Below are 70,437 nucleotides of genomic sequence, written 5' to 3' on the forward strand. Positions count from 1 at the left end.
CCTCCTGCTGGCACATGATGACCGATATCCACCCCCCACTCACTTGTTTCTGCTTGAGCACCAACCCCCCCACCCCCAAGCACCTTGTTGATTCGTATCAGGAGTGACTTGTCCCCTTATTCTGGCCCTGATATGCGGATTGCACCTTGTGAAAGAACTTATTGTGGGAACTTCTTCTTTTGTGATTATGGGACCAAACATTGTGTTTCCTGAGAATCCCGTTTTCCCCCCTTAAGCAAACAGGCTATTGACCCCTGCTCACAAAGAACTAACTTTGCCTTTGCTATGCTAAAAACATTGTCTTGTTTGTATTTGAATGCTAAAGATACCTTCCTTCCCCATATGATAAGCATCTAAATCACCTACCTCAATCACTATTGATAAAGATTATGCATGAGTCTTCTACAAATCTATGTTCCGGAAAATTTTTACAAAATTTTACAAAGAAATTTGTCATCAGAAATCATTGTCTAAGGCAAATGCCACTTCTGTGCTGTTCCCCATACACTTAACCGGAAATAAAGCTGAGTCTCAGTCAGTGCAGAGATGCCTGCCTGGTGACCAGAAAGAATCTCAGGGCTCTCTCATCCCTCTCTCGCCGACACCGTCTATCTTTCAGGGACCCCTGGACTGGCTGGAACTGGGCTCCGGCAGGGGTGCAGTTCCCAGGAAGGACATATACGAAGGGACAACTGCAGTGCATGGACAGAGTGGTCATCCCTGCCCGTGGTGAAAAAGGAAAGTGCTGTCGGGAGAGCATTCTAGAAGGCGGACCGCCTGGAGAAAGGGGTGGTTTCTAAATTTTTTGAAATGTTTTTATTTATTTCTGAGAGAGAGAGAGAGAGAAAGAGAGAGACAGCGTGAGCGGGGAGGGCCAGAGAGAGAGGGAGACATAGAATCCGAAACAGGCTCCAGGCTCTGAGCTGGCTGTCAGCACAGAGCCTGACACGGGGCTCAAACCCATGAACCATGAGATCATGACCTGAGCCGAAGTTGGACGCTTACCGACTGAGCCACCCAGGCGCCCCAAAAAGGGTGGTTTCTAGACAGAAAGAGTGAAGGTGTGTAGGTATGAGATAGCTTGGCATACTCTGGGCGCTCTGAGACAGTCTTAGAGTTTGAGGAACAGGGCTGGGGAAGTAAGCAGAGGTTAGAGCACGGAGCTGGGGCTGCATTCTGTGTGCCTGTGATTGTCAGCCAAGGGTGTGGGTCCAGGTCACTCATGGTGAAAGCCTTTAAAAATACGGATCTGCCTTAATCAGAGGCTAGGGGCATTAGGCATTTTTAAGAGCTCCCAGGTGACTCTGACATGCACTGTGGGGTACGAACTGTGGCTGTGGAGACAGGGAGCCACCGAAGGGTGGACCTGGACAGACCTGTGCTTCGAAGGAGCCAGGGAGAGGGTGAAGAGCAGAGGGAGGGGCGAGGCAGGGAGACCCGGAAGAAAATCTCAGTAGTGGTCCAGGCACATGGCAGGAAAGGTGGGGTGGGCAGAAATGCCATTAAAGAGGGGCACCGGGGCAACTCCATAGGTTAAGCATCCGACTCTTGATTTCAGCTCTGGTCTCATGGTTGGTGGGATTGAGGCCCCCGTCAGGCTCTGCTCTGAGGACGTGGAGCCTGCATGGGACTCTCTCTCCCCCACTCTCTCTCTCTGCCTCTCTCCTGATTGCACACACTCCTCTCTCTCAAAATAAATAAATAAACTTTAAAAACAAAAGCCATTAAAGACATAGACCTGACAGATCTTGGCGAGCCCATTTGGAGGGTAGGAAAGACAGGAATGAGACTATTTTAGAAATGAAAAGCTGAGTCCTGGATCAGTGGCCCTCAACAGTTCAAGTGTGAGGATTTCTTTTCAACATCAAAAAAAAAAAAAAAAAAAAAAGTCTGATGATAGCTAAACTTCCATGAATAGAAAATCCCTAATGACACCAAGCTACATATATCTGGAGATGATTTGAAAGGATTTGCATTTTATCCGTCACAACAGCCAAATGTACACAAACCAGAACGTAGGAGGCAGAACAACATGGGTTCAAATCCTTCCTCTGTCTTTACTATATGTGTGACCTTGGACACTGTAGCTGTCTGTGCCTCAGTCTCTCACCTGTAAAATGGGCATTATAGCAGTATGTGGCTCATGGAGCTGAATGTGGACCAGAGTTGTACATATAGACAAAAGCCTGGCATCTGTAAGCCTCAACATGTTTTAGATATTGTTTAGATATTGTCACTATTGTTCAGTTTATTTTTTTAATGTTAATTTATTTTTGAGAGAGAAAGCGAGCAAGTAGGGGAGGGGCAGAAAGAGAGGGAGAGAGAGGATCCAAAGCAGGCTTGATGCCATTTCAGAGAGCCCAGTGTGGGGCTAGAACCCACAAACCATGAGATCATGACCTGAGCCGAAGTCGGTGGTTTAACCAACTGAGCCACCCAGGCGCCCCACTATTATTCAGTTTAAAGATGATGCTTGCTGCCCATGTGGATGTGAGGACCCCCAAGGTCATATAGGGTGGCTGCCTTGCTCCTGCCCTCCTAGATCTTGTGACATAAGGCATAACTGACCATGCATGTCTGTAGGCTGGTCATTGTCACATGGCTGCAGCATGGCTGTGCCTACGTGAGGCAGTGTCATTACTTAGCAGTCTATGGCATGGAATACGGTGGCACTAGCATCTTATCAGATTATACCCGGAAGCTGAAAGTTAGATGCAGCTGCTGCGACTTGTGAAAAGCAATTTTGACAACTAAAATTAAGTTAGACCAGCATTCCAGGATGGCGTGATTGCAGGACAAAGGAGGGGTCCCGGAATCTGGGAGATGTCGCCTTGGAAGACAGGACGCCACCACCACTCATTTGAGCCTGACTTCCCCAGCACCTGAGGAGTTCCAGAAGCAATACTGACCTAGGGTCCCCAGGTCAGCGTGACCTGGTCACACCAGCTGACAGTGTACCGGGACTGCTCAGCTGGCCCGCAAGCTGACACCATAGGATAGTGGACAATGAGTGAAGAGGGATTTCAGGGTCCACCTGTCTCAGTGTGCTCACCACGTGGCCGACGGACAGTCCATTTCTTCCTTTCCTGTCTTGGCGACTCCTTTCCTCTGGTTGGAACAAGGAGACCAGCTCTGTGCTCTCGCCTGGGGGCACAGAGGAGACAGAAGCAGCCTACAAGTGTCATTGGCTTCGTTTTCCATAAGCCTGAGCCCTTGGGGTTTTCTGAGCATAGATACAGTATCTTGCCTAGAAGTAAGGGGGGCAAGGAAGCTTCCTCCCCCAGAGAAGAAATGGCCCCCGGTTGGGGCCAGGTCGGGGGAGAATACAGGGCTCTGTGGAGCGTGAGGCCCTGGCAGAGAGCCAGGCAGCCAGTGCGTGTCCAGGAGGAAATGGCAGCCCTGCAGGCTTCCGTCCTCTGTACGCAGCCTCAGAAAGTGGCAGAGGGCTGTCGCTTGGGGGGCCTCGGGAATGAAGGACGCACACCCCAGCTGGAATGTTCGCTGGGAACCATGGGCATGCCCCCACCAGGACACCCTCCCACCCAGGCCCTGGCGCCCCACACACACCCCAGCTGCTGTACAATCCCAGGGGGAGGGCTATGAAGAAGGACCGAGAGTTTTCCAGCAAGCCACTGAAGGGAGCGCTCAGATTCAGAAATTAAGTCAAATTGTAGAAGAAAGTTAAATTATAGGATAATTGAACTACCGAGTCGATGTACTGCAAGAGATACCTGTCACATATAGCCGAGAAAACTGAGGCTCAGAGAGGACAAGCAAGTAGCTCCAGGCCACCCAGGTCGCATGGCAAGGAGACACGGCCAGAAGGGGACCCAAGCTTGTGAGACTCCAAGCTCAGCACTGCCTACCTTTCAAATGGGGCAGGAAGACCAAATATCTCTCAGGAAGGACTGGCCAAGTAGATACGGGCCAGAGAGAGAGAGAGAGAGAGAGCCAGATACAACAACGTAGAGTAATTGTCAAGATCACACCACTAAGTAAAAACAAAATGCACAGTTGTTTGTACTTACTGCCTTTTTGACAACATAAAATTAAGTTAATTTTTAATAATTAACATTAAATAAATCCAGCCAGACCCAAGAAAGGGGTACGCTGATTGTCTTTCGGAGGAAACTGGATGATGGGGAGACAGACAAGGCAAGAAGACCGTTCCTTGTGCACCCTTTTGTATCTTTTGGATTTCGAATCAAGAGAATGTATTACCCATTCATGTTCAAAAAATAACATTTTTTTAAAAAAAGTGAGTGACAGAGAATCTCCTTGTTCAACCCTCTTAACTGTGATGAGACTGGCTCTTACTGAGCATCCAGTGTGTGCCAAGCCCTGGGTGGGTGCTGTGGGTTTATGCCGTGGGGCGCGGGACGCCGCCTCCAGACACCAGGAGCCCACTTACCCCAGGCAACCCCGGCCCCCCAGGCTGAGTGGGGGGATAAGCGGCCGCAGGACACCCAAACAGCTTCCCTGTTGCACACTTGCCCAGACCTCCAGCCACCCTATGCCGTGAGCCTCGGTTGACGAGGCGTGAGGGTCCTTCCCAGGACCAGCCTCTGTGCGCCTGAGGACCACGGGGGGCGGTCTGAGCCAGGGCTCCTCTGGGCTACACTGCTGCCTCCTGGCAGCGGTTGGGGCAGGGCGGTGGGGAGGTGGGGAGCCTGAGCTGCCTTCATTCTGTATTTCTATGGAAAGGATCAGACACAGTCATGCCCTTTCTCCTTGGGCTGTAAGCATTCTCTGCTTGTAACCGAGGCAGCAGTTACTGTGCTGTCAAATAAGCAGTGAGCCTCCGAGACAGAGTTTCAGCCTGGGTGGGAAGAGCGAGTGGGCCCAAGTTCTCTGTAAATGGAGCTGTAGTCCACCACATCAGAGAGCTGCCTCCCCACCCCACCCCTGCCTCTCTCCTGGAATTTTCTGCCCCGTATTATCCCCAGCCCCATCTTGGGAGGAGGCAAGCAGCAGGAACCAGCCTCTCCTGACTTTCCACTCCTTTCCCCAGTATTGATCTCATGTTGTCCTTGACATGCCGGGAGGAAGCTACACCAGCCGGGGTCCCCTGAACTCTAGGAGAGAAAGCTCTTTTTGGAAGAGCCACAGCTTTTTGAAGGAGTCTCAAGGTCTGGCTGTATGAAGCCAGAGAACTTCAACATGCTCTCCCAGCCGATGTTTCCAGTGATCCTCGAGTTATCCCGGGTGTGGCCCGGGCAGACGCGAGGTATTGCCTTAGACAAAGATATGTTTAAGACCTTCTCTCTAAGTAGCTAGAGTAGCAGCATTGAGATGTTAGCCCAGGGTCCTGACCCCAGATCTTAGGCTCTCCTCACACTTGCTGGAGAAGAATGTTTAGTACAACCTCACATTTTCAAAGGATGAACTGAGGCCAGAGAGGAAGAGAGACATCTCCAAGGTCACACAGTGGGTGAGAGGCAAAGCATGGTCTCAAGAACCCAGCCCGCTGTGGCCCATGCTGGAGGTGGATTTGTCATCTGTCAAGGGGCTGAGAAAGGCAGGTTGGTTGAGACAACTGCCACCTTGTCCCTGATAGCATTCCTGATTTGTCCCCACTCACCTCATTTCTTGGTTGCTGCCCCTAGGCCAGTGCTTGTGGACTCAAAGGTCTTGAAGAGCTGGCGATAAGTAATTAAGCGGGGCCATGGAGGCTGTCTACTCTAAGAGGGTGGTGATTGTGTGGCACGGGGAAGTGCTTTCTCTCCTTAAAAACCTCAAATCCAATTTTTAAAAATATGGCTGTTTAAAAGTATTCTAGTGAGTGGGGGCACTTGGGTGCTCAGTCTGTTAAGTGCCCAACTTCATCTAAGCTCTTGGGTTTGAGTCCTACTTCGGGCTCTGTGTTGACAGCTCAGAGCCTGGAGCCTTCCTTGGGTTCTATGTCTCTGTCTCTCTCTGCTCCTCCCCCACTCATGCTCTGTCTTTCTCTCTCTCTCTCTCTCTCTCAAAAATAAATAAACAATTTTTAAAAATTTAAAAAAAATCGAATGGGGTTTTTGGGAGGGGGGAACATGGATGGAAAGAGATGGATCATGAGTTGGTGATTGCTGAAGCTGGGTGTTATTATGATATCGGGTTACTAATACTATTCTGTGTAAATGTGTATAGGCTTTAAATTTGACATGATAAACAGGTTTTTTGGTTACTGTGCTATCAAAAAACACGTTAGGTCCTCAAGCCACATTAGACCCACAGGCCACCCTTTAGCAGACTCCAAATATTCCTGGCCACCTGTATGCTTCATCCCAATTCTCTCTGCAGAGCCTAGGAGAAGGCAGACAAAGGAGGGAGGGAGGGAGATGCACCGGCTCGTCAGGGCTTGAAGTCGATCACCATCACTGAGCAAAGACTCTGGGATTAGATGGCACCCCATGAAAATGGATGCAAGCTGCCTCCACCCCTGCCCCTGCCCCATACTATCTAACCCCTCCTCCCACCCCACCCCATCCTCCCTGTGCCTCATGTGTCTTGCTCATCTTTCTTGAACTTGACTTACCACTTGCCACAAGCAAGGGAAACAAGCAAGTCTGGGGTCTACTATGCTCAGTCCGCACGAGGAGACATTCCCTGTCTGGGTGAACAATAAAATGTACAAGTGGCCTGGCATGTCCAGGGTTAAGGTGGATCTAGAGTTGTGTGGCTTCCAGAAAGACCTCCCTAGCAGGGTGTGGAAGGCACAAGTTTCAGGGTAGAAAGGGGGTGGGGAAAGAAGGGGTAGGTTTTATCTCCCTTCTCCATTGCTGAGGCTGACCACTGTGCACCATAATCTCGCTCCTAAACCTGAATGTCTTCCCAGTTTATCAAGTGCCCTCACATCTGTGCTATCATTTAAACCTCCCAAATCTGTGAGGCAAGTATTATCCCCATTGCATAGATGAGGAAACTGAGGCTCCATATGACCAAGGGACTTGCCCAAGATAGCCTGGCTCATAAGTGGCAGAGCTCAGGGCTGCTGATCCTAATGTTAGCGTTCCTTCCTCTACGCCAGATGGGAGGTGGGTGGAGGGAGTTCCTTGTCACTAGGCATCATGGCTCTCTCTCAACTGTGATAGAAAAAGTAAACACTGAGATTACGAAGTGGTCACCCCTGGGGCAGCAAGAGGTTTTGCTGGGCCACTATTAAACTCCAAATGTGTTGCAGCTCTTTAATTAAGGATTGTCAGAGGGTAATGGTCTAGCTTTGAATGGGTCTTCTGGGATGACATGGACAGGGGCATCTGGATTTCCTCATATGCTTTGTGTGAGGACCACACAGCCCCCAAATCTCCCCTGAGTGTGAGATATATGGGGAAGGTTAAAGAAGACACTGATATTGTCGACAGGAGCAAGGGACAGTGACTTTAGGTCTTACATCAAATCTTAATTCTGCCTGCCTTTGCTGGGTGACCCCAGGCCAGACTTTGCCCTCTCTGGTCCTCAGAGCATCCCTGCAAAGGCCATCTCCCTGCCAGCTCACTGTACAGCAAGACCCCACTCCCTTCACAACTCTCCCAGACAAGGTGAGAAAGGGCAGGAAACGTCCCACACCCCTCACTCACTCAGGAATTTCACACCAGGAAAGCGATGGGCATCAGAGGCAGGGCGATTGTTAGGAGGAATGAAACAGGCTGAGGCTGGACCCAGCTATGCAGCTCTGGCCTGTACAGAGGTTGCTTTTCATGCCCTTTTCCTCTGTTAATTTGGCTTGTTTTCCAAACATGGGTCAAACAATCTCCCCCCAGAAGCAGCAGCAACAGAAGGAAATGTTATTAAAAACGAGTCCGTTAGTGGGCATGGTGTGTGCATGAAGTCTTTGGGAGTTTTGGCTGCCAAATAAAGACTTTATTGTTGTCATTCCTCCTTTCCCAAGCTCCCTCCCTCCCTCCCTCCTTCCTCCTCCCTCCCTCCCCTCTCTCCTCCTTTCCTCCCTCCCTACAATCTGCCCGTCCCTCCCCCAAACCTAACCTCCCCACCCCACTAGGATCTGGTAGAAGCAAAGTCAGGCGAACACAGGCAGGCAGGCACCACTGGGAGATCAGAACTTCTAGCTGGCTCTCTGCTGCCACAGCTCCACCGAAGGGTGGGGGAGGAAGAGGGGGAGCCTTGCCTGGGGAATAAGCCCACAGCTGAGAGGAGAGGCAGGTGTGTGCAGGTAAGCCCAGGGGGGAGATGGGGGGAGACCCCTTCCTCCAGCAGGGGACCAGCAGGGGTCCAGCTGCCATTACTGACCTGGTCTCTATGTCCTCCTTGCTTCCTTCCTTCCTCCCACCTTTTTGCCTTCCAACTGAGCGCCAGTTCATCTTCCACATTTCTCCCGCGCCCTCCTCCACCGCCTTCCCTCCGTCATTCCATGCCTGTGTGTTTGCCTGGTGCAAAAGTTACACTTTCTGGGTACCGGTGATTGCTGCCACTCAGGGAGTTATGCTGCACACAGTATCCCTACACGTCAGGTGTTTCTATGGAAACCCGGCTCTAGAACACATTTCTTTGCACCTTTCACACATTGTCACACACCATCAGAGGTGCACACACGTCACAGAGAGGCCGCACTTGCCCTGCACGCTCACACGTAAATACGCACACAATATGAAGCTGTCCTGTCCATCCAGCTCCCCTCTCTGACTGCATTCGATGTGCAGAGCTAAAGCACTTAGTGACTGGGTGCCAGCAGACACACACACACTGTCCCTTTCTGTCTCTCTCTCACTCTCTCTCTCTCCATCTTGTTCTCACCCTCTCACATACCTCCGCATCTGTAAGAGCAAAGAGAAAGTGTGTCTTCCACGGAGACGGCAGAGCCAAAAGAAAATCATGTGTCCTAAGTGAAGCCGAGCAGGGAGGAGGTGAACCAAGGCAGGCGCTGGAAAGGTTTCTTCGCTCTTTAGCAATGAATTGGGTAGGAGGGAGAAAAAAAGTGCCTTTCCAGCTTGTACCGTATCTTCCCAGTACCTCTGAATTTTCCTCTCTGGTCCAAACCACTGGCTTTTGGAAAGAAAGGGAAGAAAGCAGCCTAGACTCTAAGCCTTGGAGGTCTTGCTTCCCAGCTCTGGGGACAGTTCATTGATTTTTTTTTTCTGTGGGCAGCCGGAGAAGGTTTCTCTTTAAAGCAATTTCAGAATTATCCCAGGATGGTGAGGCGTCCTGTGGGAGAGAGCAAAAAGACAGTAATTCCTCAGTCAGGGAGGGGGGGGGGGGGCTGAAGTGGGTAATTGGATGGGGTTCATTTCCAAGTAGGCTGGACCCCCTCCTCCACGGCTCCCTCTGATTCCCCCACGACAGCAGAGAGAGTGCTGTCCCAGGGCAATTACTGGTGGGCAGATCAGGGTCGCCAAATGTGGTTGATCTTCAAAATTACCTGGGGGGAGGGGCAAGGGGGTTACTAGAAATATATGATGGAGCCCAGGAATCTATTGTTTACCACTGTAGAGGATCCTGGCGGTCAGCTAGGCTTTGTGGACCTGAATCAGGGGCCTGAGAGAGACCCATGTGGGGACCGAAGAGCCCAGAACTCTGGACAGTGTGGTGTCCTGGACCACAAGGTCTCTGTGGACCGCCTGTGGAGGAGTCCCGGGGTGTCCTGAATGGGCGGCCCTCTTCCGGGGAGTGGGAACAAGCACAGGGACCGCACGGGGAAGAGCTCCTGTGGGACTCTTCCTCGCAGGCACTGGCAGCCACATCATAGGGACCCCCCCAGAAAGGAAGTTCCCCCAAAACAGCCCCAAAGAGCTTATGTTTCCTCTCACTTGCCAATCTACCCGGGCACTGCACTGGGTCCTTCCCCGTCCCTTCTAGATCCCCTCTCCTCCCGCCCAGCAGCTGTCTGTTCCCCATGTGCTCAGAGAATGGGCTGAACACCGAGCTCTGCACTCTCCGGTGGGCAGCCCCACTTACGGGGCGTGGGAGGGAAGCATGTCGAGGCTGGAAGAGGAAACAAAAAGCCAGGTGCAAGGGGTTGGGAGGGGAAGTCATGGGTCACAGGGGCTCCAGAGCCTGGACGGAAGGGAGACTGCTTCTCACCTGGCCAGCAGCCTCTCTCCTGCTGCAAAAAGACTTCCGATGGGGTGAGTGAATCGGAAAGAAAAAGTGAGCCTTCCCCCAGGTGGCTGGGGCGCTTCCACAGGGTCTCTTCAACCAGTTGATTCTAAGACCCAAGTGCGGACTCACAGGCCCCAAGGGAGGAGGTGCTGGGTGTCTAAAAGCTGGGGGAAATCCATGAGCCAGTACCTACTTGCGATAATCCTTGCCTTTGGGTAGAAGGCAGGGCTGCCTTTGGCCAAGTTAAAGGGAAAGAGATGCCATTACTTTGAAAAAATATCAACAATAGCTTAACATTCACTGAGCACTCATTTTAAACACATTTACTTATTTAACCCTCGAAGCGATCTGCTAAGAAGGTTGTTAACATGCCCACTTTATGGATGTGGACACCGAAGTTTAGTAGAGGTGGGAGGTTTGCCCAAGGGATCTAGCTGAGCCACCGAAGACTTGCGGGGTTGAGACCCAGATCTACATAGAAGTGCTGAAGGCATCAGACAGATTCTTCTAGGCTTTCTTCAAGGGCTGGAGACACTGGGAGATGGAGGCAGAACGAAGGATATGGGGAGGCGACAGGCTGTCAGAAGAGGACAGCCATCTCGTCCCATTTTGTCCTTAGTCCCTTGGAATGGAAAACTTGTTCTTCTGGGCTAGTGGCCTCAGACCAAAAAAACTTCATTCTGTTTACACTTTGCCTTGTGGTAGATGCTGGGGAGACAGATGGTCTCTCCATAATAGTGTTATATTTATTTTTAGTATTTGTTGATCTGTGGTTCATCTTAAAGTCGCTTATCACACTTGTTTCTGACAACAGGTGGGTGAGGAATAGAGGGACAGGAAAAATTTGTTATCCGCATTCTACAGGTAAGGAAACTGAGGCTGAGGTCAGGGCCACGTAAGTAGATAGCGAAAGATGGGCTGAGAACTCCTAAAGCTCTGTCCCCAGACAGGCTCACCCGTATTCTGATTCACCCCCAGCTGCATAAATAGTGTGTTGAATTCATCATGCCTCCACATCAGCCCTTTCCTTATCTGAGGATCACACAAGCCCCCACAGCCCTACTTAGAGGCCTTGAAAGGGGCTATCTCACTCCTCTGTTTACAACTGACCACCTGATTCTCTTGACTCCTCCCATCTGGGCTTTAGAAAGAGAAAAAGGGAGCAGGATAGCTTTCGAAAGTCTGAGTTTAGAACAGAAAGAAGGGAAAAAAGAAAGAGGGTCATCCCATTGGGGGTAGCTTTGGGGCAGGGAGCAGCCCCATTCTCCATGGCAGGGACACTGGCTGGGTTAAACCACGGAGACTTAGGGGTGACCAACTAGGCAGGAAATCTGACAAGAAAAAAAACTAGTAATGAGTACAGTTGACCCTTGGAAAAGCACAGAGTTAGGGGTGCCAATGCCCCCCCACAGTTGAAAATCTGCATATAACTTTTGATTCCCCCCCAAACCTAACTAATAGCCTACAGCTGACCAGAAACTTCACCAATACCATCAACCAACAGTGGATAAGTGCATGCCTTGTATGCTATATGTAGTATATACTGCATTCTTACAATAAAGTAAGCTAGAGGAAACAAAATGTTATTTTAAAACACCATGAGGAAGGGGAAGTACGTTTACAGGACTGCACACGTATTTATTGAAAACAATCTGCCCATAAGCGAACCCATGCAATCCCAGCCCGTGTCGCACAAGGGTCAACTGTAGTGTGGAGTAATCCTTCTCCAACCCGGGAGACACACCCAGCCTGACTTCCAGGCCAACCCCAATCCCACACTCTCCAGGCAAAGCCAATTACCCTGAAACTTGCTCCTACTGACTTGATAAACCCATGTGAACCTCAGCCCAGCCCTGCCCTGAGTCTCAGCATTAGCCCTGGCTTTCAAGCCTTCAATGAATGAACTCACAAGCTAGGTAGGGACGCAGGCTAGCTCACTTTAAAAATCAGAGTTTCGGGGTGCCCGGGTGGCTTAGTCGGTTAAGCGTCCGACTTTCGCTCAGGTCATGATCTCACAGTTTGTGGGTTCGAGCCCCACGTCGGTCTCTGTGCTGACTGCCGGCTCAGAGCCTGGAGCCTGTTTCAGAGTCTGTGACTCTCTCTCTCTGACTCTCCCTTGCTCACGCTGTCTCTCTCTCTCTCTCTCTCTCTCCTAGAAATAAATAAAACATTAAAAAAAATTTTTAAAAAATAAAAATAAAAAAAAGTAATAAAAATCAGAGTTTCCCTAGGGACCCTGCTCTTTTATAAAGAAACAGATGAATAAGCGAAATGCCTACCATTTGTAGAGATTTTATGCTCTGCCACATGCCTGCGTGCGTGTGATCTCATTTCATCCGCACACACATGAGGAGCCGGGGGGCCTGAGGAGGAGGGTCAGAGCCAGGATTCAAGCCCAGATCTCCAATACTTGGAACTAAAATTCAAAATGAGAACTCTCACAGGAAATGTGCTTAAGTGGAGAGGGTGAATGCTGGGCTTTGCCCCCGTGAAGCAGCACGTCTCTGAGAGCCCGTGCCCAGAATGGTGTGAGGTCAGTGGTTGTAGCTGGTTAACAGGCGCCCATTGACTGAGCAGTGAGCACGGCCCCGCTGAATGCTGCGAGGTGTGGCGGCGTGCTTGCAAAGGCGCATGAAATTTAAAAATCATGCACAGTATGACCCACCCTAAGGGAGTTCATGATTGGACAGAAGGCTCTGGAAGGCAGGAACATAAAAAAAAGTGTGACTTGGGGCTTTGTTGGGGGGCGGGGGGCGGGTTATGACTCCCTTGGAGTCCAGGGACCTCTACTCTGTCACACAGATTCTGCTTTGGGGGACATAGGACATCGCTGTTTTGCCATAGCAATGGCTGTGCTGTCAGGACCTCCCCTCTGGACAGTTAGGCTCTGGCAGAAAGAGGCGTTGCCCAATGAGAGAAGCCTTAGGCATGAGCTCTGTTTTCTCAAGAAGCATGCACACACACACACACACACACACACACACACAGAGTGGTTGCACCGTGAGGCTAGGAGAAGGGGAGCCGAACAGATCCAGTGCTTCTCCATGGAACAGGCACAGAGAACTTTTCCTCTAAAACCTTTTAATGGCTCTGAGAGGAGCCTGACCAGCCTCAGAGGTTTGGAATGTGAGAGGGTCAGAAGCAGGGGGAAGCAGAGCGGGGGGGGGGGGGGGGGGGGGGGGGGGGGGGGGGGGGGGGGGGGGGGGGGGGGGTGTTTGTGGGGGAAAGATAAGGAAAGTTCCCGAAGAGTCTGGAGCAGGAGCTGGGAAGTCTTTTGCTAATTTCAGCTTCCAGATAATCAGAAAATAAAGACATGTCAGAACAAAAAGGGTCACAAAATTTGGGGCTTTAAAAATGTTTGTTTTTAGCATACGGACCTTTTAACCCCTTGAAATGTATATGACTGTGCTATTTTTAAGAAAAGCACAGGGCTAGTGAAATGTTGATTCATAACTCACCGATCATTAAGGGATGTGGGGCCAGGAGCAAGACTCAAGTTCAGTTCACAATGAATGTCTGCTCTTTCCAGTCCTTTCGGGACTGCTAGTTGGATCCTCAGCTGGAGTTAAAGTCAAGAGTCTAACTGTGAGGTTCTTTGTGGGAGGAGGCAGGGAAATGGCCCCTGGACCCCCTTGGAGGAGCCCACCTGGGGAGAGACCCCTTTGGAGGGAGATGGAGGGCAACAGAGCTGCCAGGCAATCTCTTGCCTCCTTCTGGCTCCTCTGTCTTCCCTTCCTCCCTCTTTCCCTTCCTGTCCTCTCTCCCTCCCTCCCTCCTTCCTTCCCTCCCTCTCTGTCCCTCTCCCATTCTGTGTACTGTGGAAGGTCACAAACATAGTGGACACGTGAACCTGGCTTTGCATAGGTGTATGATGCAGGGTGGGGAGTGTGTGTGTGTGTGTGTGTGTGTGTGTGTGTGTGTATGAGAGAGAGAGCGAGCAGACTAGGTGTCGAGGGTGGGTGCGGTGCGTGTGAAAGGTGAGGGGAGACACCCTCTACCCCTCAGGGTTGAGCTCTACCCCCTCTCCCTCTCTCCTGTTTCTTGTCACATTCTTGTCACTCCTGAGCATCTGGCCCAGGACTAAGCAGCTGGTATGGGGCTTCTAGCATCTTCCTTTGAGCAAAGCCAGCTAGAAGCCTGCAAGGGAGGAGTCTCAGCTGATGTGGGCTCAAAGGAAAGACAGCAAGAGGCCTGGAACAGAGGCAGGGGTCCCAGGGTCCAGAGGCAGCTGGGGACGCTCTGCAGCCCCCCCAGCTCAGAGAACCCCAGCCAGCCTATACTCCGTGCCCTAGGCCCCAGGAAGGGAGGGACAGACCACCACTTTGTGAGGAAGCAGCAAGGAGGGGCTGGGGAAGCAGTGTGGGAACAGGGACCCTGGCTGCAGACCAGCGGGGAGTGTCCTAGGGCGATGGCCCTGTGGAGGGGAGGGTTCAGGAAGCCCCGCCCTGGACCCTTCCCAGCCAGGGGAAGGGAGGAAGCCTGTGGGAGCTGCCACTTTCTGCTTGCAGTCCTGGTCTATTGCTTTTTCCTCAGCTTAATTCAACTCAAACCACATGACTCTATTGAAGGGTGATCAGAGCCACTGGGAGCACAACCCCCAAATACCCTTCAGTGACTTACTCCACCATGTCACCGAGGCTAGTGGGAAGTTCTTCATATCCTGTCTCAAAACCACCAACTCCAATGGATATGGGAGGAGCAATACCATGAGGAAGAAATGAAAGTGATTTCCTCACAGCTTTTGATCCCTTCTCTGTTTATTTTCAGAGGAGCCTCCACATCTGGGGAGAAATTCTTGGTACACCTCCTGCTGGCAAAGACCAGCAGAGCACAGGGCTGAGGAGAGAGCAGGGGCGGACACAAGATACAAGCATGTCTACAGCACTTTCCTTCCTTTCCAGGGCCTCCATGAGCCCTGCCCGGGAAGGCAGGAGACCTGGGTTTTTGTCCTGGGCTTGCTGTTAAAGGGCTTCCTGCCCTCACTCGGCAAGCCACTTCTTCCCTCCAGTACTTAACTTTTGTCAACAGTAGAGTCTGGGCTTGATTGGTGGATTTCAAACCATTTTTAGCAATGCGACTCTTCTTTCAAATGTGTGCTTTGGCCAATCCTCTATACATAACGGGTTTAAAAACACAGGGCTGCTCAGATTGCCACGGGGGTGAGCTGGGGTGCCTCAGATCTGCCCACTTGGTCTCCCTCCCTTGGCGGGGGGGTGCTCCACAGAAATAGAGACATAGTTCGAGCACCACTGGATTATGGGATCTTTAAGGACGTCTCCGGGTGTAACACTCAGGCCTCTATGTGTCCTACCATCCCTCTTACAGAACAGGGATGATTTCCCCGCGCCGCAGATAGAGGGACCAAGCGCTAGAGAGGTGAAGGGGCTTTTCCAGCAAGCCCCAGAGCTCCTGACTTGCAGCCAACATGCTTTCTGCAAGCATGGCTCACGCTTCCCAGAGCAGGCTCAACACACTGAGCAGCTAGGCCTCTGGCCCGGACCCTCAAGCCCTTGTTATTTTCCCATCTGCTGGATACCGGCAAACGAAGAGATGCTTTGACGGGTCCCTCCCACAGCCCTCCCCCCCACCCATCCTGGCCAACTCTAGCCTCCAACACAGGGCCTCTAATTACAGAGGCCCAGGAGGCTAATGACCTCGTGTGTCTCCTCCCCGCAGGTACATCACCTGGATCATGAGGTCATCCCTCTGCTGGATCCTCCCACTGCTCCTCATCTTGGCCTCAGTGGCCCAAGGCCAGATAACAAGACGACCAAGACCTAGGCCCAGGCCCAGGCCCAGACCTAGGCCCACACCCAGCTTTGTTCTGCCCCATGAGCCATCAGAGCCTACAGACCTGCCCCCTCCCCTCCCACCAGGCCCTCCATCTATCTTTCCTGACTGCCCCCGGGAATGCTACTGCCCCTCCGATTTCCCGTCTGCCCTCTACTGTGACAGCCGCAACCTGCGAAAGGTCCCCATCATCCCTCCCCGCATCCATTACCTCTATCTCCAGAACAACTTCATAACCGAGCTCCCGGTGGAGTCCTTCCAGAACGCCACAGGTCTGCGGTGGATCAACCTGGATAACAACCGGATTCGCAAGATAGACCAGAAGGTACTGGAGAAACTACCTAGTCTGGTATTCCTCTACATGGAGAAGAACCAGCTTGAGGAGGTGCCGTCGGCCCTGCCGCGGAACCTGGAGCAGCTGAGGCTGAGCCAGAACCAGATCTCCAGAATCCCACCTGGCGTCTTCAGCAAACTGGAGAGCCTGCTGCTTCTGGATCTCCAACACAACAAGCTGAGCGACGGCGTCTTCAAGGCCGACACCTTCCAGGGCCTCAAGAACCTCATGCAACTCAACCTGGCCCACAACATCCTGCGGAAGATGCCGCCCAAGGTCCCCACGGCCATCCACCAGCTCTACCTGGACAGCAACAGGATCGAGACCATCCCTAATGGATACTTCAAGGGCTTCCCCAACCTTGCCTTCATTCGCCTTAACTACAACAGGCTGTCAGACAGGGGGCTCCCCAAGAACTCCTTCAACATCTCCAATCTGCTCGTGCTCCACCTGTCCCACAACAAGATCAGCAGCGTGCCCGCCATCAGCAACAAGCTGGAGCACCTGTACCTCAACAACAACAGCATAGAGAGTGAGTGGGGGTGGGGCGGGGCCATGGCCACAGCCAGGGAAGGGAAGGCTCTTATTGTCTCAACCCTTTCTCAGGAGCCTGGGGTGGGGGGGGAGGTAGGACAGAAAAGCATCCAGGTTGGCACTGGACTCCAAATCTTGACCTTCTCTCCGGGAAGTTTTCTCATCTGTAAAGTGAGAATGGGAATAGTACCTTCTGTCACAAAGCTGATATGAGGATTTGAAAGGTTAATATCACGTGCCTAGAATACCATGCTTGGAGGGTAACAGCTTTTCTTCCTCTGATCCTTCTCGTTAGCCCCAGCCTCTCTGCCCTCCAGATCTACAGGCACGGTGGGCAGGGAATAGGGTCCTGGACATTCTCATAAAAGCAGAACAGTGACATTTAAGTGCCTGCCTTGAAATGTCCTTGGCCTGTCGGCTGCAGAAGCTGGTGGCTATAATAGCAAGACTGAAACGAGGTTTGGAAGAATCTCTCGAAGATGTACGCGGGAATGCGGCCACAGACTCAGGGTAGGCAGCTGGTTAAAAATATGTGGCAGCCAGAAAAACAAGTCAGTGTGCAGGCGCTTTCTGAATCTATCTGGAAGGCTGGAATTAGTCCTATAAGATAGTACATTTCAGGCAGGATTTGCCTAAGCTGCACTTACAGAGTCCTGGGCTTTGGATAAAAATCACAGCCCAGTGGAAGAGGCTGGAAGTCCCAGTTTTGCATCGATCAAAAATGTCAGGTCTGAGCAGAGCATCAATAGAAAGCTTTAAGAAAAAGGGAGAATACCATCTGGTCCTTGAATAAAACCAGACTACATCCATACCAGGAATGCAGCAGCTATCGGATAAAGGGAAGTACCCTTGAAGTAATATTAGGAATCTTTAGTTTCCAAGCCAAAGAATGAGACTGTTGAATTTCTACAATTTTGAAACAAATGGATGAAAGGAAAATCTTATTCACTCATCTGGAATAATTTCAGAAAGAAGGGAGGGCTTTTTTTTTTTAAGTTTATTTATTCTGAGAGAGAAAGAGAGTGAGTACAAGTGGGGGAGCAGCAGAGAGAGGGGGAGAGAGAGAATCCCACACAGGTTCATGAACCATGAGATCATGGCCTGAGCCAAAGTCTGACACTCAACTGACTGAGCCACCCAGGTGCCCTAGGGAAGGGCTGTTTTAAAGCTTGCAAAAAACAAATTCAGGAAAAGGGAAAACTGTCTAATTTCATCCTGCAGGTAGTAAACTGATGGAATGCATTACCCCCAGAAAGCTAGATACGTTGAAAAAACAGGCAGAAAGAATACCTTAATAAATGGCTCACAGTCTCTATTGGGTTATAGAAAGCGGGCTACTAGGAGATATCCAGCCCTTTGAGGCTGTAGTCAGAAAAATCACACCCACTCCACATGTACCCCTTACCCCCAGCCTGTCTCCCCTGTCACTGATGGACAGAATGGGTGGAGTGAGCCCTGGGTCAGCGTGATCACCACATTCTCAGCAATGATCTTAACGCTGCCTTCTGCCCTGTCCTTTACAGTTTGCAAAATGCCTTCATCCACATTCTCTCATCGGAGGTGAGGGGCAGGTACCACTCTCCCCATTTCACAGATCTGGCAACTAAATGTCAGGGTGGGAAGGTGATAGTCCAAAGTCACAGCAGTCATAGGAAGAAAACTCACCTCTGTCAGGGCTCTTTCTGCTACTCCAATGATGAAGAGCGAGGAAGAAGACCAGAAAGAACAACATCAGTAACAATGATGCTGATCCCACAGACGATGAAAGAGGCAAGGTTTAGGGAAAATAAGAAACTCATTTGGAAGGTAATATATCTGATATCATCTAAGCAGAGGTGACATCTCATTTTCCATTTGAAAGCCTACCACAATGTGGCTGCTTACCGGTCCGGCATATTTCACTAGTGCATCTCTGTGCTATTTACTACTCCCAGATGCCACCACGAGCTTTGCGGCCTCTGCAACTCTATCAGAATAGGTCACTCTATCAGAACACCACCCCCCAGGTCTCTACCAGCTGCGGTCCCACCCATCCGTGAAGGTCCAGCTCACAGTTTCCTTCCTCCATGACTCTGCAGAGTGAATTTCCATTAACAGTGGTTGATCAATTCTGACTTAATTCATTCTACAAGTAGAATAAACCCAGGTACCCAAGGTCACACATTCCCAAGGTCAGACAATTCCAGGGAAGAGAACTCAAATTCTTTTTATTTTCTTTGTTTTATTTTATTTACTTTATTCTTTTTATTTTATTTATCTTATTTACTTTATTCTTTTTATTTTAATTATTCTTTTTATTTTTGACAGAGGGAGGGAAGGAGAGGGAGGGGCAGAGAGAGGTGGACAGAAGATCCGAAGCCTGCGCGCTGACAGCAGCCAGCCTGAGTGCTTGTCCTCGGTTGTGCTCCCCCTTCCCCAACCCCGTGTGGCCCGACGCCCCGCCCACCTCACTGGCTGACTTCTCCCTTCTTTCTCCACAGAGATCAATGGGACCCAGATTTGCCCCAACGACCTAGTTGCCTTCCATGACTTCTCCTCAGATCTGGAGAACGTGCCACACCTGCGCTACCTGCGGCTGGATGGAAACCACCTGAAGCCGCCCATCCCGTTGGACCTCATGATGTGCTTCCGCCTGCTGCAATCCGTGGTCATCTAGGCCTCACTCTGCCCTTGGATCTCCTCTGACCGCACTTGAATGCTGGTGGCCCACGTGCCTGTGCCCACCATTCAGTTTCTTTATCTTTGTTTCTTGCTCCCAGCTTTGCCTTTCTCAGCCCACCTTCCTGAGGCAAGGACTAGCCACATACTCTGCTGCACCCGCAGCTTCTAGAGCAAGACTTCTAAGGGCTAGATTGGGTTCACCCCGCTCACAGCCACCCACGGCACACCCAGACATCTGGCCCCAGAAGCACAGGTGTGTGTCTAAAGACTTCATAGCCTCCTCTCTCCTCCTTCTCCCGGTCACTGCTGGGTACACCTGGGCCATGGACTGACATCCGGAACTTGGTCCTGGCGAAGCAAGCAGAAGGTGGGCGGGAGGAGCCCAGAGGTGAGGTTTGGAAGGTCCTGCTGGGGACGCCGCCACGATGGGCAGCTCTGGCCCCGAAAGGACCCTTAGCCAAGGATCCCGCCTTCTAACCCTACCGCTCCTCTTCCCTGTTCACTGCCACCAGACATCGTGCTAGCTTTTTACCAGCCTGCGTTCTCCCGCAAGGAGGTGCAAGGGAATGGCTGATGGAAGGCTAAGGGTCAGGGTTTCTGCAAGGATCCATATCTGGCAGTCTCTTCACAGGGATAGCTGGGCTCGCCTCAGCACACACCCTTCTGGCTGGGCCTCACTCTTTCCCGAGTAAGAACAGGGAGGAACAGTCAAGGAGAGTAGCTTTAAGAACCAGATATAGGTCAGTGGGAGGGGGGTGGGAGTCAGAGCTCTAGGGTTGGGCCTTCGTGGGTGCAGATGGTTCCTGCAGCCCCTTGCCAGTCTAGACAAGAGACCAGGCCTCGGGCAACACAGTGTCCATAGTGCAGGGTGCAGAGCCACTAACCCTGCCCGCCATCTGTTCTAGATCAGTGTGGATGGCCCAATCCTCTCCAAAGCCCAGAAGCACTTCATGAGAATGGGCTCTAGAAGAGGCGGAGCACCTGGAAATCTCCCAGAAGCCCATTCCACAAGTTCAAATTGGCTTCCCCTCTTAGGCAGACACATCAGTGACACCTGGTGGCTGGTACAGGTCACAGCTGGCTCCACTCTGGGATGGTTTTACAAAGTCAAGGAGCTGGCCCTGGGTTCCAACTTGAAGAGCCATGGGTGAAGCGCATAGTCTCTCTCTCCTCTGGGATGTAAAGGGCACAAAGGTACAGAGGCCTTGAGGCCAGGGGCTGACTTCCATCATAAGTGAGCACAAGTGGGAACCTTCAGAAACCCAGGTGAGGATACAGTTTGTTCCTGTTTGCTGTCTGACCTGGCCAGTCCCTTCTGCCCTCAGTCCCCAAATCTGTATGCCAAGGGGGTGGATAAGATGTCCCTCTGAGGCCTCTCTGGCATTCATGTTCTAGTCTGCAGCTCCACTCTTTAAACCATGCTCTAATCATCTAATATTATCCCTTCCTTTCCCTTGCAGTAATTTATTCCCTACTTGGACTGCCCCTTCCCTCAAAGTACTCCACCCTCCCTGCCAGGGCCAGATGAGCAGAGCCTTGGGCCCCACAGGACTCGCTCCCATCCCCTTCCCCCCTCTATAGGGAATGCTGCCCCTCTACAGCTCCCTAGTGTATATGTTGGTGGGTGGGTGAATGTTCTAGAAATAAGTAAGACACAGTGCCCACCTTCTAGGTTGAGAAAAATTCCAGAGATTTTTAAGAAACTGGATTCAGCTAGGCCCTTAACTTCAAGAAATCCCCATTACACTCTATCTCATCTTTCTCTTCTGCTAATTTACAGAAAACGGGGCCCAGTTCACCCTAGCGTCCTCCCACCACGCTCCCCAGCCCGGCTGTGCTCCCATATAACTGCCTCGTTCTTCCTAGCTGCAGCTGGTTTCTCCAAGGCTCCTGCTTAAAGTCAACCTATTACTGTGGCTATAAGCAACCTGGTGCTAAGGCCTGGATAAGCCCCCCTTCTGCACCTTACTCACACCTCGCAACCTCGGCCCCTCAGATGAGGCCCTCCGGGGGAGCACGCTCCTGTGGTTCCCCTGAGGCAGGGGTCATTTCTGCTCCTGATACCTAAACTGTTTCATTTCAGCAGCAAAACAATCAGCATCACGCCATCGCCATCAGCCCATCTAGTCTGCTTCCCCCACTGCTCCCTGTGGCTGTAAGCCAGAGGGGATCGAGTTAAACTGGCTTCACAGCAACACCCCCAACTCTGTGCTGATTGCCCTAGGATTTCAGGAAGCCCCTCCTCCATATACGAGTTCATCCTTTCAGTGCCATTGTCATCTACACGTCCAGGTGTGTAAGTAGGTGTGTAGGTTACTCTACATATATCTGTTCTTTCTTCAAAACCATGTTAACTTTGTGAAACAACTTCTACATTCCAACGCGCTTCACAGCAGAGGAAATAAAGTAATATGAAAAATATCCTCCTTGAACTTGACAATGTGAACAAGTAAAGAGCATCTTGAAGTTCTCTTGCCACCCTTCTCCTCCCACCTCCCGCCTCTGACCTGCTCCAAGGAGATGGTGGGTGGAGAAAGGATCTGATTCCTAAGAAACTCTAAGAAAACAATTCCAAAGCCTTTTCTTGGCAAGTTTCTCCCAAATTTGCAACTGTCATGAAAAACAGTTCCTAAAGTCAGATTGGAAGTCTGACAGCTACATTTGAAGCCCAAAGGCTTGGATTCATTCTTTCAACCCACAGATATCAAATGGTTGGGGGGGGGTCTATCAGGTGCTCATTACTGAGCCAGATACCGAAAGACACAAAACAGTCACCTTTCCTGATCAAGGAAAACTTACAGTCTAGTTGCAGAGATGCCATTAAAATACACGAAATAGTGGCAAAGCTGTAGCAAGGGCCAAGGACAGAGACTCTACAGGCCACACAGAAGGACAAGAACTGGGTGCCCAGAAATCTGCCTTCAGATAGAAGGTTAATTTCAGAAGTGGATTCGTGATCCTCCCGGCCTACACCCTTTTCTGCAGACCGAAAACTGCCAGATACTGCCTCATCCCTCTAATACCTGCTTAAGCTCAGTGGACATCGACTCTGTGCAAGGTTCCCAGCTCAGAATTCAAGGATAGGCGATATCCTTGCCCATGCCCTTGAGGCATTCTTAGCTTGGTAAGGGGAACATCCATGGAGCAGTTACGTGTCCTAAGTGTTTGTAGTAAGACGTGTACAAAAAGCATGGGGGAGGGCCCCTACCCCGTGGAGGTTCACCAGAAGGACTCCTATCATTTGAGATGGATGTTAAGGGATGAATCAGATTTTGCCTGGTGGGGGAAGGAGGAGGAAAAATCACATAACCAGGACAGGAAAGCCAAAAGGTAGGAAGGCATGGAGTATATGTAACCTACAGTGTGTGTGTGTGTGTGTGTGTGTGTGTGTGTGTGTGTGTGTGTTCACGCCTGAGAAAGGAAGAGGAATGTGTTAAGGTCACAGAATGATGTGGCTACAAGCCTCAGCAGGGAATATTATCCCTGTTGTCCAAAAAAGCAGGAGGGTTCCTGAAATTTCCACCCCCGCCCATGGAAGGGGCAGCAACAGGGTCAGCTGGCCAGGCTCCAGTCCCCACCGCCTGCCACCTCCTTTCCATCAACATGCCTCGCGCCTCTCCTAATGAGACACGGGGATCGGGGATCGAAAGGGCTCCTGCACCTCCCGCCCCATGAGCAGGCTCCCAGGGAGCTGAGCATCACGCCACAACCTCATGATGGTTAGTGGGTTCCCACACGAGTCATACACACGCATGGAAACCGGAGCGAATGAAGGGAGAGCTTGTAAAAGCTAGAGTAGAAGCTGGGACAGAGTCTACGAGGCGCCTCCTGAGTCGGAAGGAGCTCTTTGCCGGGATGGGGGAGGGGAGGGGGAGCCTGCGCATGCGCCATAGGAGACGGGCTCAGCCTGCGGGCCTTGCCTCTGAGTTTGCAAAAGTGTGTGGGAGGAGCAATCTGAGAAAGTGAGGAGGGAGAGTGGGAGCAGACGAAGACGGGAATGAATTAACAGTCGCATTTGCCTTGCTCGCAGGGAATAAATGGCATGGGATAGGGGGTGGGGGCGAGCCCAGCCTCACTGGGGTCTGGGGTGGGGGGAGGGTTAGTCTCTTCGTGGAATGCTGTAGAGAGAAAGCGGGGGAAGACAGGGCGCCAAATGGGCCATCTGCTTCCAGGGGACCCTGCTGGCTCCAGGGCTATCTCTCCCTCCACCCAGCAGACCTCCACCCAGCAGTTACCCTGTTGGTAACTCTCTCCAGATGGTAGGCTCCCAGGGGCACAGGAACATGCGTTCCTTTGGTGACCAGGTCCTGGGGCTGGGGGATGCCTCCTCCACACCAGCTGGTGCCTGGGAGCATTGCAGGCCAAGCACTGCCCATTGGGCCAGGCTATTCGATCTGCCCCTTCACCCGGTTTGCCAGGGCAGAGATGCATCCTGCCAAGGCCATCTGTCCTGAGGGCATCAAGGCACCTGATCTCAGAACTTGGGGGGGGGGGCGGGGAATGAGGTGAAAAGGGGCAGGGTCATATGAACCAAGGACAACTCTCTGGCCTGAGAGTCAAGAAATCTAGGCCCTGGCCCTGGCTCTGTGTGACCTTGGGTAAGTCGCTGCACCTAGCTGGACCTCGGTCTCTTATCTGCTAGGTAAGCGGTTTGGACTGAGTGATGGTCAGGGAGCTTTGCAGCCAGGGGTCAGTGGGAGGGAGTGGGGAGCAAGGGGCATTGATGAAAAACCCCCTCCCACCCCCGGGGCAAACACACAGGCTGGCAGGATACGGGGGGCATCTTAGCCCCCCACTCCTCCCTTCATGGCAGCCTGAAGCACCAAGGAAAAGAGCATCTCTCGTGATATGTACATCTCTGGCAGGGGGCGGAAGGAGAAGATTCTTCTCAGCCCCCCCTCCCCCAGGACCCCACACAATGCCTCCTCATGATTAGGAATTCCTTTCTAGGGTTCACCCTCAGTAGACTGAGAGAACTCTTGTATCCTCCTTGGCATCATCGTCCCCATCCTTCAAATCCTACCTCACCCCCCATTCACCCTCTCTGTGAATAGCCCCAGCCTTCAGAGCCCCGTCTGGTGATTTTTGTGCAGTTATGCTCCCATGTTGGGGCTCCGGGCATGGTCGGAGTCCCTTAACTCAGCCTCTTTGAATCTTTGGGTTCCATCTGGAAAAAAGCAAGAAAGTTAAGCCACATCCCTTTGAGTGCTCCTCCACCGGCTGTCTGCTCCCTTAGGGAGTGGGGACTGCCAGCCCCCTCAGAGTGGCCCAGAAAAGAGAAAAGCAGCAGACAAAGAGGCAAAAAGGTGGGGGGGGGGGCAGTGGAGGAGGTAGAAGGAGAGAAATTCCCACTCACCAAACAAAAGAATGGGATGGGGGGGGGGCGGAACCCGCTGAGCAAAGAGGAGGGGAAACAGCTGGATACCAGGAAGGAGAGAAGTCTGATTGGCCCCACGCTGGCCTCGGCCAGCGCCCCGCTGTCTACCCTGGCCCACTGCAGACAACCTTTCCATCCCATCGGAGTCCCTACTTCGACCTTTCCATTGGAGTCCGTACTTCTCGGGAAGCTGTGAGGCTCCAGTTCTGAAACAGGATTGCCTGGGGTAAGGTTCAAGGTTTAAGGTTAGGCCCATTGGTATGCAAATGAGGGGCTGATGTTGCAGGCCTGGTGGGATTGGGCTGGGGGAGAACGAGGGAGTTTAAACCTCTGGGCAAGAGAAGTGGGAGGGGGCTGCTAGGAGTTGGGGCTGGGGGCAGAAAGCTCTGATGAAAAGTTCATTCTTGCTACTGCAGAGGGCTTAGCCTTTACCCAGCTAAAATGAAAAAAGAGGGGCGCCTCTGCTAGACATTTCTGCAGCCGCACTATCAGAAACACACCGGGCCCCTCACACCCACACCACACACATTCCTTGACCTGCCTGTGCACATGCGTGTGAACTTACATAAACATTCCTGCTTACGTGCTCATCACGCACGCACATAATCACTGGTGCACACATACAGACATCTAGGGAACTCTCTAGATGGGTACATACTCCCCCAACTACATACAAAGAACACTTTTTGTTTCTGTAATCATTTGTTTCTAAAAAGCTGTATTTAGGGGTGCCCCTGGGTGGCCACTCAAGTTGGTTGAGCTTCCAACTTGGGCTCAGGTCCTGATCTCACAGTTCTTGAGTTCGAGCTTACTGCTGTCAGCGTGGAGCCTGCTTTGGATACTCTGTCCCTCTTTCTCTCTGCCCCCATTTATGATCTCTCTCTCTCTAAATAAATAAATAAACATTTTTATAAAGCTGCATTTAGGAAGTATATTTTATCACTAATGGTCTTTTAAAATCATATGTCAGTTTTTAAAACCATGAACTCTGAATGCACTGGACATGCCTTATTTATTTCTGCACCCCCAGAGAGAAGTCCAGTGCCTGGAACATAATAGATACCTCATAAATGTTTGTTGAGCAAATGAGTGACGGAAGAATAACCTTTTAAAAAGCCACAAGACTCCTTGATGATGAAGCTTCTCTAAATCTAGCTCAGTGACTAATGGTTGTATTCTGCATGTGTGGTTGTATTAGAGAGAACATTTGTATAGATGCACGAGTGTATGGCTAATTAGCAGGGAGGGGTGCAGACAAGGAGGCTTGCGTGAGTGAGTAAACGAGCCTTTGCCAGGTGTCTGCACACGCCCGTGCGAGGGAATATCAGTGTGTGTGTGAGCCCACAGGCACTGAAGTTGGGCGGCAGTGGGAGGGGCTGGGAGGAGAAGCCCCCTAGACGCAGCCCCAGCCTTTAGGGGGCTTGCACCTGCAATAGATGCACTGCGTGTATAACGCACGGCCTGGAGTCAGCAAGTGTGGGGGTGGGAAGTGAGCCCCAGAGAGCCCTGCCTCTTAGACGGCTACCCTTCCTCCTGCTCCCTCCTCAGGACTGGGCTCTGAAGTGATTTAGCCCCATTTCTGCTGCCATCTCCTCCCGGGGCCCCCATGAAGCTCCCGGCTTTCCTGAGCCTACTGGCACTGGTGCTGCTAGAAGCAGGGACAGCTTCTCGCCCAAAGGGGAGGAAGAGGAGAGACCAGACTAACGAGGAAGGAGATTCTTATGCGGTCCTCAATCTGGGGAACTACGTCCCTGGCCTGGACAACTACGATGAGGTCATTGACCTGAGCGACTATGAGGGGCTCATGGACTATGTGGACCAGCTCCCCGAGGTAAGGGGCACACAGCAGACCAACTGCGTTCCCTGGGCCTGGGCCTCTCCCAGCTGCCCACAATGCAGGGGTTCAAGCCTCCACCTTTCTCCAGGAAGTGGAAATTCTAGTCCCTTCATAGGAACTTATTACTTAGATAACACTAAGAAAGAGGACAACAGAAGTTCCGTTTCTTCGTTGGTTTGTAGTAAACTTGGTGGGATCCCCCACAGAAGTCATACATCTGGAGCCTGTTGGCAAATAAGACCACAAGCCGTGTCTCACTGGGTGGGAGTCAGCGAGGTCTTCATATTCTTGCTAGAAAAAGAAGCTCCAAACCCCATCTGCTCTTCAGCTGTCTTCTAGTCTGCAGTTATTTCTCAGCCCTTCCTGGCCTTGGCAGGGGCTGATCTGAAGCCTACATCCGTTGGCTGTGTGAGCTCAGTCAGTGCTGAGCGAGAGGAAGCATGCCAGCCTGGGCGATCCAGAGACATGCAATCCAGCTCTGGACAGCTTGGCCCCCAGCCACCTCCTTGATCCCTGGTGCTCCCCTCTCTGGGCCCATGTCCTCCTCCATGTAAGGAAGATACTGGACCAGATGCTCTTTAAGAAGTCTCTTCCTCCCTCCCCCTTTCCTCCACAGTGACTCTTTGCAAGTTAGAAATTGGTCGCTGAGGTCCCCATAGTCCAGAGTCAAAAACTGGCCTACTGTGTGCTGTGTGCTATGTCTCCAGGTCAAAGTGACCAGCCTGGCTGCTCCAACCCAGATCAGTTCCACTCAGAGCACGATGGATCCAAGGACACTCTCTTCAAAGCCCCCAGTGACCAAGCCTACTATGCTGGGCCTCCCGGGCTCCCCAAGCAGCCACGGTGAGTTCATGGTCACCGGTCTCAATATGCACAGGTCACAGGCTATGCGGCCATGACCCAGCACTGGGCCTACCACGGTGAAGTGTGATTAGGGTAGGGAGTAAAGGATCGGGGCTAACCTTTACTTTAAGGGAGGGGAGGAGCAATAGCCACAGAAGGAACAGAAAACAAAAACAAAACAAAGGGAGAGGCTGGCTGTCCCTAATGCTTTTTGCTGAATGCACAAATTGGACAGGAGACCAAAAAAAAAAAAAAAAAAAAGAGAGAGAGAGAAAGAAAGAAAGAGCAAGAACTCTACTATGACTAGCAAAGGCACCCCACCTTAATTAACAGCATCACTAGGGGAGCAGGTCGAGTGGTAATTAGATTAGAGACAATTAAAAGCCTGTAGAGGAGAATAAATAACTTTGTGGCTGTCACTAGGCATAGAGGTAAATGCAGCAGACATACTGCTTTTCAGCTCTAAATTCCCCCTTAGCAGCTCTTTTCCCCTCCCTGATGCTCTCCTGGAGACTGGGGTGCTGGCCTATTGACAGTAAGGGGTTGGCACTCTTTGGGGACCAGAACTGGAGCAGAGGAGAGATGCTGTTAACCCTGGACTTGCTGGTCCCTGGCTCTCTTCTCTTGAGATATTTGCCTTGGGTGGATCAAGAGTATCAGGGCATCCATAGGAATCCATGACCTCTCAGAGCTATAGAATCCCAGGCTTAGAAAGACCATAATAGGGCTTAACTTGATCTGCCACTCAAGGCCTTGGGATAAGAAGGGCCTGAGGTCCTCTCTGCTCCACCTCTACTCGTGGCCACCGGTAAAGAAGAGCTGCCTCTTAATCGTGGGGCTGTGTCACTGCTAACAGATTTCACCCTTGAGTTGAATGAGCAGTGGTCACCCATAATCTCTGTCCCTTGTGAAGTGAGTGATGGAAACCACCTGCACAGTTCAGTTGTATGAGCCAGCAAAGTCTTCCCAACTTTTTAAAGCCAGTTTGGGTTTGAACGGCTGGCTTTTTGTCTAATGACTGCTGGTCATGGCATGAGAACAGGAGAGAGCTATTTCCTGGGATGCCGACACCATAAGAAAGGGAAACGAATCCTAGGCGAGCACTGTCCACTCCATTGTGGCTTTGTTATGCTTCTTGAAGCCATACAGAACATGTCTAAGTCCCCGCCCACAAGTTACCTGGCAGGGCCAGCAACCACTGGCCACTCCACCTAATTCTACCTTTATTTTATCTTCACTGTGCCTTTGGGACCAGAGAGGAGCCCTATGGGGGGAAAAAGGCCGATGGATGTCCTAGAAACACCCACATAGGCCCAGGAAGACCTACATAGGACTGGGGCCCGATAGAGCACCAATGGGCTGAAACTGGATAATAACTGGGTGTGGATCTGCTTCTCTTAGGTTGGGGGCTGAGCGCCGGGTTGGGAGCAGCCCACAGCACTGCCTCCGTGCATTGTGACATTGAGTTCTTCCTAGCCGTGGCTCAGACAGTCCCTGGAGCAAGGGCCACTGGTCCCAGAGGCCAAAGGGAGTCTGAGAAGGGTCTCCCTATGTTCTGTCTTCCAGCTGAGCCAGACCTGCCTACCTGTCTGATCTGCGTGTGCCTCAGTTCCTCTGTGTACTGTGATGACACTGACCTAGAGAGCATCCCGCCTCTTCCCAAGGCAACCGTTTACCTGTACGCCCGCTTCAACCGCATCAGCCGGATCCGAGCTGGAGACTTCAAAGGGCTGAGTATGCCATGGCCTGGTGAAAGTGTCCCACCTGTGCTGGCCTTTCCCTGTTAGCTTTCAGTCCCCCCGGCCACCAAATGGAAATAGCCCCCAAGTCTCTCTAATTTGTTTCCTTGAAGATTTTGGATAATGAAGGTGATCTGTCCTCATTTGTTCTCCCCAAAGCTCTGGAAAGCTGGGAAGGGGAAGACAGGATCAAGCCTCCATTTCAGGATTCCCAGCCCTTAGAGCTCCGCACCCTTTGGCCTCTGGACAAGCCCAGGCTAAATCGACTCTCCATAGCACTGAGGCCGTTTAACCTATTTTTTTTGTTGGTTGTGTTTTCCTTCTTTCTGCCTAATACCCTGCCTCAGATGGGAAACCTGGGCTCAAATCCAGATTCTGCCACTAAATCCCATAGCCTTCTGGGCCACGGCATCCTTTTGTGTTAACTAATGGTGAATGGTGGGGGTAGAATGGGCCCAGAGATTGGTGGGCCTGTTGGATCTTGGCGTCGAAAGGTTTCTACTAAACTCATCCATGGGCGGCCACCACACACGACACAACCCCGTGGGATTCCACCCAGTGGGAAGTATGGCAGAATCGGAGGGTTTTCCCAGAAGGTCCTGGTTTACCATGTTATTTCTTCTGGCTTGGACTTCATACAGGTGGAGGACTGGCTGGCACTCCCCATCTTTAAAGGGATGGGGCTGGGTACCAGCAGGTCCAGCACGGGCAAGGAAAGACGGTGTGTCCCACGACTCTCTCTGTATTCTCCCCCACACCCCATAGCAAAACTGAAGAAGATCGACCTTTCTAGCAATTCCATCTCCTCCATTGATGATGATGCCCTCCTCCCGCTGCCTGCCCTTCAGGACCTGATCCTCCCGGAGAACCAGCTGACGGCTCTGCCTGTGCTGCCTACTGGCATTGAGGTCCTGGACGTCCGCCTGAATCGGCTCCAGAGCTCGGGCATACAGCCTGCAGCCTTCAGGGTGAGCCAGGGCCTAAAGTCTGCCATTTGCCACTTGCTACCCATGCCCACAGCCACACACACACACACACACACACACACACACACACACACACACCCTGCTCCCATACTGTTCTCAGTGTGAGAATCAAACCCTATTTTCTTCATCTGTTCCCATTTATTAAACTTTTCTTTCTTTTTTGGTTTCAAAAAACTGATTCTGACTCCAGTAAAGGGTGTTTTACAACTGCCATCCCAAGAACTTCCAGGAAAAGGAAATTCGGGCCTCATGGGCTTATTACTGGAAATGGGGGGGGGGGGGGGGTACCAGTAACCAAGGTCAGCAACTCTCCCCCTGCCTCTGCTAGCATGTCGTGGCCTCTTGGCTTCTTTCTAAGCACCTGTTCCATTCACCTCTGGGTGCAGTCAGCATCTGCTCCCCTAAAACCCAGGCTGTGCCATGACTTGCAGGCGTGCTGGCTCCAACCCCAACCCCACATAAAATTTTCTTTCCGAAGCCCACCACTGACTGTCTTTCTGTGACCAAGTGCTTACGAGAGACCGTCCGATTGATCCCTGGCTGGCCAGTTGTGATGGGAAGGGCTAAACCCGAGGCACAGACGTGGCCCCTGCGGCTGCCCCCTCAGCAGGGCTCTGAGGGCTGCAGGAGCGGCTCCAGGGAAGGAAGGACATGAGGGGGGGCTCACGCCCAGCTCTGCCGCACTCACATGCTCAGTCTGCCTCACGTGTGCCTGCGGCTCTCCCTCTGCCGCTCCAGATGTTTCCCGAACATACTCTTCCCAGCCCCTCCAGGATCAGACTTGGAGATGTCCCACTTGGGAAGAATCCCTTCTGACGGCAGAAAAGTTGAGGCTGAGCCGGAATGGCCCCTGGTCCTCCCTTCCACCCCATCCGTGCCCCCCGCGCCCCCCTCGCTACTCCTCAAGACCAGCTCTGTCAACTCCCCCAGCTGTCAGACCTCAGTGGCAACAGCTTTTTTTCTGCACCCAGTGGGAGTTAGTGCCTGGGAGCTCCCGAGAGACTGGGCACCCCCTGCAGCCTGGCACGAGCCTGGCACGTGGCTGGGGCTCAGGAGACCCTCAGTGAACAACGGGGTCCCGTTGGACACCCGTCACTGCCAGGTCCCACGGCACCTGCCAGCCTCCCATGCCCTGTGCCTCCTCCTCAGGCGCTAGAGAAGTTGCAGTTTCTCTACCTGGCTGACAACCTGCTGGACTCCATCCCCGGGCCCCTGCCCCCGAGCCTGCGCTCACTGCACCTGCAGGTAGGCAGCCTCCCCAGGGCCAAGAGCATTGAACAGAGCCTGGGAGGAGGCGGGGGGAGGGGGGGGCAGGTAAGCGGGAGCATCCTTAGACTGCAGCAGGGTCTCCTTCCCTGAGAGCTTACTGGAGACTTGGCGCGGAGGTCAGGCCATGGCCCACAGCGTCAGTGTGGCTGCCTTCCTTTCCTTCCGAGGATGCTTCCTGGCCCTCCTCATCCCTCATCCCACCTCCCCTGCTTGTTCGCTCCTCTGTCGTCCCTCTTAATGTCCCTCCTAATCTCCCTCCTCGCTCTCCATATCCACCCTCCATGGGCCTTCTCTCCTCACCTCCTGTTGCTTGCCCTTGGCCTTATGTGCCTCGGTTTCTCCGCTCCCAAGAGTGGAGCTGGTGGGGAGAGTAGACCGATCCTCGCCTTCGGTGCTGCCTGAGGGCAGACTCCAGGGGAAGGCTTGCCAGCTGTCAGTGTGTTCTTTCCAGAATAACAGGATAGAAACCATGCAGAGAGACGCCTTCTGTGACACGGAGGAGCACAAACACAGCCGGAGGCAGCTGGAAGACATCCGGCTAGACGGCAATCCCATCAACCTGGGCCTCTTCCCTAGTGCCTACTTCTGCCTGCCTCGGCTCCCCACCGGCCGCTGCTGCTAGCGCCCCGCTCCCCAGGCCGCGGGAAGGGTGCGGTGGTCTTTCATTCAGGCTGGAATCGACCTCCTGATCCAGTTGCAAAACTCACCCTCACCCCCTTCCCCACCGGCTGCACATGCGCACGCATGCACACGCACACATACACACATATACAGATACACAGACGCACATACACACACACACACGCAGAGACACGCCTACAACAGATACACACAGACATACACACGGATACACACATACATACATATACACAGACGTATAGATGTGCACACAGAAACATAGACGTACACATACACACAGATGCACGTACATAGATATACACACATACGGGCACACAGACACGCACACATACACACACGCGAAAATGTCCTTCAGTAGCCAGATTTGCATTTCTCGTTCTCTTTCCTTAACACCTCGTGGCTCCTGACTCAGAGAATAGCAGCGTCTGGAGCAAAGCTCATTCCCATATTCGCCATCCGTCCTACCCACACAGAATGCCGGGAAGTCCTGTATGAGGAAGAGGAGGAGGAGGAGGAGAGAAAGAAGGGGGAAGTGGGAGAAGCGGTGGCATGCTGGGGCCAGCTCTTACTACTAGGCTCGCAGAACCAATTATTACACTTCCCAGACTTTTGTAAGCCAGTCATTAAACACGGCTTTTATTACGGATTAAACTATAAGCTTGCATTTAAATATATTATGTTGAAAGTAAATGTAATAAGTGCTCAAACTCATTACTTGTAACCAACAAGTTTTTGAACTTACTCATGTCCATGACATACATATAGTGACAGACCCCTTAGTGCTCATTTTTCCCAGCAACACTTTCGGTGACATCACATTCGTAGTTTGAAATCGGCCATGGCGAGAGTATTTCTACCATGGAAACAGTAAATGCTACGTACTGGGATTTTGAGACAGAGAGAGAGAGAGAGCTGGTTGTTAAGCATTTGCCAGCTCACCATTGAGGAGAAAGAATAGCTATTTCACCCACTAGGGTAGGGTGGGGTTTCTATGAGGCTTTATTTTCTTGCTCTTCCTAGGCCAAGGGCTTCCTGTTAGATTTGGAGGGAGGCATTCCTAAGGATGGAGACTGACAAGAACCTTCACCTGGGTGCCCTCCTTGTCACGCTTACCTGGTCCTGGCTCACTGGACAACCTCTGAGCGAGACTCCAGCCCACAGGTTTCCATCCTTCCCGGGCTCTCTCCCACGTTTAGCCACCAGAGGGCAGCCTTGCGCAAGGATAACTAAATCTAGCAATTACCTGCAGCCTTGGATTCTGGGTGAGGCCTGCTGTGATGGGAGATGGGAAGAAGGCCAACTATGATCTAGCTGACTCGTTTCTTGAATTATAAAGACAGGAGAGATGTCGTCCTTCTCCTTATAAGGAGATGCTGGGCAAGAAAGAAGTAATAGATGGGCACTTGGCAGCAGGTGTTGATAGAAACATAAAAGAGGGTCGAGGCAGGCAATTCATTTCTTCAGCCAGCACGGGTTTTATTGAGCACCTCCCTGCCACGTGCCAGGCACTGCATTACATACTGGGGATCAGATGACGTGTAACAGACGTACTCCTTTTCCTCCTGGAGCTTAGAGTCTGGCTCAGAAAACACGTGGTAAGCAGTCACACAACCACACTACACAGCTCATGATACACACGGTAAGAGGAGTCTACAGAATGCTATGAGTGCTTACAGGAGGGAGACCTAGTCTAAGAGGCCAGCAGACCTCTAAGAAACAACAGCTAAGCTGAAACCAAAGGAAGAAGTAAGAGTTAGCCAGGTACTCCATTGCCATGGCAATCACTCGAGGTGGCAGTGTGGGGCTGGCCCCCAAGTCCGGCTGGGCAGGTATGTATCTTGCAGCCCACATGGGAGGGAACACACTCATCTGCCCTCTCCGGCATGTTTAGCACCTGTCCAAATTCTCTGGGTCCTCAGGACAGTCCGTAGGCAGACAAGCCAGGGATTATTAGTCACATTCTTCAGATGGAGAAATCAAGAACTGCAGAAGATAAAGTGCTTACTGGAGCTCACGTAGCTATCGGAGGCCCGAACCAAGACTCAATACACAGGCCGCAAATAGAGTAGGAAGTCTTTTTTTTTCTAATGTTTATTTTTTATTTTATTTTTGAGAGAGAGAAAGAGAGGGAGAGAGAACATGAGCAGGGGCAGGGGCAGAGAGAGTGGGAGACACAGAATCTGAAGCAGGCTCCAGGCTCGGAGCTGTCAGCCCAGACCCTAACACGGGGCCTGAACTCGTGAACCGTGAGATCATGACCTGAGCCAAAGTTGGACGTGTTACCGACTGAGCCACCCAGGCGCCCCCTGGAGTGGGAAGTCTTAAAGGTGAGAGGTGCCCTCATGGTTTCTATGCCATCTGCCCCCGCTCTCCTAGAGATCTCAGGATTCCCGCACAACTGGGGCTGAGAAAACAGTGAGCCAGTCACTCCCTGCCTTTCAAAACAGTAGACAGCAGTGGAATTTCAGAACAGTGAAGCTCTGACTCTTCCTCTTCCGTCTTCTGAGGAGCTCGTTACAGGAGGATTACTCTCTCTCTCATCCGCCGGTCATATCCTCTTCCGTGTCCAGCTCGGTTTGGTTACAACAAGGCCTAGGCATCCGACAGCTGAAAGCTTCAGGATCCCCAACTGCAAGAAACTGTGGGAAAAGAACCAAAGAGAATCATCTAGAACTAGGGCTCCTCCATGCTAGAAGCCACATCATACCCCATGTGCTCCAAGGTTAATCTGTGCTGAGTCCAGAAAATCATCTGCACCACCCCCCCACCTCCCCGACCCGCTCTATGGCTCTCTGGACTCCGGAACTGGCCAGATACTGGAATAGAAGCTATTATGCACATCAACTCATTTAACCCCAACAACAACCCTAGAAAGTAGGGATGTTTCTCTCCACACTGGGGAGGAGGCAACAGACTTATGCAAGGGCAGTGGCCTGAAAGAACAGAGCAGTGCGTGGCAGAATCAGGGTTCAGAACCGCCTCCCTCCTGACATAGGGTCCCAAGTCCAGCTCTTTATGCCTCACTTCAGCGTAGGAACCTCTCTCAAGGTCAGAGGAGGTGACCCCCATGGTTTCTTTCCTGAGGCCGTGTTATTACACTGGGCAGGAAGGATCGCCCCAGGGACCCGCTGCCTGTGCAGCAGTCTCCCAGCTAATCTCCTGTTTTGGGCGAGGGAAGCCCAAGGAATAGAAAGAATGCCCTCTTTGGCCACCCTCCTGAAGAAATTCTAGACGGTGCATCTGTCCCCAGGCCCCTCTGGAATATGGAGAGAGGATTGGGAGGGTGAGAAATCCAAGCTGGCTCCCAGCAGCTGTTCCATCTTAACAGGAAGGAGCTGGGGCTCTGACTTCTCTGGGACCCCAGGGAGTTAGGGTCAGGCTCCTGGCAGGGAAGCTGAGAGCATCTCTTTATCCAGAGTGAGGCACAGGCACATCGACTGCCGGACCGCTGATGTCCGGGAGCAGTCTGAGGTTGGCTTCAAATCCACGTCTTCCAAGAGCAGGTCTTTCCAAATCCCACTCCTCCGGGTCATTAGTGGCCATCAGCACCTGTGCTTGACCTTGGCGAGGCCCCCCCAGTGCTGGAGGAAGAAGCCCCCCCCCCACCAGAAGTCTCTGGACTTTGGGAATTTGCAGTGACGGCCCCTTCACTTGCCCACCCTCAGATCCACAGCAAGGCTGGGGCCAGAGAGGACTGGTGGGGACTAGAGGGCGCCAGGAAGGGCTTCGTCCCCTGACCTTGCCTGGACTTTCTTCCTTCTGCTTTTTCCTTTAGTCCCCTCCGAGAATGACAATCTCTGATGCTTCCGCTGTGAATTTGCACTCTGCAGAGCTCTTTCCTATATGGGATCTAATTTACAGCCCCACCAACTCTGGGAGGGAGGCATTCTTACCCCTGCTTTCCAGATAGAATATGGGAGGCTAAGTGATTTGTTTCAGAGGAAGATGACTTAACATATAGCAAAGCAAGACTAGGGGCGCCTGGCTGGCTCAGACCAAAGAGCATGTGACTCTTAATCTCGGGGTCGTGAGTTCCAGCGCCCCAATGCGGTGCAGAGATTACTTAGATAAATAAAACTTTAAAAAGGAAAGGAAAAAGAAAAACAAGACTGAGGGTGGGAGGGACAGACAGCATTTCTTGGGAATTCCTGTAGGAGAAATGCGAAATCTCATCATCCCCACCCCCCTGCAGGGGCAAAGGCTTGGTGCCCTCGCTCTGCAGCCCCCAAAAGCAAGGAGCCGGGAGAGCATCGCCCAGGTGGAAAACATGGGAGCTGTTCATAGAGCCTGAGTCCTGAGCCTGCCTCAAGGCAGTGGGGCCCAAATCCTAATGCAGCGCGTGAGGTAATGAGGTGGCTGTGGCTTCTGAGGATCCGAGTGCAGGAAAGCCCTAGGGCTCAAGGACACACTGTCCCCCATCTCTGCCCCCACCCCGCAGGCGCTTGGACGGCCCAGCACCCACATGCCCGTGTCTGCGTGTCTGCGTGTCTGCGTCCTTGCTGCTTCTGGCCAGAAGGAGGGAGGCAGACAGACCGGCGGGTGGTGGACAGGGCTGTGCCCCGCCCCCTCCACTGTCTGGAGCTCTCTCATCCTCTCCTTCCTCCGCCCGCCCCGCCCCTCCCCCCAGCTACACACCGGCTCCGTTTTGCCCCTCCTCTCTCTCAAGGTTGTCTCTCAGGCTGGGCCAGTGGCACCTTCTCCAGCACCCACGTCTCATCTCGTCTCACACATCTGCCTCCCTCCGTTGCTGCCAGCCTCCACCAGGGTCCCCTTATGGAGGGAGGATGTGGCTTTTCCTTCCACCCCTCCCATGCCTCCCTCCTCTTCTGGGGGTGACATCTCAGCCAAGGGACCACCTTCTTCCTGCTGCACTAAAATAAACTCCCCAAACTCAGGCCTTCTTGTCTTTAGATCACCCTTTAGATCACCCTGTGCATCCCTCCCAGACGTTGCCAACACTGCAGCCCCCGTTGTGTATGAACATCCCCTCCCCCCAGCACACCCCTTTGAACATGCACCCAGAACCCAGTCCCCCTTCTCTCCCCCTTGCAAGCCCTCTGTCTCCTTTCCCTTCGTCCCCTTCTCTGTGCCCCAACTACCAGAGCAAACAGCTTCTAAAGTTCTCCTGGCTGCGTGGTCCCAGCCCTGCCTTCCAGAATCCTTGTCCAGCTCAGGATTCATACACAGGAGGAAGGGCAGTGTTTCCCGCTGTAACCACCTGCAAAGGGACTGTGGTACCAGGGAGCGAGCACTAAAATGAGAGACCGCAGCCCCAGGCCCTGACTAGCTGTGTGATGTGCAGCAGGTCACACCAGCACCTCCCTCTGTCCACCTTCCCCTTGGCGCTCCCTGGGCAACAGCTCCCTTGCTCAAAGCATAGCCAAGCCCGAGGGACGTCGTATCCGGAACCCCTTCCCCTTCCGAGTCCAAGAACAAAGACCAGACCCTCCCCTACTGTTGGCTGCGACATGGACCAGCACTGACCAAGAGATACCAACAGTAAAGGAGAAGAAAGGGAAGCAAGGACAGAAAACACAGGCAGCACAAGACGCGTGCTGTCACCCAAGTCAAAGTTTCTGATCCCTAATCAATTGCACTCTGATCCTCAAAGCTGACTTGGCTGTAAGCCCTCGCAAGCCCCTCCTCTGGTCCCTGAAGAAGAGGGAACAATCCAAGCTCTCCACTCAGGCCCAGGAACTTTTGATAGGTACACCTGTCCTGCCCCATCTTGACACAAGACGCAACAGGTCTTGAACCTCACATCATATGCAATCAACATACACCCACCAAAGGATTACCAACATCCAGCTCAGGAGGGGCGCTGTCTCCCCCAGAAGGGCCCGTACATCCCAGAACAGGTTCCTGGGGCCCGGCGTCTCTTTTGGGGAATCTAAGAAGTCCCCAAGAGAATGTGTCCTGGGAGACAGGTGGGAAGATAAGTTTGAACCTTAGGAACAAGCAATGGGCAGGTGAGCCTTTGGCCTTCGGAGGAGTGCTTGCTATAGGGTGGGGTGGGGGGCAGTGCGGACTGGGGTGGGCAGAGGAGATGTGGGACCCCCTGCAGTGCCTGAGGCCCGTGGCTCTGGGTAGTCCTGAAAAATACCAGGCCAGAAAGATGCAAACAGCCACCACGCTTGGAATATTCTGCGGAGTAGGAAGGTATTAAGCAGTTACTCAGATGTTTCAAGCTAAGGCCCCCTGCAGAGGGAGAAAAAACAATGCAGTCTTTAGGGATTCACCTCTTCCAGAGCATCTATATACTTGGTTAAAATCACCTTGCTAACATAGATGCTACCTACTTCTTTGAACAAGTAGGTCTGAAAAATCAGGTCTTTTCCTGAAGTCAGTGTATCAAGTCATAGTCCCTGCAGTGATTCTGGGAGATAGAGAAAGACGGAAAGCTGGGAAAAATCCACTATTCCAAAGGCCCTGAGATTCCCCAGCGTCCTTTGGTCCAAGACCCTGTGTCCAGGCAGGACCTTACCTGGTGCAGAAGGCCATCTCCTCTGGTTTTTAGTAACAGCCAGAGGTCCAGAAAAAGCCACCAGGCCACCGTCAGCATGAATTACCACATTCAATCCCCATAGTACAGCAGTGCCCATTTTATGGAAGAGCTCGGAGGGGTTAAGTTCCTTATCCAAGGTCACACAAGTAAGGCGGAATGGAAATGACTGCAAAGCCCTCGGCCCTCTTGGATTGGCGCTGGGTGTCTGGCGCAGCTGCTAAATCACCATCACCTCACACTTCCTCCGGGAGCCTCACACATAGGACACACGTAATAAACACATGCCAGGCCAGCTCTGGGGCGCGGGGGTGGCCGACCTGCTATAGAAATCGGACTGTAAATGGCTCACTTTCAGCCTCTTCCCTCTCCTGACTTCCCCCCAAATGGGGGCCCAGGCACACCTGGATTTCTCCTCCAAGCCTTTCTAATGCAGATCTTCCCACACCCCCTCCCTTCCTATCTATTGTCTCAGAGGCCAGCTTCTTGGCTCCAGCGCTCCTATTCACTGATTTCTTTCCGTTTCTTCCACCCCAAGTACAATAGGCTCCTTCCCACTTATTGGTAAACAGAATCCCAACTAGCCCCAGGGGGGTGTGTTCCAGGGGGTTCTGAGCTCACTGTGGGCTTCAGTCTCCTCCCAGTGCAGATAGGAGCCCCGGGGAGGCAGCCTGCCCCCTTCTGCCTCTCTGCCCTCCGCCCACATTATTGCACGTTGCAACTTTGGGAGACTAGAGCCACTGTCCTTTCTGGAGCTCGGGGACTGCTCACTCTTCCTGTGCCTGGAACCCTGGAAGAAGGAAGGGGAACTTTTTTGTTTGTTTGTTTGTTTGTTTGTTTTGAGCTTCTGTCAAGCCAGTTCCCACCACTCCATTCCCAGGGTGAGGTCGGCTAGGTGAGTGTGTGGCGCTTCCTAAGTACCATCTAGGACAGCCTGAGGAGAAGCAGTAATAAATGAGGCAGAGACGGGGAATCCTGGAGAAAGGGGACACGCCCCCCTGGACCACAGCCAGCAGCCATAGCTCCTCCATCACCCAGGCTGATGGGGACCCCCTAGCTCTCACACGGAGCCTGAGCCTCAGTTTTCTGAGCAGGGTGGAGGAGGAGCCCCGGAGTGTTCAAGGCCCACCCATGATATTTCCGCAGATCCAGGCCCTGCCTCAGTGTTGACCATCTCCAGTGTCCCTCATTGACTCTTTGGACAACAACACTTTATTAAATGCCAAGCACCAGGGACAGTACGATAAAGACAGACAAGGTCCCTGTCCTCAGTGGGGGAGACAGGCAGTAATGGAACAAACATAACAGATAATATAATTCAAAGGCAGATGCTAGAAGACAACAGAAGAAGGTGATGTGGCAGAGACTGATGGTAGAAGCCAGTGATGTTAGAAAAGGTAGTCAAGGGGTGCCCGGGTGGCTCAGTCAGTTAAGCGTCAGACTTTGGCTCAGGTCACCATCTCACAGTTCATGGGTTCGAGCCCCACGTAGAGCTCTGCACTGACAGTGGGGAGCCTGCTTGGGATTCTCTCTCTCCCCCCATTCTCTCTCGGCCCCTCCCCCACTTGCCCTCCCCCCCCCTCAAATAATACATTAAGAAAAGAAAGAAAGAAAATGTAGTCAAGGAGGGCCTCTCAGAGGTGGTGATGGTTGAGTCCTGGCCCTCATGACCAGCAGACAGCAGTGGTGAAAGAAGCGAGGGAACCATTGGATCTGCACAGAAAGAAGCAAGCAGGGCAGGTGTGAGGACGGAGGGGGCCAGCTGGGAGCAAGCAGCGCAGGGTGGTGGTGGGGTGGGAGGTAGCACCACCCTGAGCATGAAGGTTCTGTGGGATTTCATCCAAAGTGCGTAGATCCTTCTCCAAGGAGCTCAAATACCCCTACCCCCTTGTGTCCCTGTTCGAGACGCTAAAAGCACAGGGAAAGGAAAAAATGAAGTGTGACTCACAAACTAGAAGGTGACAGTGACCAGAGCCAGGATAACCTTCAAAGGAGGAAGCACCCAGTAGCCTGGCCACCAGACCTGGGGAGGGTAGTGGGTGAAAATGGAGAACTGAAGTGGAAGAAGAAAGGAGACACCCCGAGCTGGGAGAGGAGTGACAGCAGGAAGGCCCTCAGGGCTGGGGCTTAGGGAGCAGGGACTGAGGGGCCCCCAGAGGCAGCGGTGAGGTCAGGTCAGCGTTGAGCTGGGCCCATGCAGTGTGGTCTCCCCTCGGTCCGTTGCTCAAGGAGACCTGGCATCAACAATTCCACTGTGAGGGGCGCCTGGGTGGTTCAGTCGGTTGAGCGTCTGACTTTTGCTCAGGTCATGATCTCGAGGTGCATGGGTTCAAGCCCATGTCGGGCTCTGTGCTGACAGCTGAGAGCCTGGAGCCTGCTTCAGATTCTGTGTCTCCCTCTCTCTCTGTCCCTCCCCTGCTCATGCTCTTTCTTTCCCTCTCTCAAAAATAAACATTAAAAAAAAAAAAAAGAATTCCACTGTGTCTCAGACCTGTTAGAGTTGGATATAGGTTCCTTTAGGTCTGTCTGTAGCTTGAGGTGTGCTCAGGAGAAGCAGAGCCCCCACCCCACCCCTACAACCCCCTCCACCCCTCCACACATACTGGGTGTACTAAGGAGCCTGGAACAACGGTAGAAGCGTCCCCTCAGGAAGCTTAGCCTGCTGTGTGGCCTCAGGCAAATCACTTTTCTGTTCCTTTCCTCTGGGCCATGATGAGATTGGCTTAGATGATCCCCAAAGTACTGTCTGGGACTCTGAGATGCCATATGTCTTTTTGTTTTCTTGACAGGGACCCAAGAAAATAGGGCTTAAAGATGAGGCCTGCTACTGAGTCTCAGGGCCCCCCAGTGCTCAGGACCCCCCACGATGCTCCGGAAACAGCAGCTTTCCCACTGCAGGGGGGCTTCTCTGCTCCCCTGGGTGCAGACAGAGCGCGGTTACAGGGCATGCCCACTCACTTGCAACATCTGCGCCCAGCTCAGACCCAGCCACCTCCCAGGAATGGCCCCTCCCTCGGGGACAGAAACTCCCAGAAGCTTCTTGGCATCTTTCGATGCCAAGGTTGGGTGGGATGCAGCCACCCTCCCCACCCCCCACCACTGCAAGGCAGAGAAAGGACCCCAGTGACCATATAAACACCACCCACCTGAGGAAGGAGTCTGGGACTTGAGTGGGGGAAATGCCCTCTGGGGGAGCAGAAGAGCCTTGCCCCCTTATGAGAGGGTGTGGGGTGACCGGGGCAGAGCCAAGATTTCAGACCCACTGTCCTTTCCACCTTGTCGCTGCAGGGCCAGTCTCCAAACCCTGGCCAGCCCTCTCCTTCCCGGCCCCTTCCCTCTAGCTGGCTCAGGTCGACAGCTCCTTTAACACACTGGCTGCTTTCTCATGCACAATAAATGCTTCCCCACAGAACCTGCTGCGACTTCCACCACATTAGTAATCAGTGCACAGAACAAGAGCTTTCTCTTCCTCTCCTCCCCCGCTCCTGTCTCTCTCCTCCCTTCTCTGTTTCTCTCCCTTACCCTTACCTCCTCCCCACCCAGCACAGCCAGGGCCACCCACTGGGAAGCTGAGGTTTATCATCAAATCAGGCTTTGGCCTAAGGAAAACTGGTTTATTTTCCTTGCTTTGAGAAGGTGCCCACAGGGGCAGCCAGGGAAAGGGTGCATTGTATATTCAGAGCATTCTTACCTCCGTGGCTGAATCTGGCCCTATTTTCTCATTTCCCTCCAGCGCGGCTTCTCCGTCCTGCCTGCCCCGCCCCCATCCTTTTGCCCTTCACCCCCGCGGGGCCCACCCACGCCCAGTCAGTCCTTCATTCCCCTTCTTCAGTAATTTAGAGTCATTACTTTCAGGTGCCGGGGGCTCAGGCTCTGAGGGCTCAGGCGCTGGGGAAAGGCGGGAGCCCCGCGCAGGGGTGCACGGGTGCCCAAACAGATCATTAAAGTACAGAGTGGTAACGGCTGCAGAGGTGATGCACAGCGCCAGGATGGGAGCCACTCACAGTCTCCCCCTGCGACAGAGACCAAGGAAGGTGCGCTGAAGGCGGGGCGGTCCCGAAGGTGCTGGAGGCGAGACCTGCGGCTGAGGTGGGGGGATGCTCACGGGGTGAAGGGCAGGCTGGCGACAGGTGCTACAGGCCCACGGCTGGCTCTGCAGTGGGCTGGGCATGTGGTGCCAGGCGAGGCAGGAAGGGGAGGGGTGGGGTGTGCAGGGCGGAGCAGGGCCGGGTCGGTATTTGGGAAGTCCTGTGCAAGGCGGTTTTGCAGATGGGACTGGAGTCTAGTGCGGGGAGCGGGCTTGGGGGTGTGAGTTCGGAGCCCTGCGATAGATCGCGGGGTGTGGAGCTCTGAGCGGAGGGGGGAACTGCATCCAGGTGTGGCCTGGGACACTCGGGGGCCCCCTGGCCAGGGACAGGTCCAGGGACAGCCCAGTGGGCCCACTCAAGCAGAAGAAACACCAGAGAGGCAGGAGGGACAGCGGCAGCAGAGGCAAACCACCCAGAAGGGAAGGGAGGGGCCGGAGAGGAAGACAGAAGGAGGTGGGTCAGGCCCCCCTTGGAGCCGGCACCGCAAAGTTCAGTGTGGGCACAGCATTGTCCAGACACTCTGTGAGCTCTGCCTCCCCGCTGCTCCCCTGGGTCCTCCTTCCGCCACCCATCAGCAGTCACGGTGACGCCTCCATACTGAGCACCACTTGGCGGTCCAAGCTTCTAGACAGGCTCCAGCGGATGGAAAACGCACGACCCTCCTGCTCAGAGAGCTCGCTGACGGGAGGGGTGGGCACACAATCCCCGCTCGTTAAGAATAGCAACCAAGTAAAAAAAAAAAAAAAAAAAGAATAGCAACCAAGTAATATTAATAAGCAAAGCACCTACTGTCAAATTAGTTCACGCTAAACGGATGCCAGAGAGAAGGGGCCGACTCGGGGAAGGAAGGCAGGGACACCGTCTCTGGCTCTAGAGCACGGGGACTGAGTGGGACGTGACATCCATAATTCATAATAGATCAATCCTGCAGGGCCCGGCGCCCTGACCCCTTTGGAAACCCCTCTTTTCTCTGACAGCTGAGCCTGTCTCCTTGGAGGCCTAGGGCAGGAAGGTTTCCCTGCGAGATGCACTCGGGGGCCCTGTGGCCAGGATGATGGATGAGCAGGCAGGGACGGCTCCGGGCAGCCTGAGCAGAGAGAGAAATATGACGGCAAAGCAACTCAGAAACAAGAGAGGTTCCCCCTGGGGGCTGGATGGGGACAGCGGGGAGCTGGCTACTCTCAGCCGTCTCCTTGTCTGCCTCTCTCTCCAACCAGGTTTGACACAGATTGGCGACAGCTCAGAGGGGAAGGTGAGCGATCAAGGGTCCAAAAGACCATCTCTTCCCTCTTTTCCAGGATATGGTTTTGGCAAGCCTCAGGGTGCTTTGAGGAGTGGTTCACCCAGTAGCGGAGCCCTGTCCCCAGAAGTGGGCCCAATCCCCAGTCTCCTCACATAGATTCGGTCTCCATTCAACCTCACTCCCTCAGGCGTGAAAGACACCAGGGCCGGCAACTAGCAGAGGGAGAGACACATCTCCTGGCAGTTGATCCAAGTGAAACTCCATTCCATGGCCCCAGGTAGAAGAGAGCTGCAGCGATCTCTCTGGAAGCTGAATCTGCCAAATGAGCTGCCAGGCAGGCGGGGTGGCCCATGGGGGTGCTGGGTAAGGTCTCCTCCTACTCTTCCCCCAGCCCTTGTGTGCCATTTGCTCAGGCCTCCGGGCTGCACTGTATCCCATCCATGCGCACACAGGCCAGCAAGGATGCCAGCAGGTTACCACTGTCCCCGCCAACACTCTGCATCAGCTGCTGGGGGAGGAGGAGCAAAGAAACAGTCACTGGGAGTCACCTTTGTCAGCCACAGATAAGATGGGGCCCCTGGGGGAGGGGCTGAGGCAGCTGGCATTATTGGGATTACCTGCCCAGCAGACAGAAAAGGTCCCTCTTATCTGTTGGGTAGCAGAACTCTCTTCTCTGAAGGTGAAGGTGGGGATTACAGAGCGTCTCTTGACTGAGCGCTCCACGCCCCGTGTCTCCCTTCCTCCCAGGCGTGAGGGTTATGTTGCCGAATCAAACACGCACCCCCTTCTAGGGAGTTGAGGGACCGTTGACTGCCAAGGCCGTTGCCGCCCCCCTCCCCCACATTGGCACGGGAGCCTTAGACGTGGGTGATCCTGTCCGAAGTGCAGAAGTTGCCTGCAGCAGGAGCTCAGAGATGACAGTGTGGCCCTGCTGTCATCTGAGCATTGGGCCATTGGGCCCTGAAGCAACTCTCAGAGAAGACGAGGGTTGGGAGGGGGGGTACGGGGGGTGGGAGTAGGTGGAAACCAGGGACCCAAGGAGGAGAGCAGGAGCTGCCAGCACAGCCCGAGGAAGAAAGGGACCCCTCTGGTGGGGTGGTCCGACTCCCTTCGGGAGATTTTTACACCCACACATCCCTGCTAGTTTCCCTTCGCCCTGCCTGGTTATATACACCATCTCTTTCCCACCAGACCCCAACTCATACACCCTGGGCCCCGCTCTCCTCACCAGCAGGAAGAGAAAAGTTGCCCCCATAACAAGGCTCAATCTGGATAACGCGTGGAGAGGAACTTGGGCTCAAGTTATCGCTCTGCCACAAGGTAAGCTATCCTGCTTGTGTTTTATTTCTTTCATCTGTAAAATGGGGACACCACTCCTTCTCAAGGCTCTCATGAGGATTAAGCTCAACAATGTACGCACGCACAGTGCTTGCCGTTATGTGGCACATAGAGTTTGACAAACAGAAGCCATTGTTCATTGTGCCGTAAGAGAAATACGACGTGCTCTAACCTCTCCCTCTGGGAGCCCCCCTTTGGAACCCAGCCAGCAGTCATGGTGACCAAGGGATGGCTCTGGGACCTCTGAGAGACCACAGGACAGTTCTTGGAATGTGTGGCCAGATCCTTCTCCCCTGAAAGGCTGCTTTCCCAGGAAACCCCCTACCTCCTCTCCCCCCACCACCCTCCCGGGGGCCACCGGCTTAGCCTAGGAGTGGCAGGTATGTGGAAGAGGAGGGAAAATTAACAAAGATCCTCTGTGCCAGAATCCCAGCTATCCACCCAGCACACGGACCGAGAGCAGCCTGCCTCTCTGATGCATTTCCAAGTTCCACAGGAGAAGCTCATAAAATGCTCATTATCACACCCAGATCACAGCACTGGCTTCTTTCATTTCTGTGGTATCAGCTTGCTCGGACGCATTCGCCAAGTCTCGGGGCACATCAAGAGCAACCGGGGTGGTGTAGATCCAGAAACACCGTCCCTTAGGAGCAGGAACTGAGGGCAGCTCACGTAACACAGGTGAGGCCAAGGTGACAGCACTCCGGCCGCTCTCAGGCCCCCAGCTGCTGAATGATTCCCAGGCCTGTCACATCCCTCTCCCGATCAGATGCTAGAAGAGCATAAATTAACTTGGAAGAGGAAAGGGGACTGGAGAAGTAGGGCGGACGCAGGCCCACCGTGCGCCAGAGGTGAGGTCAGGTCAGGTTAGGCGCTGTACACTCACGATCTAATTTGATCCATGCCTTTGACCTGTGCCATCTACGTTTTACGGATGAGAAAAATCTAAGGCTCAGAAGGGTGATGTGCTTTGCCTCATGACCCACAGCTAATCTGCAGGGCTCCAGGCCTGCCCCTCTGCTGGCCCAGCTGCATCCCCCTAGGGAAGAATGCACCCTAACCATGAGCATACAGGGGGTCCGGGCAGGGGAGCAACGGTGGTCACTGGACAAGAGCAGGGTGGAGCTTGGCGGGCAAGTCCAGCTGGGTGTCTGGGCCCTGCACGGCAGAGGCCTGGAACTGCACCCACGGGGAAAGGAGGGTATCGGGGCAGACTAGCACCACAGGCCCTTCAGCGGAGGAGCCGGACCTAGGGTGCCTGCGGAGTGTTCTGAGAGATGGGGGTGGGGGTGGGCAGAGAAAGAGGCACAAACCAATCAACATAATAATAACAGTAATAACAGGGCTGGCTCCAGTGCCAAAAGAGACCCAGCCTTGGGCATCTTGGGCCGAGAAGGCTGGCCAAGGCTGTTGCCGCCCCCTCCCCCGCATTGGTGCGGGAGCCTTGGACGTGGGTGATCCTGTCCGAAGTGCAGAAGTCGCCTGCAGCAGGAGCTCAGAGATGACAGCGTGGCCCTGCTAGAGCATTGGGCCATTGGGCCCTGAAGCAACTCTCAGAGAAGACGAGGGGTGGGGGGTCGGGGGGTCGGGGGATGGGGGAGTAGGTGGAAGCCAGGGACCCAAGGAGGAGAGCAGGAGCTGCCATCACAGCCCGAGGAAGAAAGGGACTCCTCTGGTGAGGTGGAGGGGCATGCCTTGGAGACATTTAGGTTCCCTCCTCCATCCTGTCTTCTTAGAAACTAGGGAGGCCCCCGTGTCAAAGGAGCACGAAAGCATAGCTGTGTGCCGGGACAAATCCTCTCTATGGTTTCTGTGACATCTCCAGCACTAGCTTTCAGCAACACTGAGCCTGGTACATTGCCTGTTGCTGGGCCCTCAGGCACAAGCCAACCGTTGGGCAGGCCCCCAAAAGGACCCAGAACTCACCAGCGCCAACCACAAAGGCCTGCAATCATTTTTAACTGTTAGCACCTAATTCGCTTCATATTTTCAGTTGGACTGAAAAATGTTCACATTATACATTCGTTTGTGGGTGTATGAAATCCGTTTTCGTATTCTTTAATATTTTTGATTTATTGAATTTTCACTTGACTTTTATGGGCCACTCTCCCCTTCTGCATTTGCTTCAAGAGCATCACATGTCTGTGGTTGGCACAAACCCAACCAGAAAACAAGGTGGCTTCCTAAGCGGTGGGAGAGTGCCAGGTGCCACCCAGCAGCAGCACCCTGGGGCCACAAGAGGCCCCCAGGCAGTAGGGGACAAGGGCTTCAGCCACAGCACACCAATGCAGAAGGGGGGCTTGGAGGGCACACAGGAGCCAGAGCAGAAGCCCAGGGCGGGTGGGGGGGGGGGGTCCGCAAGCTCTTCTCGGCAGCCCAGGGCTATTGCCCAACCCCAGAGCCCAAACCAATGGCCCTCACTCACACGGGACAGGTTCTGTTCCCCTGGGTTCAAGCGCATGGTGAGTCTAAAACTTGTCAAGGATCCTCAGTGCCTAAGCAGATCAAGGTTGGGATGTGCAGGACTGACATCGTGAAGATCTAGAAGATCCTACCACCACCTATCTGCACCATGGGGTTTTCCTCACCTACCAAGTTGAAGACCTGGAGCTCCTGGGTGGCTCAGTTGGTTAAGCGTCCAACTTTGGCTCAGGTCATGATCTCATGGTTCGTGGGTTCGAGCCCCGCGTTGGGCTCTGTGCTGACTGCCAGCTCAGAGCCTGGAGCCTGTTTCAGATTCTATATCTCCCTCTCTCTCTGACCCTCCCCTGCTCACCCTGTCTCTCTCTCTCTCTCTCAGAAATAAATAAAACATTAAAACATTTTTTTAAAAAGTTGAAGACCTGAGTTCATGCCCAGCGTTGCCCCTTCTAGCTGAGTGACCTTGGGCAAGTCACTTTGATTCTCTAAGCTTCAGTGTCCTCTATAAAATGGGTTTAGTAATGTGCCATTGGAAAGGTTGATGTGAAGATTAAAGAAAATAATGTGGCCAAAGCTCCTAAAACCATGCCTAACACATAGTAGGGCTTCAACCAGTGTTCATTCACTCGCCCTCACTCCTAACCCCAGATCCCCGGGCAGGGTGTCATGGCTACCCCCACTCACCACGACCACTGGCTCTGCAGTCACCCAAGCTCTATTCCGTTCACCCCTCTGCACCAGCTGGGAGGGATGTGGATGACAAGATGGGTGGTCGAGGAGGGATGCAGGGAAGAGAAGGCACATCGGTCAGAGGAGGGGATGGGGGTCTATCTGGCAGAGCCAGTGTCAGACATGCCCCAGCTGGAAAAAAACCCGCGGATCAGCCTCTGCGCAGAGAAGCCCAGGGTGGGGCCACTGCCCTTTCCATCCCCCACTTTGTTGCTGCCGCACGTGAGGCTGGATGTTTCTGAGCTAAGTGCTCTGTATGACTCTGGAACCCTAGGGACCTCACCTGCCTGGCTGAAAAGGTCCTAGTACCCAGTTCCGCACCTGTCCTGGGGTCCTCAGAGACTTGTGTTGCCAACAATAGCTGCACATCTCTGATTACAATGCTGCAGTGGGGAGAATCCATAACCATTGGCTGCTGAGCCTCTAATAAGCGTAATCATCACCATTAAGGGAAAGAGCGGGGGGGGGGGGGGGGGGGGGGGGGGGGGGGGGGGGGGGGGGGGGGGGGGTGGTGCGTGGGGCTGGTAATACAGTGATTATATGAATCTGCCTCCATCTCTATCTGCAGCCTCCTGCCCTTGGCATGCCCTCCCCTAGAGCCCGCCACGAGGGGCAGGGGCTGCCAGCCCAAACAGGGGGCCTGGATCCACTCCGTTCCCAGCCTCGGCAGGCTCCGCAGAGCCCCCCGCACCCCCACCCACCCACTTCTATCACTGATCTGGATGAAAGTTTCCTGCCTGGATGGGAGATGGCCAAGGGAATCCCAGCTGGGGGGGAGGGGCTGGGGGGTGGGAGGGGGGAGGGTTGGGAGAAAGGAGAGGCAAAGAAAGAGGATGCAGGGAGACAGAGCAAGGCAATTGCCACGTCTGAGTCTGGGGTTTGGTGTTTGGGCTTTAAGAATTTCTTTCTCTGCGAGCTCTGTGGAGCCAATAACTCGTTGAATCTCATTTCATAGAAACGTGCATAGTGCTGGCCACCTGCCAAGCGCTGCTTGAAGCATTTGGCAAATATAAACTCAGTTAATCCTCCTAACAACCCACAAGGCAGATGTTATTCTTAGCCCCATTTTGCAGATGTGGAAACTGAGTCGCAGCTGGTTAACTAATTTGCCCGAGGTGACCAAATGCCAAGTGGCAAATCAAGGCCTCAAACTAGACCCAGCGTTACTCTCTGTGCACCTAACCCCTTTTCTGTGTGGCTTCTGCCGCCCCTGTGCCTCACACACGTCACTGGCTGTCTGGAGCAGTAAGGTCCCTATTTCCACGTGCTCTCCCAGCCCCTCCCAACCATGACATTTAGCACTACCCATCCCCTCTTATATTGTGTCTCACCTCCCACCCCAGAGTCTAGGGATATCCTGAAACGTTTTTCTAGCCAGTTTTGGTGAGCGTGAGGTCCTGGCCTGTGGGAGAGCACCCTCCCATCCCTCCTCCCACATTCTAGCTAGGTCATGAACGCTGGCCATGCCCTCCTCATAGCTTTGGGGCCATGACGCTAACCCAGAAGTCCCCCAGAGTGTTTCTCTGAGGATTTACATGCCTAGCCAATCCATGTGTCTCACCTACTCTCAAAAGCCTAAACCTAAGTGAGCCAGAAGCCTCCATCTTCACCAGGAGGAGTTTTCTTGGGGATGGGGCAATACAGAGAGGTTCACTGGAAATGACCTGGCCCACCATACCTCCCTGAGACCTAGCTGCCCTGTTAGCTGAGAGACCCAGCCCCAACCTGCAAAATCAAAGCACATGAGACATAGTTGATACTCTATTTCAGCTTAACTAAGATAGTTCTAGGTTCCCTAGAACTGTAACTCCACCAGTTCAGATCAATATTGAGGACCACATGGGTCAGGTCCAGCTCCGTCTTGCCTCACTGTGTGCCCCATACCCAGCACAGTGCCTGGTGCATATGTGTGTATTCTATGATACAAATGAATGAATGAATGTTCTCCTTTGTCTCATTTATTAGCTCATATTCTAGACTCCAGATAAGCTCTATTTGGGTTTCAGAAAAGAGAATTTTTGATGTCTTTTTAGTGCTCTTCAATGCATTTTTTTTAAGTTTTTTTTCCCCAATGTTTATTATTCTTTTTGAGAGAAAGAGAGAGAGAGAGCTGAAGAGGATTGGGGTGGGGTGGGGGGGACAGAGGATCCGAAGCGAGTTCCATGCTGACTGCAGAGAGCTCAATGTGGGGCTCAAACTCACCAACTGTGAGATCCTGACCTGAGCCAAAGTTGGGCATTCAACTGACTGAGACATCCAGGTGCCCCCAATGCATTTTTTATTGTGAAAAATATACAGTAACATAAAATTTACTGTTATAACCATTTTGAAGTGTACAGTTCAGTGGCCTGAAGCACATTCACAGTGCTGCTCAGCCATCACCGCCATCGTCTCCAGAACTTTTCATCCTCCCAAACTGAAAGCCTCTCCCCATTAACCAGCAGCTCCTCACTCCCTCCTCCCCCACAGCCCCTGAAGCCAGCACTCTACTTCCAGTCTCTCTCAATTTGAGGACTCTAGGTAACTCATAATTGCATAAATTTGGGTAGATGGCTCTATCATAATTTAGTTAATTGTTCTCTTAGGATTGATCAGATAGATTATTTCCAATTTTTTCTTATCATCAGTAATGCAGCAACAAATATATTTGTGCAACAAGCTTTTTATTTTTTAATGCATATTTAGGATTATCACCTTGGGTTTGATTGTCAAAATCAAGAATTACTGGGAAAAGCATAATTTAGACATAGCTAGGGTTTTGATACATGTCAGTTATCCATCCTAAGGGGTGTTTGCAGTTTGTATATTACATCTAACACGTGACACCAGCAATGCATAAATGTGCCCATTTCTCTGTATTGTTACTACCACTGGATTTTTCTTTAAACGCATTGCTAATTTGTCAGGCAAAAATCTATACGTCATTGTTAGACTAAAAATATGTTGTGACGACTTGGGTTTAGTGAAAACAGGGCTGAACTTGGAGTCAGATCTATTTTTGGAAGGTGCGTATAAAGCAAAATGTACCCTGAACTGAAAGGAAAACAAAGAGCTGCTACTGTTTTTCAAGTACTTCAGCCTGAAGTGGGGCTGGAAGAATGAAAGAGCAAGGGAAGGAGACTAGACCAACACTTGTCTACTGCTCTAGGAGCCGACGTTACAGAGTCAACGTCTGTAATCCAGGCCCTCCATCTGCTCGCGACTGGATAGACTGCTTAAAAAATCCACTTTACAGATGAGAAAACTGAGGACGAGCTGTTAAATAACTTGCAAGATCCTACAGCTCACCGGTACTAGCATCACAGATGGCTAGCGACACGCTAGGCACTGTGTTAAGCACTTCATATAAATCATTTCATTTACTTATCACCTCCCCAAATGTCCTAAAGCTGGGTTCATCTGGCCCTGGCTTATGGGCTTTTCAGGATCACAGGACGTGGTTGCATATTCAGGCAATCTGACCCCCAGACACACCTCCATCGCCTCTCACGGCCCCAGGTACCCCATTCCAGACAACGCACTGCCCCTCTTCCTTCGCTCCATGCCATTTCCTCTTCTTGGAACACCTTTCCTTATCCCCATAGCATTTTCTGGCTTGGCTAACCCATTTGTAACAGTCAGTTCAAAACTGGCCCTGACCCCCAGCACCCTCTCCCCTGACCCCACGCTGGGTTTAGGTGTCCCTCTTACATGCTTTAGTGGATGTATCCGCCATAGCACTTAGCTCACAATATTGGAATTGCTTGTGTATCTGTCTCCCCAGGTGTTTTTAAGATCACAGGCTATGGGTTTTTTAATTTTTTTTTTAATGTTTTATTTATTTTTGAGAGAGAGAGAGAGACAGCATGAGCAGGGGAGAGTCAGAGAGAGAGGGAGACACAAAATCTGAAGACAGGCTCCAAGCTCTGAGCTAGCTGTCAACACAGAGCCCGACGCGGGGCTCGAACCCACGAACCGTGAGATCATGACCTGAGCAGAAGTCGGACGCTTAACTGACTGAGCCACCCAGGCGCCCCTAAGATCACAGGCTGTGTGTTTTGCCTCCATATTCCTTCACCTTAGTTAGCGCTGCTGCACACAGTAGGACTCAACAAGTGTTTAATAGATGGACGCTTTGTCTGCCTTTCAGACTGTGACTTGGCCCATTCCTGACACTGAGGGATTCCAAGCAAAGATGAATGATGCAGTGCCTGAGGCGCACACGGCTGGATTCTCCCTCCTGGATGCCTCTGAAATCTCCTGGGGCAGTCACGATCTTTCCATTCTCCATTCCTTCACCTTGAGGTCCACAGACCACCTCATAAAGAACGTTGGGGTGCTCGGGGTCGGGGGAGGTGCTACAGAAACAGAACCCCTCCTGGCGGCAAGGTGGTAATTAAATCTCTCTGCTAACAAGCTCATCCTGGAACAGCCTCCCCTCCAGATGGGTCTTCTGGGAATAGGGACCTAGCTGTTTTCTTGCTGGGTTGACAGAGCCGTGGCTGACCATAAGTGGGGGAGGCCCAGAATCTGCTGGAAAGATGGCAGGGTCTGGGGGAAGCTCTCCGTGTCGCCTGGAGCTCAGGACTGACAGGTTCTCGGGGAGATGAGGGGAGCCCCCAGGACCAGAGGCCACCAGGCAACGGGTGCCTGGATCCCAGCCTCCCCTCAGACGTGGGCCAGCCCTGTTGCCATACACAGCGCTCCGACGCTTAGAGCAAGCTCTCCCAAACCATACCCAAGTGACTTCCTGCTTGATATCCTAGTCATCATTATGGGGAAATCAGAAGTCTTTTGGAGTTCCTCGTTCTTAATTTATCTTATATTGCATTTTCTGTGACATGGGGATGCAGGGACAGTTGAGAAATCACCACTATCTTTTTAAGCCCAGTACCTCCTGATATCTTCCTCCTGCACCACTAGGCCCATACTCGGGGAGGGGAGCCCTTGGTTTTAGGAGGAGCAGATCGAGGAAGTCTCCCTAAGGTGGGGTGTGAAGCGAGCAGCCTAGTGGGTCCCAGTGAAGTCCAGCACCTGCGAGGCTTGGTCTGCATCTCTTCCCCGGCCTGGGATGAAGCCTTGCCCTCCCTGCTGGGAAGAGACTTCCACACCGAGGGCCGCTGGGGGTGGGGGCGGCTGCCCTTTGCCCAGCACAGCCTCGTGGGCTGATGGCACACAGTGGTCCTTTATGAGACATATCTCCCTCTTTCCGGCATTCCATCTTCACAGAGGAAAGTTACCAGAGGAGAAGGCAGGAGGGGTGGGAGTGGGGAGGACCGAGCTCTGCCTTGCAGGATTATCAGTCTCTCAGCACTACAGTGTTTAAAGATCAGGATGAAAAATTAAATAGTAAGAAACAAAACCAGCAAGACAATTACTCTAAAGAAGCTTCCGTGAAAGAAAAGGGGGGAAATCAATATTTAATTCAGACTTCATTGATTTGCAATTTGGGTCCCACGCTCTGGCACTTGATTTTGTTCAGGGTTCTCAGTGAGAGATGATGTGGAGTTGGTGGCGGTGGGTACCAAGGGCCTTGGGGAGAGGCTGTGCCTCCAGAATGCAGGGGCCTTTCCCTTGAGTCAGCTTCCCCATCTGCTCCCCTCGCCCCCTCTTCGACGGCGTGGGGACACCCTGGCTGAGCGTGAGATGGCAGCCTCTGAAAGCCAGGAAGGATGTGAAGAGAACATATGTGGTCCATTCTCCTGCCTCTGAGTAGAGCATCCAAATCCTCCCCAAAAGAGCTGCCTGCGTTTACAAACACACCACCACCGCCACCGTCATCACCATCATCATCAAAGATGCCCTAATTTTTTACACATGCAAACTGAAACATCTAGAAATAAAAAAATCATAGTATCTGTCATCTACTCCAAAATACTTAAGGAAAAAAATAAAAAAGACCAAAACATCTTCGAAGAGAATCCTCAAAACCTTACATGGTCTCTCCCTTTTCCGTCATCACACCTTAATCTATGTGAAGTCTAACCTAAAGCTGTACCCTTGCAGAGGAAGCAGGTGCCATTCTATTTTAACAATGGCTGGCATGGAAACGGGCTGCTCACCTGCCGCCCCACCCCCACCAAGGCCCCCAGACACCCAGGGAGGCAGTGACTGGAGAGCCACTCAGCAGACACTGTGGCACAGCTGTCCTGCTGAGCTGCCGGGGTGGAGGGAGGGGTGGGACAGTGATGGGAGAAAAATGGAGAAGTATGATATTTGGTCTTCTCTGCCCGCACACATTCTGGATGGAGACACACGCCCGGAGCACCGAGGATCAGAGAGATCCAAAGGGCATACAACCCCACTCTGCCAGTTGGGAAAGAAATTAATTAATCAAAATCTACAATACACAAAATTCTCCTGTAGCACTTCAGCACTTGTGTGACCCTTTTCGGTGTTCTTTTTTATCTATCATCTCCATCAGTTCTTGTTCAGCAATGCTATGAAATGGTTTGGGCTGGAAAAATTTGTTCCCCCACTCTACAGATGGAGACACTGAGGCTGGGGAAGTTGTGTTAATGAGCAGCATAGATTAGTCAGTGGCGGTGGAGGCACCAGGACCCAGGCGGCTCCCCCCGTGCCGCTGTTCTTCTGAAGGTCTCGCTGCCTGATAGGCACCTGCCACTGGGCACCCACATCTCTGAGCTGCGAACCCCTGGGCCATCTTCGCTAGCTCACCTCTTCTCTCTGCCAGCAGAAGATATGGCCAACATCCCACTTTTCCACCGAAGGGGAGCAAACTATGCCACCCTGAAATGTGCCACTTTGGCCTGTGGATTACCTTGATCTGAAGTCAGTCAAGGTCCAAAAGACTTGGGAAGAGCTTTTACCTCCCCTCTGACAGACTGAAAGAATTTAGATAGGGGGCCTGGCTCAGAAAGAGAGCTATTAGCAGTTATAACTTTGTCTTTATCTGAAAGACCTGTCTGTAAGGGCAAATATCTAATTACCAAGCATCTGCTCTTTCTATCGTCCTTTGAATGACCCTCCCCTTGGCAACCCCACTCTCTTTCCTTATTCCCTGGCTCAGGCTGGCATATAAGCCTCGACTCTCCTCGAGTCTCATATCTTTGGGGCTCTTGTACGAATGAAATCAATTTTGGTTTTCTCCTTTTAATCTGTCATGTATCAATTTAGCTATTAGGCCAGTCCAACAACCTAGAAGGGAGGAAGGGAACATTCTTCAGCCCCTACGCTGCCCTTTCCAGAACTTCTCTGGAAACTCCCAGAGTTCTTCTGCCTCTGAGCCCCTCCCTCCTGTGGTGATCATGGAGATGGAGCATTTGTCTGGGGGTGGATGGTGTGATGACAAGTCTGGAATCCGAAGACCTTGGGGACGTCCAGGCAGCTGTTCCACTGAGAAGCCCCGGGACTCCTTCTGGCCCCACCTCTGGTGTTTTCTCACCTCCCCTTCCCAGCCTCTGGACCGTGCCTGAGACTCAGTCTGCCTCCTTTTCCGCTGAAAAGCTGCCGCCGCCCACACATCCCTTGGGGTTCCCCTTTTCCCATGAGGTAGGATGCTGTCTCCTTAGTTCCTGTTTCCTTGCTGCCCCCAAATTATGCAGATAGTGATTTCTCTTATTAGGATTTTACTGCTCATCACTTATGGGAATAGGATGAGGATAAAGTTATCAAGCAAGGGAAAGTGACAGAGCTTCCCAAATCTGTGCGCATTTAGGTAGCCTGGCCTCTCCTGTCCGAGGCTCTTTTCTAAGACAGTAAGAAAAGAAAGGGGCCCCACCTTTCGACTGTCGTCTGATTGTATTTCCCCAAGTGGGCTGCGTGACCTCCACCACCATCCGACCATCCCTACGTTAGCCAAAGCCACCCTGATCCCTGTCCCCTGTAGTCTCTCCTCTTAGCACTCTTAGGCTAAGTCTCTTAGGGCCTGGAAAGGCCGCTAAGGCTGAGTAGTTCGTACCTCTCTGCATGACACCTGGCCCATTAGGTTCTGTTGTCACTAAGCATTCTTTCTTAGCACTTCTGCATTAGCTATGGGGCCTTGACCGAGACACCTCACCTCTCTGAGCCCCAGATCCTTCACTGGTGAAATGGGGCCCCAGATACCTCCTTCCCAGTGTTGAGATGACGGATAAGTGCTTTATACATCACAAAGGGCAATTCTCTGGTGAGCTGTTTGTTGTAACTAAAGGGGGAAAAAGATCAGTGCTTCTTATTAATAGCTATAATTTACTGAGTTCCAACAAGGTGCTGCTTACTATATTTAGTGCTTTCCCTACATTACTTTCAATAATCACAAAAACAGGAAGGCACTGACCCCATTTTGTAAATAAGGTGTCCAAAACATCGAACTAAGTGATGGAGCTGAAATCTGAAAGTAGATGTGTCTGCTTACACAATCCAGGTTTTTTTCTCTACCCTGAGCTACCTTATAAACGAAACCCTCTACCACACACAGGCTTCTGTCGATGTATTTATCACAATTGCACCTGCAATTTGCCTGTCTCTGGGCTTCTCTCCTGGGAGACCATGAACTTGCGAGGGACCGGACCATACATTTTGGTCATTTTGACTATGCATCTTGGTCCTAACTTTGTGACCGTCATACAGTAGGCATTCGCTGAGTGTTTGGCGACTGGTTATACAATATGGCCATTCACCTCCTCTTGTTTCCTCCTCAACATCTTCAGAGGCCTGGGATGTGGATGGAAGAGCAGGGAGTTGAAGAATAAGCAGCCAAGCCCTCTGCCACTCTGTCTAGGGACCTTTAAATCCAGGAGCTGTCCCCAGAAGGCCACTTCTTTCCTAAATTCTAAGAGCTCATACATATTCATAAAGGGAGAAAATGCTGGGAAGAGATATTTATTTTGTTTATTAAACTGGCATCTCAGCAAATTTATAGCAGAAAATGCATGAGTCTGTTTCCTCCTGTGCTTTCCTAGTCTGAAAGTTGAATGGGTGTTGCCTCCTGGGGGCGGGGTGGCGGGGGGGGGGGGGGGGGNCCGGGGGGGGGGGGGGGGGGGGGGGGGGGGGGGGGAGTAGGACAGCAAGGTCTGGACCATCAGGGAGGCCGACAATTAACAGCCCTGGAGCTCCTGGGTGGCTCAGTTGGTTGAGTGTCTGACTTCAGCTCGGGTCATGATCTCATGGTTCGTGGGTTCAAGCCCCATGTCGGACTCTGTGCTGACAGCTAGCTCAGAGCCTGGAGACTGCTTCAGATTCTGTGTCTCCCTCTCTCTGATCCTCCCCTGCTCATGCTGCCTCTCTCTTTCTCAGAAATAAATAAAAACATTTAAAAAAAAAAAAAAAAGAAGAAGAAGAAGAATTAACAGCCCTGAGGAGAGATTGACCTAGGCCTTGCAAAGATAGAGATAACAAAAAATATTTTAATAAAATATTCACATATGCTTGTTACTATCCCCTTCCCTGTACTGAACTTATCCCTTGCTTTTTAAATTTTTTTATTAACATTTATTCATTTTTAATAGTGAGAGAGACAGAGCATGAGTGAGGGAGGGGCATAGAGAGAAGGAGACACAGAATCTGAAGCAGGCTCCAGGCTCTCAGCTGTCAGCACAGAGCCCAACGCAGGGCTCAAACTCACAGACCACGAGATCATGACCTGAGCCAAAGTCAGACGCTTAACCGACTGAGCCACCCAAGCGCCCCACTTAACCCTTGTTAAAAATTACCCTGGCTTATAAAAAAAAAACCTTTAAAACAATGCAAAATATGGCTGCTTTGTCCTCTCAATGTTATAGTGGACAGTTGTCTAACAGCCCCACCAAGATTTATTGAATTCTCTTGGAGAAATGAGTCTTTGCTCGACTTCTATTGACTATGTTTTAGGGCCCAGATTCATTAACAGTCACTAACAGTACATGTTAATTTGCAGATTCTTGTCCGATAGAGATGCAAATGGTTTCCTTTGGAAGGAAAAATAACTCTGGAGGACACAGTTTTATCCACCGTAGGGTACTAACCGGTTTTGCATCTAATTTAATAAATTTTCAGTGTTCCTTTCCAAGCTCTGTAAATCTCTTCATCTTAAGAACCAGCTTTAATGTCTCCTCATTAATGAGTTAAACAGATCTTTGACACATATTCATCCTATATTTGTATGCAAGTAATGGTTCTAACTTTTCTGAGAAGCGTACTTTGACCCATTTCCATCCCCAAGGAGCACGAGCCAGAACACACTCTGCTAAACTCACCCCAGAGGAGGGAGCAAGTCAGAGGACCGATCTCAAGACGGAGCCTAGGAGGGGCTCAGCACTCACATGCGGCCCCCTCCTCAGGTAGGTCACAACCTTGCTCCTCAATTGGGGTGAAAGAGGGCTAGATGGGGCATCAGGAGTCACTCTACAGAATTCCTTTTGGGTGGATACAGGAAGGAGATTGTGTCCCTACCTAACAGGGCTGGGTGGGAGGAGCAGGATTTAAAGGTCTGGGCAGGACAAACAAGCCACTTGGCTGGTGGCCAATGGAGGACAGGCAACGTCCATTAGGACCACAAGTCCAAGGTCACAGCTATTAGGACTCCAATTGCCCAGAGGTTGAGCCTTCTGTGATGCAGAGCTTGGTGGATCCTTGGCACCAGGAGCAGCTGAAGTTCAAGTAGAGAAACAGGGATTCCTTGAGCATCATCACTACCTACACAACTCCTAATTACATCCACCCTCATGGTATTTCCTGGGCCACCTGAGGTCCTGGAAACTCTAAACATGATCTGGAATCCTGGGGAATCAACCAAGCCACATCTCAGTGGTCTTTCATCTAGACCAGGGAGAAGGTTGCATGTCAGCCTTAATCAGAGAAGGAGAAGAAAATAATGTTAATTCTGGGTTTTTCACATACCAGGTACAGGGTAGATGCTTTTGTGTATTTCATATGTTGCAATCCTTATGACAATTCTGTGAGTGAAAACTTATTATCTACTAGATAAAATAAGACTGAGAGGCCAAGTGACTTGTTCAAGGCCACAGAGCTAATTAACATAGAGATGGGGTAAGAATTTAGGTACCTAGCCCTATGCTTTTACTGCCATGCTGTCTCATCTGAACAATTAATGCAACTCTAGGGGTCAGAGGTCTATAGATCCAGTTCCTATCCACTGTGAGACCCCAGACCAGGTCTGAACCTATTTCTCTTCCACAAGTGTCACCACCTATGACCTCTCCTACCACTTCCACGGAGAATGGAAAACCAAACATAGTCCCAAAAGCCCAATCAATTTCCATTGCAGTTTCTGTTGGAGTTGACTTTGCTTCTTGCCCTGATTGGAGCAGATTGAGGTTAAGGTGGCCATTTAAGAAACCACAGACCAGGGGCACCTGGGTGGCTCAGTCAGATAAGCCTCCGACTTCGGCTCAGGTCATGATCTCACAGTTTGTGGGTTCGAGCCCCGTGTTGGGCTCTGTGCTGACAGCCAGCTCAGAGCCTGGAGCCTGTTTCAGATTCTGTGTCTCCCTCTCTCTCTCTCTCTCCTAGAAATAAATAAAACATTAAAAAAAATTTTTTTTAAAAAAAGAAAAGAAAAATACTAGAAACAACCCAAATATCTGACAGTGGTGAAGTCATGGCTGTTATTATAGACCATTCTTATGGCAGCTAAGAAATTATTTTATTATTTATGAGAGAGAAAGAGAGACAGCATGAACAGGGGATTTATTTATTTATTTTTGAGAGAGAAAGAGAGACAGCATGAGCAGGGGAGGGTCAGAGAGAGGAGGAGNCTCTCTCTCTCTCTCTCTCAGAAATAAATAAAATATAAAATTTAAAAAAAAAAAAGAAAAGAAAAAGAAACCACAGACCAGCCTGTGTCACCTCTTTAGGAGCCAAAAGGCCTTGAGTGATGACCCTCTGCGTAGGCAGACTGGTCCACACCTGGTGAAGCCCTCTTGTAGGACACTCTCTCCTCCACAGCCCAGTAAGTGTTACCACTCCCCAAGTGAAAGCCTGCGAATCCTCTTCTATCCATGGAGATGATGTGTGCACAGGAGTGGTCCATCCTTTTTCCCTTCCCTCAACCCAAGGCTAGCAGGGGCCAGATATAGAGGCAGAGAAGGAGGACAAGTAGAGGGAAAAGGTTAACATTGCTCAGCCCCCTGCCCCCAGATAGCCCACCTATAGCAGACCCAGCCAGGGAGGGGGGAGCTGCAACTTAAGGGAGAAGCCTTGATTATTATATTAATTTCTAAACTGGGGCAGAGTTCAATAACTTAACATGACCCAAAGCACTTATTACCTCAAAGTGATCAGAAAGTCATAAGACTGAGTGAGAATTTGTGCAGGAGCAGAAGAGCAAATTTCCCAGCTGAATGAATTTGAAAAGGGAGCAGAAGACAAAATAAAGTCACTTTGTGATTATAGCCCTTGAGTCCTGTGTGTACCGCATCCCACTTCATAGAGGCCAATGTGATCTGAGCTCTACTTCTGGACCTTTGTCTTAATAGTTCACTGCACAGATTGCCTACCCTGCCCCCTTGCCTTGATGGAGTTCTAGCCTTCCATTAAAGCCAGTCTTTTCCACAGGTGACTGGCAACCAGTGGCTAGGACTTTTTCCCACCAGTCCCCCAAACTCACAGCACAGTTCCAGACCCAGAATAAACCTGTTATGAGCTGAATTAGGTACTCCCCAAACTCATAGGTTGAAGTCCTAATCTATCATACTTCAGAATGCAACTGTATTTGGAGATGGGATCTTTAAACAGGTAATTAAGCTAAAATGAAGCCATTAGTGAGGGTCCTAATCCAATAAAACTTGTGTTCTTGTCTGTTTGTTTGTTTCATTTTTTTAAGACTGGTGTTATTCTAAGAAGAGGAAATCAGGACACAGACACATACTTGAAGACCATGTAAGGACACAGGGAGAAGATGGGCACCTGTAAGCCAAGGAGAGAGGTCACCAACGAAACCTGGCCTGCCAACACCTTGATCTCAGATTTCTAGACTCTAGAACTTTCTATTGTTTAAACCACCCGGTCTGTAGTACTTTGCTTTGGCAGCCCTAGTGGGCCAATAGGCACCCCCCATCAATATTCGCTGAATTGTTTCTGAATAATACAAATTTGAAATATCATTTTTAATGTCTTCCTTACACTTCATTATATGGATGGTTCATGTTTTATTTAACCAGCTCCTATTGTTGAACTTTTGATTGCTTTCAGATATTCTCTACCGTAAAGAATGCCTCTACCAACACTATTGTTCAAAGAGCTTTTGGTGTTCTGTTGAATTATTTCCTTAAGCATAAATTTTCGCGAGCAGGATTACTTGTCAAAAACACGAACATGTTTATGGCTCTTAAGGGCCGCACCAATTTGGAACAATATCAGCATTGAATGAGTGTACCCGTTTCCTGAAATTCTTACCAGACTGGAATTTATCAACTTCAAGTCATTGAATTCTGAGCCAGGGATGCTGCTTTTTTTTCACCTCTTAGCTCTTGCTGCTATACTTAAGGGCCCTCCCATGCCCATTACCAACCCAATCTACCTGCCCAAGTTCTTGTACATTTCTAACTCCTGATGAAAGTTCTCTTTCTCCAGGAACCTGTCCTGGTTTATCTTGCATGGCTCTGATCTTTCCTTAGCTTTTTCTCACCTGCTAACCTCTTTGAACTCTCTGCCAGGTTGTTAGGTAATTGTGTGCAGAGTAGTGGGGGGTGAGAAGCCCTAAGAGGAACATTCTGGAATTCCTGTTGATAAGGGCACCTTAGGCTGAAATGTGGAGATAAGTGAAAGAAATGTGATCGGATTGTACCTAAGCTGGTCAAGCAAGTCAAGGTGGCGGCAGAGGTTTTCCAAGCATGCTGGGGGAGGGGCTCGGGAAGGTGATGGGAGCAGGTGGCTCCAAACGACCAGCGTGAAGGGTGCCAATGAGGAGTAATGATGACTGGAGTCCTGCCAGGTAGGCAGGGATCAGATGGCAAAGGGTTTTGTACCATGTAATGAATTCAGACTTCTCTAGAAAGAGAGGAAGCACTGAAGGATTCAAAGCAGGTGAGCAATTTGATCAGATTTGGCTTTTGTATACCGAGCAGCCATGAGGAGGATGAGTTAGCAAGGGGAGATGCTAGAAGCAAAGAAGTCTGTGAGAAGATTGCTTGTTTTGTATTCCTTCGAGGGAGAGATGCTCAGGGCCTGAATTAAGCGTCCTCAGTGTTAACATGTCTACTTGTTTGGTCTCTTCAATGACTGTGGTGTATGGGACTCCTGCGGGAGAGAGGACTTTTGAGCAGTAGCTGTTTTGTCTTCCTTGCGTCTCCCTCGAGATTGTAGCACCATGCTCAGCTCACCCAAACATTTATCAGTTGTCTGAGTGTAGAGAGTATCAGGGGGAGAAGGAGCCACTATTCTTCTATCATCAGGAGCTTCCATTCTGTATGAGAGATCTGGAAACCATAGAGTACCTTCATTCAAAAGGACCTGAGAGATCATCTAGCCATACCCCCTCATTTCACAAACGGGGAAAATTGAAGCTCAGAGGAAGTGACCTAAGACTGTAATCCGGATCTCCTGGCTCCTGGTCAAGGACATAAGCCACCTCCAGAATTTTTCATCGAGGGTGCATGGTCCCTGCTCTTAGGAAACTTCCAGGCAGGTATAGAAGGCCTCAGAGGCAGCTGGTAGTGAGGGTGAGATGCTGGGCACAGGTGCAGGGTGCAGACATCAATACTCCGTTATGGACAGACACGGGACAACTGTACAGAGTATGTGGGTGAGGGGTGAGCAGTGATGGAACACCTAATGTGAGCCAGGCACTATCACTGTGGCCTTCACCAAATGTACGTGCCATGTATGAGCTGATAAGCTTCTCCATTCCCGTGCAGAAGATGAAAAACTGCCGCTCAGGCTGATAAGAGTCAGAGAACCCTGGCTTAATCCCGGTGTGGCCATATCCCAAGGCATACTGTCACCAAGGCACCAAGTTACCCCCACTGAAGAGGTGCAGGGCTGGGGACAATGGGACTGGGTTGTGGTGGCAGAAGGAACATGGGACTGGGAAGTACAGGCCTGACTTTATATCTCAGGTCTATCCCTGCCATGCAGTAACCATGGGATTTCAGGAAATTATTAAATCCTCCTCAGGCTCAATCTTCCATAAAATGAAGTTAAATCTGCTCCCCACCTACCTTACAGGTTGAGAGTCTTAACCAAGATAACATATCAGGAATCTGTAAACTGTAAAGAAAGCTTTGTGTCAGTGAGAGGGAGCTCGAGAGTCAATATCTTCTGAATCAATATCTTCCAACAGCATTGGAAGGACGGGGGTACCAGTCACATTGTGGGGAGCCGAGGCTGAGGGCTTTGACATGGGGCCAGGACCTGTGTGTCTGGGTTCCATTTTTCATGCTGTTAAATACCCTATAAGCTTAAGCTTTTGTCAAATGACCAAACTCCACGGGAACATTTGCTACTCATGGTCTGTAACAAGCATCTGAAGCCGGCTGGCTTCTCCATTGTACAGAGAGATCACCACTGCCTGTGTCTGGCTCAGTAATCTCAGTGCTCCCAAAAGGAAGGAAAGCCACCACATGGGCTAACAGTGGACAGTTTGGGAGTCTGGAAGTGGATTCTTACTCTGCCTCTTGCTAGCCACATGATCTGGGAAGTCACCTTACCCCCCTGAGCTCTACTTTGCTCATTTGTAAAATGGTAGACCCCTAGAAGCTCTCTCATTCGATGGCATTGGGACTAGTAGTAATTAAGTTATCATAAGTAGTCAGTATAAACAAGAAATCATAAATATATATATGTACATGTATATATTTAACTATTTATTTTCAAGGAACTGCATAGTTCTTTTTTTTAAGTTTATTTATTTTGACAGAGAGAGAGAGACAGTCAGAGAGAGAGAGAGAGAGAGAGAGAGAGAGAGAATCCCAAGCAGGCTCCATGCCACCAGTAGAGCCCAACGTGGGGCCTGATCTCATAAACAGTAAAATAATAACCTAGGCTGAAATCAAGAGTCAGCCACTTAACCAACCAAGCCACCCAGACACCTCCCTCCCATTTTTTAAAAAAAATAGGTCAATCTTTTGATGTAAGACCAGGCCTTTGCTGATTGGATTCCGAGATAATTTTCTTGCATGAACCATGCTAGTAATGCCTAATCAGTGTTTACCTCAAAATGGAGTGAGAACTCAAAGACTCCTAAAAAGAAATATGACTATAAAATTATTTAAGATGTTTATCACTTTATTCCTATGATTTTACCATTGTCTCCCCCACACCTAATTTAATGGCAAGTTTTGAGGGACTCACTTTTACAAGTATTTCCAAAGTCTTTAACCCAGTTGCATTAGTTAAGGAAACACTATTGGCTCTAACAGTCAAACCCAGAAATGTATAGTGGTTCAAGAGCAATAGAAGTTTATTTCTTATTTGCATAAAAACCAAACAGTTGTTCCTGACTGGTGAATGGCTCTCCTCCAAGCATGATTCAGGAATGCAAGCTCCTTCACTTTGAGCTCTGCAAACTTCAGCACCTGGCTTGTTTTGGGAATGAATCAAGTGAGAAGCAGGGGAAAGGATGATGAAGACACACCTACTCCTTAACTACCTCTGCCTACAAGTGATGAGTATCACCTGGCTCACATTCCATTGGTGAGAAGTAGAAATATGGCCCCATCCAATGCAAAGGGGTCTGGGAAATGTAGTCCAGCTTTTACCCAGGAATCAGAGGAGACAGGATTGTAAGGGCTAGGAGACCTCTGCCGTATCTACTACCATAGAAGCAATTCCTTCCTACTTTGCACTCACATTCTGACTTTTTTGTCAATGCCAAGACTGAGAAATTCTGATTTATGTAATATGTGACTAAATGACATAATTACAATAAGAAAATTACAAGCATCAGTAACAAAAGCAATTTGGTAAGCACAGCTCTATTGATAAAGCAGAAGCGTAAAGCATTGTCGACAGTGGCCAGCCTTGAGCATTTTATGTTCCATGCATATCACTCATTATGTTTTATGGAGGAAACAGACAACAACAGTTAATTGGGTTAGCGAATTAATTTAGTGCAAGTCTACTAAGAGACTTTCTACTGTTCCTATTTCATAGGGTTGTTGGGAATATTAATGACATAATCCATGTAGGATGCTTTAGATCACCTTCTATCAGTAGTGAACCTCCGGGAGACTGACATTCTGGGCTGGATAATCTTTTGTTGTGGGAGCCTGTCCTGTGCATTGTAGTCTGTTTGGCAGTATCCCTGGATGCCAGTAACAGCTTTCTGGTTGTGACAACTAAAAATGTCCCCAATGTGGCCAAATGTCTCTTGTGGAGTGAAGTCACCCATGAGTGTGACTCTCTGCTTTTTATGGTGCCAGGCACTTAGCAGTAACTGATTATGGTTTGGTTCCCCTCTCTTCTGGATTCCCTCACTTCCATACCTTCCACCCAGGATTCCTCTGCCTCAGCAATGTGACGATGAGTCTATTAGAGCCATAGCCCTCTTGACTCAAAAATGGGAAAGGAAAGTTAATAATATGCTGAATTCATGGGGCTTTTTACCCAATTTCTGCTCTTACAAGGATGCTAGAAAATAAGATGGCCCTCTGAGAGTTAAAATAGTAAAACTCATACACAGGAATGTGGGAATAAACTGAAATGTTTTCTGGAAGGCATGACTCAAGAATTTGGAAACACCCTAGACTCTAATCAACACAAATTGGGCATAATTTCAGAAAAATAAAATTGTAATTTGTTGAGGGTAAACTTAATCAATTATGCCCTGTTCAAAGAAAGGCTGTGTGACAGAAATAGGGAATGATCTAGTTTTGGTTTGGTTCTTTATTCTTATAAACTGCTAAAGGAAACATTCTTGTACCCATCTATTACTTATGACTGTACATGGGTAAGTATTTCTATAAATTCCTAGAAATTGAATTATAATGCAATAGATATTACATATTACCTTCCCCAAACTCAGTATTTATTTACATTTCCATTCCCACCAATGATATATATAATTACTCATTTTTCAAAACCATTAATTATAAATCATTTTTCTTTTTAACTTTAGTGAGTGTAATGAATAGAAAATAGTAAGTCAGTCTTATTTTAGTTTGCTGGTGAGATGAGTTTTGAAGTTATTTGTATGCTCTCTCTTTTTTATTAAGTAGGATTCATACTCAGCACAGACCCCAATGTGGGATTTGAACTCACCACCCTGAGATCAAGATCCAAGCTGCGTTTAAGAGACAGGTGCTTGAGGTGCCTGGGTGCCTTAGTTGGTTAAGCATCCAACTCTTGATTTCTGCTCAGGTCATGATCTCATAGTTCGTGAGATGAAGCCCCACATCTGGCTCAGTGCTGACAATGCAGAGGCTGCTTGGTATTCTTTCTCTCCCTCTCTCTCTCTGTCCCTCCCACACATGCTCTCTCTCTCAAAATAAATAAATAAACTTGAAAAAAAAAAAAAGAGTTGAATGCTTAACTGACTGAGCCACCCAGGTGCCCCTAAGCTGTTTGTATTCTTTTATAAATTACCTTTTAAATAATTAGACTCCTTTTCTTAATAATTTATAGAAACTTTTTACATATAATGGATGGTAATGTATTCTCTGCTTTATATGCTACAAATATTTTTTCCCAGTCTGCTTCTTGTCTTTAGGTTTTGTTTATGATGTCCCAGTAAAAGAATGCATTTTACAGTGGAATGCATCATAACATTTGTTTACAGGGTATGCAGTGGAAAGCTCACTGGAGGGGCCCAGTTTCCCTCCTTTTCAATTATATACATTTACTCATTTCCAGTTATCAGGATCCCTCTCTTTTTTTAATCAAGGCACTGACTTGAGCCACAGAAAGGGTATGGCAGAGAATTCAACTGTAGCAATATTGGCAAAGTAAATTAATAATTTCTTGACATGGCCCCTAGCAGCTCAGAGCTCTCGATACAGGCACAAAAGAAAGGACATCCCATAAAAAGGGTTAAGTACATAATTGTCCCATGTGGTTTCGGCTGGACAACCTAGACAGAAGTTTGTCTCTCTCTTGCTATACTCTATGCATGACTGCAAGAAAGACCCAGCAAATCCGTTAGTCCAGTATTTGCAGCTATGAGTCCTCCAAAGCTTTGACCTCAAGGATCCAGACCACATCTAGGTCCCAAAACGAGGAGAGTGACAGTACTTAAAGGCTACTGGTCACCTGTCCTGGAAGGAAGGGATGTTCACACCCGCATTGCACTTCAGCATGAACCCATATCCCCCTCAATTCCCCAGCCATTCTGTGTTTTCTTTGTCAGTCCACTGATTACAAACCCTATTCCTATGGTATCCAATGTCCTAGTAAAGCAAAGATCCCCAGATGTGGTGCCAGGAATGGTGCCAGTGTGCTTGTCCTACGGTCTAAGAGTATGCCATACAGGTACTCATGTTTTCTATCTGCAGTAAAGTTTTAGAAGCACTAGGTAAAAATTCATTTGATTGTAAGAAGTAAAATTTGCTCAGACTTGGCAAAAAAAGAGGAATTTATTGAAAGACTCCGGAGGCGTTTCATAAAACCAAGGAAACAAAACAGGAAACACAAGTGGGCCTCAGAGAGGATGGGAACTGGCAACTTCTCTCTTTCTCCCGATCCTAATAGACCTTTTCTGTTCCACTTGCTTATTAAGCCAAACACAGCTACCTCAGACCTGAAGTTACATAACTTCTCACTTCCAGAACGTTTAGCATCTTGAAGTCCTCTATTTCAAAATCTTGAGGGAAACAATTTAATTAACATAGCATGAGTCAGGTGTCATTCTGCCCATGCCTTGTCCAAAATTCAATGACGAGGGTCAGGGAGGTTTGTACGTCACCAGCTCTGTTTGGAGTGTTAAAAGAAGACACAAATGGTTAGGACAGGTGTGGGCAGAGCAGAAAATCTGACCCATCTGCCTGCCATGACTGTTTAGGAATCTGCCACATTGAGACTGCCTCCTGGGCCTTTGTGAACTTACCACAAAGCTCCTTTATGAGGAATCTGGGCAGAGAAGCATTGGCCTTCCAGAAGGACCCTCCCAGGAATGGCCAAGAGATGGCATTCAGTTTTTTAAACTCCAGCCATTTTTTTTAAAGTAGGCTTCAGACCAAGCATGGAGTCCAATGTGGGGCTTGAACTCAGGACCCTGAGATCAAGACCTGAGCCAAGATCAAGAGTCAGACACTTTACCCACCAACCGCATTCTCTCTCTGTCTCTCTCTCTCTCCTTCTAAAAAACTTAAAAATCAAAATTAAAAAAGAGAAAAAGATTCTGGAGTCTGGAAGGATTTAGTCCCAACCCTGGCTTGGGCACTGACAAGCTGTGGGACATCAGTCAAGACTCAGTTTCTTCATCTGTCACATGGGAGTAATAATATGCCCTCAAAGGATCGCAAGGAATTTTAAGTGAGATAATGTATCTCAAACACTTGGCATGCTAACTGACCCATAGTTGATGATGAAGAATGATAACTATCGAATCTGAAGGTCTGTAGGTCAGTAAGTGACCAGGTTATCCTTCTGAGGAGAAAGGACAAGAAGACCAACCACTGAGAAGCTCCCAGTGGGAATACAGTCCTAGAGAAGACACAGCCAAGAGGAAGCATCTCCGCACTAACATTTCCACAGGGGAGAGGCTTTTCTCACTATTGTCACAAAAATAAGCATGCAAATGTGATGAGCAAGGAAGAAGCAAAGGCAGTGGATAAGGAACCATGATAAGAACACAAAACCAGAGAAAAACAGAACAAATACAGGAAAGGATCTAAGTCTCTAGAACTTTAGCTCCGAAAGGGGCCTCAGGAATCAGCTGACAAGCCCATTATTAACAGAACCTTCTGATCAGCCTTTTTTCCTACATCCCTTTACATTTCGGCAAAGATAATATTCACTTTGATGTTGCAAAGCCTTAGTTTGCTTTTTGTGTTTCTTCTCTCTATAATTGAATGTTAGGCCATCCTTTTGTTATAGGCAAATTGGGCTGACAAAAAGAGCATTATAAATCGTGAAAATACAAACAAATTCTCCCAGCTCCGAAATTCTCCTTCTACTCAAATGGTTGACATAAATAATTCAGGGGGGTGGAATTCCTCGAGTGCAGGAAGGAACAGAGTTCATTCATCCACTGGCAGAAAGAACCGTCTTCCTGCACAGTGTGGGAGATGGGGCCATGGGCAGGGGGCCGGGGTGCACCGCTGTCTAGGGAAGGTGAGGCACTCACTGGAGCCTCCTTCCAGAGAGCTGGCCACTGGTGCTGAAAGCAGACTCCTCTTTCCTGCTAGTCTTGGGAAGGTGGGGATGAAGGTCGTGTCCCAGGCGCCCTCCCTCTGGTGTAACCTGAGAACTTTGAAACCCCCCCCACCACCACTACTAAATTCCAGTCTTTAGAGAGCCTGGGTAATGGGCCTCTAAGGGCCAGAGCCCACCCAGGCCAGAAGCTCAGTGACAGCAGGGGTGGTGCCTGAGCACTTGAACTTGAGTTTGTTGCTGGTGCCACTGCCATGGCACGCCTTGCAGGGACCCTTCCCTCTGCTTCTCTGCTGACAGGAGCCATCCTGGATATGAACCAGGTGAGCCAGGGCCAACTTGCCAGGGTCTCTTTAGAGAGATCCAACAGGACTAGCTCCTACTCCATTCTCATCCGCCTAGAAGAAAATGGAAGCAACGGTGGAGTCAAGGAAGCTAGCTTTTGAAGTCAGGCTGTTTCAGCAGCCACACTCTGGATCATGAAGGCTTCATTATTCTCCTCCCTAGGCAAAAGCACGCACCCACCTGTGACCTTCAACCATAACCTTCCCCCTACGCAGGCCCGCTTGGAGCTGGGGGAGTCGACACTCTAAGTTTCAAGGCTTAGAATGTACCTGGGGTCAGTGACTTTCCTTTAAGAAGTACAATCCATCAGGGGTTCCTGGGTGGCTCAGCCAGCTGAGTGTCTGACTTCAGTTCAGGTTCGTGGTTCATGGGTTTGAGTCCTGCATCGGGCTCTGTGCTGACAGCTCAGAGCCTGGAACCTGCTTCAGATTCTGTGTCTCCCTCTCTCTGCCCCTCCCCAGTTCACGCTTTGTCGCTCTCTCAAAAATAAAATACAAACATTTTTTTAAATTTTTAAAAAATGAAACCTGTCAAATGTACATTATGCTACTGATCTCCAAGG

The 70,437-nt window shown here is 50.9% G+C and overlaps 2 protein-coding genes across 3 annotated transcripts; both read left to right on the top strand.

Moving 5' to 3' along the window:
* The first annotated feature begins 8,008 nt into the window (after positions 1 to 8,008).
* LOC120228955 (proline and arginine rich end leucine rich repeat protein) lies at positions 8,009 to 21,775 on the top strand. Of its 2 annotated transcripts, none has more exons than XM_039227637.1 (3): positions 8,009 to 8,152; positions 15,712 to 16,691; positions 19,174 to 21,775. In XM_039227637.1, the coding sequence occupies exons 2-3, from the start codon at positions 15,728 to 15,730 to the stop codon at positions 19,347 to 19,349; spliced, it is 1,140 nt and encodes a 379-aa protein (XP_039083568.1). In that variant the 5' UTR covers positions 8,009 to 8,152; positions 15,712 to 15,727; the 3' UTR covers positions 19,350 to 21,775. The 2 variants fall into 2 exon arrangements, with proteins under 2 accessions (XP_039083568.1, XP_039083569.1); XM_039227638.1 differs by having other exon boundaries at positions 8,009 to 8,142.
* A 4,562-nt stretch (positions 21,776 to 26,337) lies between these two features.
* OPTC (opticin) lies at positions 26,338 to 32,027 on the top strand. Its single transcript, XM_039227443.1, has 6 exons — positions 26,338 to 26,562; positions 27,276 to 27,411; positions 28,987 to 29,145; positions 29,916 to 30,118; positions 31,286 to 31,381; positions 31,857 to 32,027. Exons 1-6 carry the CDS (start codon positions 26,338 to 26,340, stop codon positions 32,025 to 32,027), a joined length of 990 nt encoding a protein of 329 aa, XP_039083374.1.
* The last annotated feature ends 38,410 nt before the right edge of the window (positions 32,028 to 70,437 follow it).

Source organism: Hyaena hyaena, unplaced genomic scaffold (genome assembly GCF_003009895.1).
Source record: "Hyaena hyaena isolate Hyena2069 unplaced genomic scaffold, ASM300989v1 scaffold_28, whole genome shotgun sequence".
NCBI classification, from domain to species: Eukaryota; Metazoa; Chordata; class Mammalia; order Carnivora; family Hyaenidae; genus Hyaena; species Hyaena hyaena.

What these genes read in the sequence shown, in the direction of transcription:
- LOC120228955 (XM_039227637.1), top strand. Translation starts at nt 15,728, where the DNA reads ATGAGGTCATCCCTCTGCTGGATCCTCCCACTGCTCCTCATCTTGGCC. An exon ending in CAACAACAACAGCATAGAGA is followed by an intron (nt 16,692 to 19,173) that starts GTGAGTGGGGGT and finishes CTTTCTCCACAG; the next exon opens with AGATCAATGGGACCCAGATT.
- OPTC (XM_039227443.1), top strand. Translation starts at nt 26,338, where the DNA reads ATGAAGCTCCCGGCTTTCCTGAGCCTACTGGCACTGGTGCTGCTAGAA. An exon ending in ATGTGGACCAGCTCCCCGAG is followed by an intron (nt 26,563 to 27,275) that starts GTAAGGGGCACA and finishes CTATGTCTCCAG; the next exon opens with GTCAAAGTGACCAGCCTGGC. An exon ending in TACAGCCTGCAGCCTTCAGG is followed by an intron (nt 30,119 to 31,285) that starts GTGAGCCAGGGC and finishes CCTCCTCCTCAG; the next exon opens with GCGCTAGAGAAGTTGCAGTT.